At 46.7% G+C, this 72,089-nt stretch overlaps 1 protein-coding gene across 1 annotated transcript; it reads left to right on the top strand.

Moving 5' to 3' along the window:
- The first annotated feature begins 26,828 nt into the window (after positions 1-26,828).
- On the top strand, positions 26,829-60,758 carry LOC143983626 (retinol dehydrogenase 7-like). Its single transcript, XM_077483546.1, has 4 exons — positions 26,829-27,162; positions 50,753-51,011; positions 55,638-55,801; positions 59,085-60,758. Exons 1-4 carry the CDS (start codon positions 26,844-26,846, stop codon positions 59,303-59,305), a joined length of 963 nt encoding a protein of 320 aa, XP_077339672.1. The 5' UTR covers positions 26,829-26,843; the 3' UTR covers positions 59,306-60,758.
- Positions 60,759-72,089: the final 11,331 nt, after the last annotated feature.

Raw genomic sequence — 72,089 nt, 5'->3', positions numbered from 1 at the left:
GCCGATCTCTCAGAGGCTCTTTCTGTCTATCCTGTACCCACCTCCCAATCTTGGTGTCTCTGCCCTCTTATTGTGTATGACCGGCTCCGCAGGACTTCATTTTGCCAAACCTGCCACCCACTGTGCTCACAGCGCACCAGTCTAAGGAGGACATGCCGCGGCTGCCAACTGTCAGCAAACCCCTTCCCTCCCTCCTGCTCAGACTGAGAGCTTCTCCTCCTGTACATTGATACCACCCCACCAAAGGCGGCTCTTTAATTAGGGTAATTGGGTGACCCCTAAGCCTTAGGCGACCACCTAATTTACCCAATTAAAGAGCCACCTCTGTGCACGCAGCAAAGGTCAGGCATGTCTGAAATTCCTCTGCTTTGCCAGCATGATCTTTTTTTTTTTCAGGCGCCCAGCAGGGAACCTCTTCACCCACTGCTGTAGGTTGGTGCTCTGGTCTAGGTGGTGGAGGGTCTTCGGACAAACAGCTGTCTGCTGCAGATAGGGGTTCCTGTAGCTCCTCCGGGTTCCCGAGCAAAATTTGGCTCCACTCCTCCTTCAGACGGCACCTCCCAGGACCTGGGAACCTCCTGTCTCCCATTCCTCCTCTGAGCAGCTCTCAGGAGAGGACCATTCTGCTAGCCTCTCTAAGAACTCAAATTCCGCTATTAGTCTGGGGGATCCCCAATATATGGCTTTGTCCCCGCACTCCCCTTCCAGCTCACTTGAAGGCAGCCTCCCCTCCAACGATGTCTCCTTTCCGGTCAGGGATAGCAAGGGGCATGGATGCAGCAGGTATTTCAGGGACATCTGACTCTTGCAGGGCAGTACTCACACTTGTCAGGTCGCCAACCAGGCTTCAAGCCACAGCAGACTCTTCTCCTCCTCCTATGTCACTTTTCTTCACAGGGGAGTCGCCACCCTTCTGGGGTGACTCCAGGCCCACCTCGGCCTTCTAGGATATCAGCGGCTGCAGTGTGCAGAGTCCTGTATGCAGGTCCACTTGGTAGTATCGTGGATCCTGCTGGCTGGGTGCAAGCCAGGTGAGTGGTTCGCCACAATGACCACACCGGATCCAGGCACTAACCACCGCTGTTGGTATCTGCCACTCTGGGCACATCAGGCACAGCCATATCATCCCCAGAGTGAATCCCCCTCAATGCTCCACCTGGACACCAGTGTCAACCAGCATCTGTTCCTGCAGATCAGGCAACCAGGTCAGTGTGGGCAGCATACACCCGCTCTCCGCCATCTTGCTCCTCTGCCTTGTGGTGTCAGCTGCTAGCAGGGAATGCTGGGTCTCCTCTAGGGCATAGCGCCGCCCCCTCGCTTCCAGACATGCTGGTGTCTGAAGAACTGATAGGCAGGCCCCTAACCGAGGATGCTGTTGTAACCCCTTGATGGTAAAACTGTAGGTTGCAGGCAGGGCTGGTGCAAGAGGGAGGCTGAAGGGACAGATGCCCTGGGTGGTACTATTTACTGGAGGAAAGGGGGCGCATGTGAAGTGCTGGCTGTGTGCTTCTAAAACTGTCTGGACACACCAGCCACTAATACCTACACCGGCAATTATGTGCTGAGTGAGCTCCTGCACCCGGCACAAGCCTATAACAGACCAGCGCTTCACTTATTCACCCCCCTGTCAGTGGAAATACACCCCCTTACAGGTACTTGGTATTCCCTGCCCAGCGTCACACCGTGAGGCTGGCCGAAAGCGGGATGGGAGCAGTAGTGTTGCTATGGTGTGGGGGGGGGGGCGGACCGCACCCGCGTAACGCCATAAAGAAAGCTGTCAAGCCCCCCTCCCTCCACCCCCCATCAGTGAAGCCGTGATAGCGGTGGTGTGACAGGGGAGAGGCAAGCTACGGGATGTCAGAATGTTTCCCCCACTCGCCCCCCCCCCCACCTTTATCCTGTCAGCAGTGCGGGAGGAGAGATAGCGGCTCTCTCATTAGGTTCCCAGCTTCCTGCCCGCACTTTTTCCCTCCTCATTGGCCACAATGCAGGGCCAATCACAGAAGACTAGTGGAGCATCATGGGACATGTAGTCCAAGAAGATCGGTGACCCATTGCTCTCCACTGGGAAGAGACTACAGCTCCCAGCATGCACTCTGCTGGGGAAAAAAAAGAGAGAGAGAGCTCGAAACCCAGAAACAAGCTGGGGGAATGAGTGATATACTTTAACTGCTCCAAAAGACAGAAACAGAAAGAGAGGAGTGTACCAGGGGAAGCCAAAGAAAGAGCCATGCTGCTAACCAGAGAGAGCCATACTGCTAACCAGAGCCACCAGAGAGTGCCACGCTGCTAATCAGAGCCACCAGCGAGAGCCACGCTGCTAACCAGAGACACTAGAGAGAGCCACGCTGCTAACCAGAGGGTAATGCTGTTAACCAGCGCCACCAGAGAGAGACATACTGCTAACCAGCACAGAGAGAGCCACGCTGCTAACTACCACCAGAGAGAGCCATGCTTCTAACCAGCACCACCAGAGAGAGCCATGCTGCCAACCAGAACCACCAGAGAGCCATGGTGCTAACCAGAACCACCAGAGAGAGCCATGCTGCTAACCAGTGCCACCAGAGAGAGCCATGCTGCTAACCAGTGCCACCAGAGAGAGCCATGCTGAACCACTACCAGGGTACAGACGTGCTACACTACTGACCAGAGTTGCCCTGGGCAGCGAGTAGGGATGAGCTTCGTGTTCGAGTCGAACATACGTTCGACTCGAACATTGGCTGTTCGTCCGTTCGGCGAAGTCCGAACATTTTGGTCCGTTCGCGCCAAATTCGTGTGGCGCTCACGGCCCACAATGCACTGCGATGGCGCAGTGCATTGCTGGCTCATGATTGGCCAAGCATGCACTGTGACCCCGCATGCTTGGCCAATCGCAGCGCCAGCAGCGAGGAGAGCCATGATTGGCCACAGGCAGGATGCCTGTGGCCAATCATAGCTCAGGCTGTGTAGTGCACGCCCCACACTATATAAGGCCGCCAGCGCGACAGCCTTGTGTAGTGTGTTGGCGTCTGAAGCAGTGGGTGTTCTGTGTACCTTCAACACAGTACACACCGATCGTTTTCGGACGATTTTCGATCTTGCTGTTGTGTAGTGGTTATTGTCTGCGTGCTCTGACCGCAGTATACACCGCTATATTCACCTCATCTATATAGCTAGTGATCTATCTTTTATAATAGAGCTTGCAGTCAGTAGTGTTAGGAGATAGTGCGTGCTGTCTGCGTGCTCTGTACCCAGTACATACCGCTATATCCACCTACATAGCTGTTCTCTATTTGAGCCCACTTGCCATCTGCAGGAGTTATTGGAAGTTGTGTGTGCTTCCAGCACAGCACAGTATACATCTGTATATACCCCTTTATCTCTGGTGTTCTATAATAAAGGCATCTGCAGGAGTTAGTGGGTGTTGTGTGCCTCTAGCACAATATACACTACCCAACTGCTTTTTTACCCAACTCCCTTCAGGCCATTACCATGTCTGGAAGGCCAGCAAGGAGAGGCAGACAGGCGCGAGCCGATAAAAGAGGGCAAGCAGGCTCTGTGTCTAGAGACAACAGTGCTGGTCGTGGACGCGGTGCATTGTCATCAGCACGTGGCCATGGGACACGCTTGTCCTTCTTTTCGGCAGCTGGACATGTTGAACCGCAACATGCCAACGACTTGGTAGAGTGGATGACCAAGCCCTCTTCATCCTCCTCATCCTCTCTCACCCAGTCTCAGGGTACTGGCAAAGCAGCTGCCAACGCATCGTCTTCCCTCCTCTCAATGTCATCATCAGTGACTCCTTCCCTAGACCCACCATGTCCTCCTGAGGAGTCTCCTGAACTCTTTGAGCACAGTGTTGGGTACATGCTCCAGGAGGATGCCCAGTGTTTTGTAGGCTCTGATGATGAAACTCAGCTAGAGGAAGGCAGTAGCGTGAGCGCAGAGAGAGGGGATGCTCAAGAAGGACAGCAATCTGGCAGTCATGTTCCACAAGCTGCAGCATACTGCCAGGTTTGCTACAGTGATGAAGAGGGAGGGGATGATGAGGGCACTGACTCCACGTGGGTGCCTGGAAGGAGAGAGGAGGAGGAGGAGGAGGAGGCACATGTCCAACGAGGCAGGATGCCCTCCGGGGGCCAGCTTAGGGGCAGCACACCGACTGAATCACATCGTAGAGCTCCGCCTGTGCAGAGCGCTGCCTCTGCGCGTTATTCTAAAAGTTCTTTGGTGTGGGCCTTTTTTGAGACGAGTGCATCAGATTGCACCGCTGCTATTTGCAACATATGTCTCAAGCGTATCTCACGTGGCCAAAACATCAGCCGCTTGGGCACCACATGCTTGACCAGACATATGTTGACCTGCCATGCAGCTCGTTGGCAAGCGTACCTCAAAGACCCACACCAAAGAAAAAAGCGGACCTCTCCTTGCTCCTCATCAGCTGGCATCTCCAACCCCACTAGACCTTCAGTCCTCTCTGAAACTTGCTCTGAGAGGAATGAAGGTGTAGAATTAGGTGTGTCACAGCCAAGTGCTTCCGGGAACTCTGCTAGCGGTACACCCACGTCCGATTATAGCAGGCAAATGTCCCTGCCCCAGCTGCTGGACCGGCAAAAGAAGTTCACTCCCAGCCATCCACATGCCCAGCGGTTAAATGCTAGCTTGGCTAAATTGCTAGCACTTCAACTGCTGCCTTTTCAGTTGGTAGACTCGGCCCCCTTCCGTGAGTTTGTACAATGTGCGGTTCCTCAGTGGCAGGTCCCCAAACGCCACTTTTTCTCACGGAAGGCGATTCCGGCTCTCTACCGGCATGTGGAAGGCAATGTCCTTGCCTCGCTGGACAGGGCGGTCAGCGGTAAGGTGCATATTACCGCTGACTCATGGTCCAGCAGGCATAGACAGGGACGTTACCTGTCTTTCACGGCCCATTGGGTCACTCTTCTGGCAGCTGGGAAGGATGCAGGACAAGGTGCAGTAGTGTTGGAGGTTGTTCCGCCACCACGCCTCCAAAATGCTACTATTGGTTGTGACACACCTCTCTCCTCCACCCCCTCCTCTTCTTCTTCCTCCATGGCCTCTTCCAGTGCTCTGTCCTCAGAACCAGCGGTGCTCCATAGGCGTTGCAGGGGCTACGCAAGTACGCAGGCAAAACGATGCCATGCCGTGCTTGCACTGGTTTGTTTGGGGGACAGGAGCCACACTGGGGCGGATGTTTTGTCAGCTCTGCAGGGGCAGGCCAAGAGGTGGTTGACGCCACGCCAGCTTAAGCCAGGAATGGTGGTTTGCGACAATGGCACCAACCTCCTCTCCGCCCTCCGACAGGGACAACTGACCCATGTGCCCTGTGTAGCTCACGTCCTTAACCTGGTGGTGCAGCGGTTCTTGGGCAGGTACCCCGGCTTACAGGATGTCCTGAAGCAGGCCAGGAAAGTCTGTGTGCATTTCCGCCAATCATTTAATGCCTGCGCTCGGCTGGCTGAGCTCCAAAAGGAGTTGAACCTGCCCAAGAACCGCCTTATATGTGACATGCCCACCAGATGGAACTCAACATTGGCCATGCTGCAGCGGCTGCACATGCAGCAGAGGGCTATCAATGAGTACCTGTGCGACTACGGCACCAGGACAGGGTCAGGGGAGCTCAGTTTTTTCTCACCACGCCAGTGGGGCATGATCAGGGATGCATGGACTGTCCTGTCACCGTTTGAGGAGGCCACAAGGATGGTGAGCAGTGACAGTGCATGCATCAGTGACACTGTACCTCTTGTCCACCTCTTGGAGCATACGCTGCGTGGAATAATGGACAGGGCACTTGAGGCAGAACAGAGGCAGGAAGAGGAGGACTTCCTTGCCTCTCAAGGCCCCCTTTATCCAGACAGTGTTCCTGCTGTGCCACCCATCACACAGGAAGAGGATGAGGAGGAGGATGATTGTGTCAGCATGGAGGTGGAGGCTGGCACTCAGCATCAGCATCAGCATCAGCAGTCTTGTAGGGATGATTTACAGTCCCAAGAAACACGTGGACTTGTACGTGGCTGGGAGGAGGTAGCTGCGGATCATGTTGTCCTTAGTGACCCAGAGGACTCCGGACCGAATGCCTCAGCTAACCTACGCTGCATGGCCTCCCTGATCCTGCAAAGCCTGCGGAAGGATCCCCGTATTCTTCGGATCAAGGAGAAGGACCATTACTGGCTGGCCACTCTCCTTTATCCACGGTACAAGGGTAAGGTTGCCGACCTTATCTTGCCATCGCATAGGGAGCAGAGGATGAGACATCTCCGGGAGGCCTTGCAGAAAGGTCTGTGCAACGCGTTCCCAGAGACTGGGAAGTTACAAACTCCTGGTCCTGGACAACGTGTTGCTGAGGCATCGGTCAGAAGGAGCGGTGGAGAAGGTGGCCGTCTGACTGATGCTTTCAGACAATTTTTTAGTCCGCAGCCCCAAGGTATGATCGGTTCCAGCACACATCGCCAGCGTCTGATTTACATGGTGCAGGAATACCTAGGGGCAAGGTCAGACTTGGACACCTTTGCCACCGAAAATCCTCTGGCTTACTGGGTCTTGAGGATGGATCACTGGCCAGAGCTTGCACAGTATGCAATTGAGCTACTGGCCTGTCCTGCATCCAGCATTCTTTCGGAACGCACCTTCAGTGCTGCTGGTGGCTTTGTTACCGATCACAGGGTGCGCCTGTCCACCGAATCAGTTGATCGACTGACCTTCATCAAGATGAATCAGTCTTGGATCACCCACAGCTACCAAGCACCTGAAGCTGATGTAACAGAATAATTTTTTTTGAAATATCACATCCCTTCAAGACTGCCTATGCTGATGCTGAGTGACTGTCCTGTTATGTTGATTGTCTATCCTCTTCCTCCTCCGCTGATATGTTGGAAGAACATTTCTGGTTCTGGTTGATGCCATCAGCCCAATTTTTCTGCCCCTGTTTAACAGGGGCGTTTAATTACAATTTTTGATGCAATGCTTTGCAGCAGGGCTAATTCCTGCAATAAAACTAGAGTATATGGCAGAGGTTGCAGTGTGGTGGCACCAGCACCAGTGCCTAATGCCCAATTTTTCTGCCCCTGTTTAACAGGGGCGTTTAATTAAAATTTTTGATGCATTGCTTTGCAGCAGGGCTAATTCCTGCAATAAAACTAGAGTATATGGAAGAGGTTGCAGTGTGGTGGCACCAGCAGCAGTGCCTAAGGCCACATTTTTCTGCCCCTGTTTAACAGGGACATGTAATTGCAATTCTTGATATAATATTTCACAGGAGGGCCCCTTCCTGTGCCCACCCAGAGTAACGGTGAGGACTTATAGTGTTGTGGCACCAGCACCACAACCACCAAAGGTCAATTTTTCTACCACTGTTCAACAATGGCATGTAATTACAATTCTTGATATAATCGTTCACAGCAGGACGCACCAGCGCCCACCAAGAGTCACTTTGAGGGCTTACAATGTTGTGGCAAAACCAACACCTTGTTCCGCCATTTCTGCAGAGCATTTAGGGCAGGCCCCTACTTTCAAACATCCGATTTACAAACATCTCCTACTTGCAAACGGAAGGAGACAACAGCAAGTGAGATGAAAAAAGATGGACGACAAAACAAATTATACAGGGGTGATAACCCTTCCCTATGTTTTCCAAAAAGCTTAAAAATTGTTTTTTTGACTGGAGCTACACTTTAAAAATGTACCAGTTGAAAATTACAAACAGATTCAACTTAACACAACAAACCTACACAGTCCCTGTCTTGTTTGCACCGCCTGTATACTGCTGTTCTGAGTATATAGGGCCTGGGGGCCACACGCATTTCCTTTTTTTAATATGGGTACAGGGTTCCCCTTAATATGCGTACAAGACCCAAATAGGCTGGTAATGGGCAGGGAGGGCTACCCATGCCATTTTTCTCAATGATTTTCAACCATATTGCAGGAACCAGATATAACATTAAAACCACAAGCAGTTTTCAATGATGTTATTTCTGTTTAATGTCATTTTGTGCAGGGACTGTTCTAAACACGGGAAACACGTGGCACTTCACAGGCATACTACAGACACCCCCCAGGCACCATATTTAAAGGAATATTTCACTTTTTTTTTTCACTTTAATCGTCATTAAAATCAGTGCTCCCGCCAAAACTGCCATTTTTAAAAACATTTTAGGCATTGACCCATGTCCCCTGGGGCAGGAGCCAGGTCCCCAAACCCTTTTTAGGACAGTATCTTGCATATTAGCCATTAAAATTAGCACTTTTTATTTCGAACGTTCGAGTCCCATAGACTTCAATGGGGTTCTAAAGTTCGTTCGAATTTGGGGTCCGTTCGAAAGTTCTGGTGCGAACCGAACCGGGGGGTGTTCGGCTCATCCCTAGAAGCGAGTGAGAAAAAATCTAGCTGGAGGCATCACTGCGGCAGTTTCGCTGGGTCTGGTATGCAGGACATGTCAAAGCATGTCGCTTGGCATTGACTGTGCTCAAGCAACTAAAAGCAAATGTACACTGACCTCTCCGGTGGTTGCCAGTAGCAACAATAAGGTTTGTAACCCATGCCTCACTGAAGGGAACACATTTAGCACAGTCCTGCCCGCAGGCACACCCCGATCACCCAGGGCAACAGACAGTTTAAGGCACACTTTACTGTTTAAAGCAGGAATTTGGAGCAAAAGTTCAGACTGTCCAGCAACAGCAGATCGCTGGAAATATTTGTAATCCATGTTAAGACGCCCAGCCATATCGAAACGCTGGGCGTATTTGTAATCTGTGGTTGCCATGGGTAATGGCACATGGTAAACAGTTTCTGAATTGCAGGATTAACACAAGTGTCCACCCCTGCTGCGGTTGGGGCAACAGCAATAAACTAATTTGAAGGCAACTCCCACCCTTTGCTATGGGCCACAGCACTTGTTACTATAGCACTGAGTAGTAGGCAGAGCACATAAGTCCTTTTCCCAAGCTTATTCCTTAACTCTTGGTGGAACAAAGCATAGTTCCCTGGCTCTCTTATCAACAGCACCTCTGATCTCTTTGGTCTCCAAATCCACTGTTTATTCAGGCTCTCTCAGCCTTGGTTGCAGGACCTTCCTGTATGGGCCCACTCCTGGCCTTCTGATAGGGTTTTCTAGCTGTTTGAGCATGCTCTCTAGCTAGAGACTTTCACATTCCCTCCAGCCCCCTGAAATGGACTCCCAGACCCACGTAGCTTCCTCTGCCTCCCAGATCCACGTAGTTGTCCCAACACTCTCTCAGTCTTTGGGCAAGAAAACTTCTCGCAAAGTATGCAGTCTCCATCAGGAAGTCACAAGTCTACTGACAGTGCTTTGTCTCTAAACTGCAGCAATTGCAACTCCAAATGCTCTGAGTTAATCTCAGTCTTGGCTTATATTGGCCCTGCATACCTGTACACTCATACAGGCTCTAGGTGTCTCGCGATGTCCGGACACAGGATTGAAGGTTCCATCCAACCCAAAACACCTCAGAACTTCAGGCCCTGATCCAGGACTACCATACTCAGAGAAAGCTTAAAGCGGGGTTCCACCACCGTTTTTTTTTTTTGTTGTTTTTTTTGGGGATATGGCAAGAAGTACGTTTTATAATTGTTTTACTTACTTTTGCTTTTTTCTAATGCTCCTGCTGCCGTTTTTCCGTATTGTAAACACTTTATAAAAACGTCTCCTGACGTTTTCCATTTTGCCTGTGGGCGTGTGAAGCCCTCAGGCATTGTCTTCCGGGACACTGTGCTGCTGATGTTCCAGTATGCACCGCCCGTTTAATCGCCGATCTCGCGCATGCGCAGATGAAACAACTCGAGCGCTGACAATAACTCAGGGTGCCGCACAGACTCCTGGGAAATTGAAAAAACGATCCCAGGAGACAGTGCGGCCAACAGGAAGCACAGACCTGCCGCTGAAGCCCCCCCCATATCCGCAGCCGCACCGCCCCTATCCGGAGACTCCAGGACCAGGAAATTGAAAAAGAAAGAAACACAGAAGATGCCAGCAGCAAGGTAAGGGGGATATCCTGCAATTAGACCACAATACAATCCTAAGGGCATAGGAGTGGTAATTTGGGTGGAGCTCCGCTTTAAAAGTTTTCTTTGTTTACAAAACACATGCTGGAGCTTCTCAAACTGCAATCCTGTGTAATTTTTTTAATCATTTTCATAGTAGCAAGGCCTCCACTGTCATACCATCGTCATATTTTTTTTCCTCTTTCAATACAGTTTTACAAGTTGTAACATAAAGAAATATCTAGCCAGATCAGGACTGACAAAGTCAAAATAGAAATAGTCCGTCTAACAAAGATAGTGCTGAAGATCTGATCCTCTTTGATAATGGAGATCTGTTGCAACCTGGGTCGGACCATCCTCCTGAGTTTAACCTTTGGTCAGTAGATGTTGAGCAAAATGGTGAGAACGAGACTCAGGAGAGTGGTCCAAATCTCTTTAGAGAAGCTTAAGAGCTCCCTTTAATTGAATCAGACTCTGTATAACAGGGGTAGGCAACCTCAACCCTCCAGCTGTTTTGAAAACTACAAGTCCCATGAGACATTGCAAGACCCTAACAATCACAGGCATGGCTACTAGAGGCAGAGGCATGATTTGTAGTTTCACCACAGCTGGAGGGCCGAAGTTGCCTACCCCTGCTGTACAACAACCCTTGGAACCAGCCAATACAGATATTTTCTATATAAATTTTGGAGCTCCTGCTTGAAGACTTTTCACCTATCAGGTTGAGGCAAAACATAAACCCTCCCAAGAGACTAATCTATGATGTCTTAGGAGAAAACTCAGATGAACTGATACCCACTAGTCAATGGCCGAATCCAGTGCCAGACCCCACTACCATTCATTGGGTAAGGGGTGACCTTGACTTGCCCTCTGACACTACTGGGTGGGCCACGGCAGTTGCCTTGGCTTGTCAACAGGCCAATTATGAGCTAACTGAAGACCTATACAAACAGTTGCAAAAGAACCCTGATGTGTGTAAACACCTTGTGAATAGGGATGTGCTTCGTGTTCGAGTCGAACATACGTTCGACTCGAACATCGGCTGTTCGCCCGTTCGGCGAACTCCAAACGTTATGGACCGTTTGCACCAAATTCGTGTGGCGCTCATGGCCCACAATGCACTGCGCCATCGCAGTGCATTGCTGGCTCATAATTGGCCAAGCATGCACTGTGACCCCGCATGCTTGGCCAATTACAGCGCTGGCAGCGAGGAGAGCCATGATTGATCATAGCTCAGGCTGTGTAGAACACGCCCCACACTATATAAGGCCGCAAGTGCGGCGGCCTTGTGTAGTGTGTTGGTGTCTGTAGGAGTTAGTGGGTGTTCTGTGTACCTTCAACACAGTATACACCAATCGTTATCGGACGATTTTGCGTTCTTGCTCTTCTGTAGTGGTTGTTGTCTGCGTGCCCTGACCGCAGTATACACCGCTATATCCACCTATATAGCTAGCTATATTTCTCTTTTTTAATAGAGCTTGCAGTCAGTTGAAGGAGATTGTGCGTGCTGTCTGCGTGCCCTAAACCCAGTATACACCGCTATATCCACCTATATAGCTAGCTATATTTCTCTTTTTTAATAGAGCTTGCAGTCAGTTGTAGGAGATTGTGTGTGCTGTCTGCGTGCTCTGAACCCAGTATACATCGATATATCCACCTATAAAGCTAGCTACCTTGCTCATTTTAATTAGAGCTTGCAGTCAGTTGTAGGAGATTGTGCGTGCTGGCTGCGTGCTCTGACCTGTCCTGTGACTGTGAGAGCTTCCAGAGTAGTGGAGGAGGAGAGGGAGCTGATGGCGTCGGCCAGCCCAGGTCCGGGGCCCTCTTCCCAGCCTGGGCCCTCGGTTCATTCCCCGGGAGTGAAAGACCTCTCCAGGGAGGAGAGATTGTTCCTGCAAACGCAGTTTGAGCTGCCGGATTGGACCCGGGCCCAGCCGGGAGAGGACCCGGGGGAGAATGCAGAAGCGCCGGACAAGGGTGAAAGTCCTTATACAGAAAGCCACGTTGGCCTACGTGCTGAAGTCCTGAGAGACTGGCGGACCTGCGAAATCGCAGAGACCGCTCAGCCAGTAGCAGAAGAGGGGAATACCGGGAGGCCATTGAGGGCCTGAAACATGAATGCAGGGACCTATGGCGGTTGCTGGGCGGTCTCTGCGAACGCGGTGTTGGTGAGAGGGGCTTCCTCTCTGAAATAAAAAAAGAACTCCTGAGGGCGAGCCAGGAGAGGCTCTTACCAGAGAGTGTTGCTGGAATCGGAGGAGAAGCTGCGAACCCCGGTGGAGGAAGTAATCTCAATGGGTGAAGAAGACCAGCGCCCCGAGGTGGAGACCAGCCGGGTGAGCGTGGCCCCCGGAGCCGTAAGTGCGGAGGGTCCCCGGATCCCTGTTGTTTCACCTGCTCAGCCAGAGGCTGTGAAGCTGATAGATCCGGGTAGGGAACCCCATGATGCACAGGGAAGCTCCGGGGGAGAGGCAAGTCGGATGGAACAGCATGGAAGGAAGCTGGTGGTGGTCCTTGCTAGGGCCCATGCTGTGCGGGCCCCCCAGTGGCCCCAGTCGAGCCCGCAGCATCTGAGACAGTGCGAGGGGTGCCGGCCGTAATGGTGGCCCCCGCCGCGGCTGCATGTAGTGAGGGGGAGGACTGTTCAGAAAAAACACCTTGGACAAACATCCTCTGCAGACACCAGGGAGGGTGGGGGCGGGGAGGTGGATGTGTCACTTCCTGTTTCCGGAGGTGTGGCCGGAAGTGACCTCCGTGAACCAGAAGTGCCACTTGCGGTGACCCCGGAGGTTGTGAAAGAATGTACTGAGGAGGTGGGGACACCCCGGGCCTCGGTGACCAAGTCTCCTGCTCCTCTGGGTCAGGTAGGGGCTTTGGGGGTCTCGGGGGCTCCTCTGGTGGCTACTGCCTTGGGTACCCCGGAATCCTCCAGTGGAGCTTTACCGGGTGGACAGACAAGTTGGGGGGAGTCCCCTATGGGGGAACTAAGGGGAGAATGCCCGGCCTTGGACTTCATCAGGGAACTGGAGGGATCCCAGCGGCAGGAGCAGGATATGGCACGGGGAATGGAAGTGGCTTCCTCTCAGGCCCCCGCCGCTGTGGGGGGTGTGGCTATGTCTCCATCTGCGGAGGTCGTTGGGAGCAAGGCACCTGTTGGGGGAGGGATAGAGGGTGGGAGTGGGGGGATGTGTGCTGCTCCGTCAGAGCCCATGGGCTCATCTCAGTGGGGGTCTGACCCTTCCCCCACAGTCCCGAATCCCATCTTGGGCACGCAGGAAGAGGCAAACCTCTTTAGGTGCCCTGAAAGCTGGGCGCTCATTTGCCCAGGTGGCAGGTTCCTCTGTTCCTCTGGGCCCCCTGTATGGCCAGTTTGGTGCCCAGAACTTCAGGGCCCCCCCTGAGGAACAGCTCCAGGGGGCACAGGCTTGGTCAAGGGGTACGGGGGGTCCGGAGAGGCGCAGGCGGAATGTGGTGCAGCTCAGGTGGGAGGGGACGGCCGAGTGTCCCAGTAGGGGTCAAGTAATTGACTACCTGCTGGGATTACGCTTCAAGGTTTCTGACTTGTTCGTGGTCATACATCCTGCGAACAGCAAGGAGTTCGATGTGAGCTTCGTCTCCGTGGTCTCTATGGAACTTTTTCTGACCCTGTACGAGATCGTCAGGAAGTCAGATCCGTGGAAAAGTTTCCGTGTAGTACCTCTTTCAAGGCAGGAGGAGATAAAGAACGTGACCGTCTTGGTTAGAAACGAGTCCCTTCCTCCTGAGGACATCGCAACCTGGCTGGCGCGGTATGGGCAGCTCCAGACAGGGTTGAGGAAGAATTTGGACGAGCGCGGGGTCTGGACAGGTGCTTGGTTGGTCAGGATCCGGCTCAAGCACCACAACAACACCGTGGCGCATGTACCCGGGAGTGCGTTTATAGGGAGAGACCGGATCCTGGTCTTCTACCCTGGCCAGCCCCGTCGCTGTTTCAAATGTGGCAGTCCCACGCACCTTAGCGCGGACTGCACTATGCCTCGCTGCATGAGGTGTAATGGTTTCGGCCATTCACCTGAGGGTTGCAGACTCATAGTCTGCAACCTCTGTGGGGAAATGGGGCATCCCTTCAGCCGCTGCCCCAAAGCTTTTAGGGGGTGCCAGGCTGAGGAGAGTGCTCCAGGCCCGGAGGGTGGGCGGGTCCCTAGACAAAGTGGGGGCCCCAATCCTTCTGGGTCACAGAATGAGGGCACCCCCCTCCCTCAAAGGGTCAGACCCCCCAGGCGTGAGCAGGGGGCGGGTACTGCAGGGGTGGGTATGTCAGCAGGTTCCCCGGCCCCGTCCGGTTCTGTGCCCGATGGGGCGACGGTAGGAAATCCAGCAGAGGTTCAGGCTAAACCAAAAAAGCCCTCTGTTAAGAAGCATCCTCCCCCCTTCCCCAGTACCCACCCCTTCCCCTCCCCCCCCCCCTTGTTTCCCCTCTCCCTGCCTCCCCTTCCTGTCCCCCGCCACCTTCCCTTTCCCCCCCTTCTTCTCCTTCCCTGTCCGCCTCTCCCCCCCAGATGTACCATGTCCGCCTCCGGATCCGGCGGCCCTTCTCATGCCTCCTCCCGCCTCCACGGAGGTGGTGGGTGGTCGGCAGGTTTGACCTGGAGGGTGGTATCCCAATGGATACCTCTGAGGTGGGTAAGGGGGTGAATAAGCGCCCCAAGGAGGTGTCTAGTGGGAGGTCGGACGGCGAGAGTGGGAGAGAGCCCCCCAAGTCGGGCTGGGTTAAGAAAAAAAACAAAAAAACGGAAGAGGAGGGGCCTGGGGAAGGAGGGTGGCGAGGACCCTCAGCCCAGCACCAGTCTGGGGGCGGGTGGGGGACCCTCGCTCGCCCTCTGGAACCGTTTTGGGGTCCTATCCTCCGATTCCGAGGAGGATTAACTTAGGTTTGTAATATAGAGAGGAACGTAAACTTTAATCACTAAGGATGACGGTACCCGCTCCAATACGCCTTGCGACGATTAATGTTGCAAGTGTGCGTTCTGTAGCGGCTAGGTTTTCAGCCTTTGATTTTCTCGGCCGCGTTGAAGCCGACATTTTGTTTTTGCAAGAGACCTGGCTGGCATCTGTGGCAGAGATGCACCTAGCAAAGAGGGAGTGGAGACATGGGCCCTCCCTCTGGTCTCTTGCGGCTGAGCCCTGCAGTGGTGTTGCGGTCCTTTTTAAGACCGGTTCGGTGGCTTGTCGACGAGTGATTGAATTAGAAATCGGTAGGTGTTAGATTGTGGATGCAGTCGTGAGAGGGGAATTTCTTTGCCTCATAAATTTCTATGGTCCCCAGTCAAGGAGAGGGAGGAAGGACCTTCTTGCGCTGCTGAAACCATACCTGTTTACATCCCAGCAAGTGGTTTTTGGTGGTGACTTTAACCTAGTCACCAGGTCAAAGGACCGGGCAGGCACCTCAGGCCCTCTGGGATATGATAGTATCTTTTTGAATCGCATAGTGAGGGAGGCCGGGTTGGTGGATGTGCACGTTCACCACTTCCCCAATCTCACTGGTTTCACATACTCCAGAGGTAGTAGTAAGAGTAGACTAGATAGTTTTTTTTTGAAGGTGGACTCGTCCTTTGCGGCTCCTGTGCTGCATGCGGTCGAGTTTTCCGATCACTGTATGGTGTCGGTCACTCTGAATATGGCGGACACCCCTCAGAAGGGTAGGGGCCTGTGGCGACTAAATGGGTCGCTACTTGAGGACCCTGAAGTCAGGTCGGCCTATGAAGACTTCTTTATGGAACAAGCTTTGCTCCTTGAGAGCGGCTGCTCTCGCCAGGAATGGTGGGAAGTAGTGAAGAAGAGGTCGGAGGGCTTCTTCCGTGAAGTCTCTGGTCGTCAGGCAGCTTCCCGGTACCAGGCCTACCAGAAGTTGCGCAGGCAGCTTGACCGCTTGGTTTCTGATGGTGGCCCTCAGGACCAGATTTCAGGTCTGAAGCTTCAGATGAAGGAGTGTCAGTATGACCGTCTCGCCTCCCTGGTTCTTGAGAGGGATTACGGGAAGTTCACCAACCCGGACCCCTACAAGAGCTGTGGTGACGCGGTGAGTGGGAAGGTCATACACGGACTGAGGGATCCCTCGGGTTCTTTGGTGAGGTCCAGGCCGGGAATCCTGGGGATCGTCAGAGCCCATTTTTCGGACCTCCTGAAGAAGAAGCCTTTGGACCTGGGAAAAGCCAAGAAATTTCTTGAGGAGACTCCACTTGAGGTGGGGTCTGACCCCCTTGGCTCTTTGACAGAGGAGATCTCTGTGGCCGAAGTTGAACAGGCCATAGACTCTTTGTCTCTAAAGAAGTCGCCGGGACCCGATGGGTTCACGGCGGAGTTCTACAGGACCTTTAAGGGCCTCTTGGCTCCTTGTCTGAGGGAGGTGTTCAGTGAGTGTTTGGCGTCTGGCCTGCTTCCTCCCTCGATGAGAAGGTCGGCCTTGATCCTTCTGTGAAAGGGGAAAGATCCGTCCCTGGTGGAGAATTGGCGCCCTATCGCCCTTCTCTCCACGGATAGAAAGATCCTGGCGAAGATACTGTTTGTGCGTATGTCTGCAGTCACGGGCAAGCTACTGTCTGTTTCCCAGCACTGCACGGTTCCTGGCCGCAGCACCTTTAGTGCTGTCCTCAACGTCCGGGAGGTTGTGGAAAGGTGCAGGGCAACGGGTGACGGGCGGTATCTGTTGGCATTAGACCAGGCGAAAGCTTTTGACTGGGTGAACCATGAGTATCTCTGGCTTCTCTTGGGGAGATACGGTCTGCCTAATCAATTCATCGATTGGCTCAGAGTTTTGTACAGGGTGGCTGAAAGCTTCCCTCTTGTCAATGATTGGGTGGGTCCTACCTTTCCGGTGGACTCTGGTGTTAGGCAGGGCTGCCCGCTGAGTCCCCTGCTCTACGTCTTTGCGGTTGACCCCTTCGTAAGGAGGCTAGACTGCGGACGCCTGAGGGGGGTCCAGGCAGAGCCCTGCAGTGGCACGGATAAGGCGGTAAGGGTGGTGGCCTATGCGGACGACGTCTCGGTAGTAGTGGCTAGCCGAAAGGAGGCCCAGTTTGTGGAAACACAGATTGGAGATTATTCCGAGGCGTCTGGTTCGCTGGTCAACTGGACTAAGAGTGAAGTTCTCTGGTTGGGGAGGGAGGGTGAGCAGTTTGCCCTCCCGGACGTGTTCCCCACGCCCCGGCCAGAAATTAGAATTCTGGGCATCCTTTTTGGCCAGGGTGACTATCCCAAACTAAATTGGGAGCGCAGGCTGGTGAGTGCCACCCAAAAGGTTAATCCCTGGAAAGGCTGGAAGCTGTCACTGAGGGAAAGGGTGAGTCTGGTCAAAACCTATTTGCTTCCCGAATTCCTCTTTGTCAGCTACGGTTGTCTTCTGCCAAGATCGCTCTATGCGCGGATCTGCGGTCTGTTCTTTCTGCTTTTGTGGGGAAACAGGCTGAATCTGATAAAGAGGGAGGTCACGTACCGACAGAGGAGGCAGGGTGGGTTGGACAGGATTAATCCCACGGTTTTCTTTACCGTGGTGTTTCTTAAGTTCAACCCACAATCCATTTTTCAGGACGAACCCTCCCTGTGGGAACGCTTATGTAAGAACTGGTTTCTGGTTTTCCTGAGTGGGTGGGAGGGGGCGGTCGCCCCGGTGATCTACGGAGATCCCATGGGTACCTCCCCACCTATGTTCCAACTGCCCTAAGGGTACTGAGGCAGTGGAGGATAACGGCCCTGGAGGTGGGCTCGTTGGGTCGGCGCAAGCTGTACCAGCGGGTCATGACCTCGGACTTTTTGAGACCATTAGCCTTAAGGGATTGTCCGGACAGGGTTCTCAGGGAGGGATTAGCCCTTCTGAATTCTAAGAGAATTCCGGCCAAGTTCTGGGATCTTGCATGGAGGGCGTTCCATGGACGGCTCTATGTGAGGTCGAACTTAAAGTACCGGAGTCTTGAGGACAGGGGCTGTCCTCGTCCCGAGTGTGGAGGGGCACTGGAGACCATGGACCACTTTTTGGTTGAGTGCCCTTTCAACTTGAAGTTTCTGGGGAAGGTTGGGAATGCCATTGGCTATCCCCGTCTCCGGGCCCTTACCTATTCTGAGAGGGTGTACGGCGACTTCAGGGTCCGGAGGGGTCATGAGTTATCGTCACTGTTTTTAGTTAGTACAGTTTGCCTTTATTACATCTGGCACGCGCGGTGCTTAGTGTCCACTAGGGGCAAGTTCCTGCCCGTGCATGAGGTGGCGGGTGATATCTTTCGGGAATTGGTGAAGGTGAGGTATCTTGAGGGAGAAAGAACGGGCAGGGAAAGATGTGCCAGATTGTGGAGAGGCTTTTCTTTCCGGCCACCTTGATGATCCTCCCCCTTCTTTTTCCCTAGGTGGTGGGTCTGTCTGTCCTGTCCCTCACGTTTAGTTTTTTGGGCAATCTAATTTTAAAAGCATGGTAGGCACTGATGGTTTTGTTACGTTCCTGTCTATAAAGGGTGTGTAGTGTATATAGATAGGTTGTTATTGTAGATAAACTGTTTTAATCCGAGTGACTTTTCTTTTAAGCTGGTGAAGAAAGCATGTTTTCTTTTCTATTTTATTAAGTCTGTTTAAGTTGGTTTTCCTTTTTTCTTTTCAAGAATGAGTATTTATGTCTTTGTTTTGTGAATACAACTGGCAGCAGTTTTTTTTAATAAAAACCTCCACCTATATAGCTAACTATCTTGCTCTTTTTAAATAGAGCTTGCAGTCAGTTGTAGGAGATTGTGCGTGCTGTCTCCGTGCTCTGAACCCAGTATACACTGCTATATCCACCTATATAGCTAACTATCTTGCTCTTTTTAAATAGAGCTTGCAGTCAGTTGTAGGAGATTGTGCGTGCTGTCTGCGTGCTCTGAACCCAGTATACACCGCTATATCCACCTATATAGCTAACTATCTTGCTTTTATTAAATAGAGCTTGCAGTCAGTTGTAGGAGATTGTGCGTGCTGTCTGCGTGCCCTGAACCCAGTATACACCGCTATATCCACCTACATAGCTAACTATCTTGCTCTTTTTAAATAGAGCTTGCAGTCAGTTGTAGGAGATTCTGCATGCCCTGAACCCAGTATACACCGTTATATCCACCTACATAGCTCTTCTCTGATTGAGCCATCTGCCATCTGCAGGATTTAGTGGATGTTGTGTGTGCTTCCAGCACAATATACACTACCCAATTGCTGGTTTTCCCATCTCCCTTCAGGCCATTACCATGTCTGGAAGGCCAGCAAGGAGAGGCAGACAGGCGTGAGCCGATAAAAGAGGGCAAGCAGGCTCTGTGTCTAAAGACAACAGTGCTGGTCGTGGACGTGGTGCATCGTCATCATCAGCACGTGGCCATGGGACACGCTTGTCCTTCTTTTCGGCAGCTGGACATGTTGAGCCACAACATGCCAACGACTTGGTAGAGTGGATGACCAAGCCCTCTTCATCCTCCTCATCCTCTCTCACCAAGGCTCAGGGTACTAGCAAAGCAGCTGCCAATGCATCGTCTTCCCTCCTCTCAATGTCATCATCAGTGACTCCTTCCTTAGACCCACCACGTCCTCCTGAGGAGTCTCCTGAACTCTTTGAGCACAGTTTGGGTACATGCTCCAGGAGGATGCCCAGTTCTGATGATGATACTCAGCTAGAGGAAGGGAGTAGCGTGAGCGCAGAGAGAGGGGATGCTCAAGAAGGACAGCAATCTGGCAGTCATGTTCCACAAGCTGCAGCATACTGCCAGGTTTGCTCCAGCAATGAAGAGGGAGGGGATGATGAGGGCACTGACTCCACGTGGGTGCCTGGTAGGAGAGAGGAGGAGGAGGCACATGTCCAACGAGGCAGGATGCCCTCCGGGGGCCAGCTTAGGGGCAGCACACCGACTGAATCACACCGCAGAGCTCCGCCTGTGCAGGGCGCTGCCTCTACGCGTTATTCTAAAAGTTCTTTGGTGTGGGCCTTTTTTGAGACGAGTGCATCAGATCGCACCGCTGCTATTTGCAACATATGTCTCAAGTGTATCTCGCGTGGCCAAAACATCAGCCGCTTGGGCACCACATGCTTGATCAGACATATGTTGACCTGCCATGCAGCTCGTTGGCAAGCGTACCTCAAAGACCCACACCAAAGAACAAAGCGGACCTCTCCTTGCTCCTCATCAGCTGGGATCTCCAACCCCACTAGACCTTCAGTCCTCTCTGAAACCTGCTCTGAGAGGAATGAAGGTGTAGAATTAGGTGTGTCACAGCCAAGTGCTTCCGGGCACTCTGCTAGCAGTACACCCACGTCCAATTATAGCAGGCAAATGTCCCTGCCCCAGCTGCTGGACCAGCAAAAGAAGTTCACTTCCAGCCATCCACATGCCCAGCGGTTGAATGCTAGCTTGGCTAAATTGCTAGCACTTCAACTGCTGCCTTTTCAGTTGGTAGACTCGGCCCCCTTCCGTGAGTTTGTACAATGTGCGGTTTCTCAGTGGCAGGTCCCCAAACGCCACTTTTTCTCACGGAAGGCGATTCCGGCTCTCTACCGGCATGTGGAAGGCAATGTCCTTGCCTCGATGGACAGGGCGGTCAGCGGTAAGGTGCATATTACCGCTGACTCATGGTCCAGCAGGCATGGACAGGGACGTTACCTGTCTTTCACGGCCCATTGGGTCACTCTTCTGGCAGCTGGGAAGGATGCAGGACAAGGTGCAGTAGTGTTGGAGGTTGTTCCGCCACCACGCCTCCAAAATGCTACTATTGGTTGTGACACACCTCTCTCCTCCACCCCCTCCTCTTCTTCTTCCTCCATGGCCTCTTCCAGTGCTCTGTCCTCAGAACCAGCGGTTCTCCGTAGGCGTTCCAGGGGCTACGTAAGTACGCAGGCAAAACTATGCCATGCCATGCTTGCACTGGTTTGTTTGGGGGACAGGAGCCACACTGGGGGGGATGTTTTGTCAGCTCTGCAGGGGCAGGCCGAGAGGTGGTTGATGCCATGCCAGCTTAAGCCAGGAATGGTGGTTTGTGACAATGGCACCAACCTCCTCTCCGCCCTCCGACAGGGACAACTGACCCATGTGCCCTGTGTGGCTCACGTCCTTAACCTGGTGGTGCAGTGGTTCTTGGGCAGGTACCCCGGCTTACAGGATGTCCTGAAGCAGGCCAGGAAAGTCTGTGTGCATTTCCGCCGATCATTTAATGCCTTCGCTCGGCTGGCTGAGCTCCAAAAGGAGTTGAACCTGCCCAAGAACCGCCTTATATGTGACATGCCCACCAGGTGGAACTCAATGTTGGCCATGCTGCAGCGGCTGCACACACAGCAGAGGGCCATCAATGAGTACCTGTGCGACTACGGCACCAGGACAGGGTCAGGGGAGCTCGGTTTTTTCTCACCACACCAGTGGTGGAGGTGGAGGCTGGCACTCAGCATCAGCAGCAGCAGCAGTCTTGTAGGGATGGTTTACAGTCCCAAGAAACCCGTGGACTTGTACGTGGCTGGGAGGAGGTAGCTGCAGATCATGTTGTCCTTAGTGACCCAGAGGACTTCGGACCAAATGCCTCAGCTAACCTACGCTGCATGGCCTTCTTGATCCTGCAAAGCCTGCGGAAGGATCCTCGTATTCTTCGGATCAAGGAGAGGGACCATTACTGGCTGGCCACTCTCCTTGATCGACGGTACAAGGGTAAGGTTGCCGACCTTATCTTGCCGTCGCAGAGGGAGCAGAGGATGAGACATCTCCGGGAGGCCTTGCAGAAAGGTCTGTGCAACGCGTTCCCAGAGACTGGGAGGTTACAAACTCCTGGTCCTGGACAAGGTGTTGCTGAGGCATCGGTCAGAAGGAGCGGTGAAGAAGGTGGCCGTCTGACCGATGCTTTCAGACAATTTTTTAGTCCGCAGCCCCAAGGTATGATCGGTTCCAGCAACCATCGCCAGCATCTGATTTACATGGTGCAGGAATACCTAGGGGCAGGGTCAGACTTGGACACCTTTCCCACTGAAAATCCTCTGACTTACTGGGTCTTGAGGATGGATCACTGGCCAGAGCTTGCACAGTATGCAATTGAGCTACTGGCCTGTCCTGCATCCAGCGTTCTTTCAGAATGCACCTTCAGTGCTGCTGGTGGCTTTGTTACCGATCACAGGGTGCGCCTGTCCACCGAATCAGTTGATCGACTGACCTTCATCAAGATGAATCAGTCTTGGATCACCCACAGCTACCAAGCACCTGAAGCTGATGTAACCGAATCATTTTTTTTGAAATATCACATCCCTTCAAGACTGCCTATGCTGATGCTGAGGGACTGTCCTGTTATGTTGATTGTCTATCCTCTTCCTCCTCCGCTGATATGTTGGAAGAACATTTTTGGTTCTGGGTGATGCCACCAGCCCAATTTTTCTGCCCCTGTTTAACAGGGGCGTTTAATTACAATTTTTGATGCAATGTTTCCAGCAGGGCTAATTCCTGCACTACAACTAGAGTATATGGGAGAGGTTGCAGTGTTGTGGCACCAGCACCAGTGCCTAAGGCCCAATTTTTCTGCCCCTGTTTAACAGGGGCGTTTAATTAAAATTTTTGATGCAATGCTTTGCAGCAGGGCTCATTCCTGCACTACAACTAGAGCAGGGGTGTCCAAACTTTTTTGAAAGTGGGCCGGATTTGATGAAGTGAACATGCCTGAGGGCCGACCATTTTGCCTGACATTCTTTGAACCATTGAAAATTCGGTCTAAGTGTGTCCATCCGAGCACTAATACACGGCCCAACAAGAATTCTCTTGCCTTTGTCGCGCTCGTTCCCAACACACAAACGAATGCTCTGCACTTTAGGGGGCACCGTTAATTCTTAATGGTACCCCACACATTGGAAAATGTAGGGTGCTTTTGGTACAGTGCAATAAAAATAAATTAAAAAAAAAAACACACACAGACACATGTGCGCACACACACATACAGACACATGTGCACACACACACACATACAGACACATGTGCGCACACACACACACACATACAGACACATGTGCACACACACACATACAGACACATGTGCTCACACACACACATACAGACACATGTGCACACACACACACACACATACAGACACATGTGCACACACACAGACACATGTGCACATACACATACAGACACATGTGCACACACACATACAGACACATGTGCACACACACATACAGACACATGTGCACACGCACACACACACACATACAGACACATGTGCACACGCACACACATACAGACACATGTGCACACACACACATACAGACACATGTGCTCACACACACACATACAGACACATGTGCACACACACACACATACAGACACATGTGCACACACACACACACACATACAGACACATGTGCACACACACAGACACATGTGCACATACACATACAGACACATGTGCACACACACATACAGACACATGTGCACACACACATACAGACACATGTGCACACACACATACAGACACATGTGCACACGCACACACACACACACATACAGACACATGTGCACACGCACACACATACAGACACATGTGCACACACACACACACATACAGACACATGTGCACACACACACACATACAGACACATGTGCGCACACACACACACACACATACAGACACATGTGCACACACACACATACAGACACATGTGCACACACACACACACATACAGACACATGTGCACACACACACACATACAGATACATGTGCTCACACACACATACAGACACATGTGCACACGCACACACATACAGACACATGTGCACACACACACACACATACAGACACATGTGCATACACACACACATACAGACACATGTGCACACGCACACACATACAGACACATGTGCACACACACACACACACACACATACAGACACATGTGCACACACACACACATACAGACACATGTGCGCACACACACACACACACATACAGACACATGTGCACACACACACATACAGACACATGTGCTCACACACACACATACAGACACATGTGCTCACACACACACATACAGGCACATGTGCTCACACACACACATACAGACACATGTGCTCACACACACACATACAGACACATGTGCTCACACACACACATACAGACACATGTGCACACACACACACACACATACAGACACATGTGCACACACACACATACAGATGTGCACACACACAGACATGAATAAAGGCCTTTTTAACACGAATCTAGCTTGTAGTACAGTACCTTTTGCAGCTTCCTCATTCAGCCGGGTACTGCACTGTAGGGGGAAGCAGAGAGCACAGCACAATCCTCTGCACTTTACTTTCACTTTTGAAGCTCACGGAGCTTCTCACAGTGCCGGGGATCGGCTGATCTGACAGCCCTGATCCCGCAGCACAATAAATTGAGAAAGAGCAGGCGGGCCGTTCAAAACCGGACCGCGGGCCGCAACTGGCCCGCGGGCCGGACTTTGGACATGCCTGAACTAGAGTATATGGGATAGGTTGCAGTGTTGTGGCACCAGTGCCAGCAGCCCAATTTTTCAGCCCCTGTTTACAATGTTGTGGCAAAACCAACACCTTGTTCCGCCATTTCTGTAGAGCATATAGGGCAGGCCCCTACTTTCAAACATTCAACTTACAAACATCTCCTACTTGCAAACGGAAGGAGACAACAGCAAGTGAGAAGAAAAAAGACGGACGGCAAAACAAATTATACAGGGGTGATAACCCTTCCCTATGTTTTTCAAAAAGCTTAAAAATAGATTTTTGACTGGAGCTACACTTTGTGTATGTACCAGTTGAAAATTACAAACAGATTCTACTTAACACAACAAACCTACACAGTCCCTGTCTTGTTTGCACCGCCTGTATACTGCTGTTCTGAGTATATAGGGCCTGGGGGCCACACGTATTTCCTTTTTTTTAATATGGGTACGGGATTCCCCTTAATATCTGTACAAGACCCAAAGGAGCTGGTAATGGGCAGGGAGGGCTACCCATGCCATTTTTCTCAATGATTTTCAACCATATTGCAGGAACCAGATATAACATTAAAACCGCAAGCAGTTTTAAATGACGTTATTTCCGTTAAATGTCATTTTGTGCAGGGACTGTTCTAAACACGGGAAACACATGGCACTTCATAGGCATACTATAGACACCCCTCAGGCACGATATTTAAAGGAATATTTCACTTTTTTTTCACTTTAATCGTCATTAAAATCAGTGCTCCCGCCAAAACGGACATTTTTAAAAACATTTTAGGGATTGACCCATGTCTCCTGGGGCAGGAGCCAGGTCCCCAAACCCTTTTTAGGACAGTATCTTGCATATTAGCCATTAAAATTAGCACTTTTAATTTCGAACGTTTAAGTCCATTGGCTTCAATGGGGTTCTAAAGTTTGTACGAATTTGGGGTCCGTTCGAAAGTTCTGGTGCGAACCGAACCGGGAGGGTGTTCAGCTCATCCCTACTTGTGAATATAAGTTATGGTTAATACCTGTTATAGTATAATAATTTGTTGTACTGTTGACTGTTCTGTATACCATGTTTTTCTGTTTTCCACCTCATTTGAGGACCAAAGATTTTAAGTGGGGGGGAGGATGTAGCCAGGTGCTGTCCTGGGTAGGCTCACTCTCTTGGGACAAGGGCTTTAGAGCTGCAGGCTGTCGCTTTGAGTGCTGTTGGTGGGCATTGCGGCCTAGGCAGGGCTGGGACCTCTTGCCCTGAAGGCTGCATCCCCGAGTGTAGGGTGGTCCACAGGTGGCCAGCCAGGCTACAGGGCCACCACTAAAATCTCATGTAAAACACATAAATGTAATTTCAAAAGTAATTTTCAATATTTGTAAATCTGGAGATTCAATAAAATTGCACCTGGCTTGCCTCTAAATAACTCTGCTGCATTGTCACACAGGCATCCAATGGAGACTACTGGGTTAATTAACTAAAGGTAAATAGCCTGTGCATTTTCCAAATGCAATTGCACTCATTTTTCCCATAGCACAGTGAATGTGGTGAAAGTTCTGCTGTTTTCCATAAGGCCCCTTCACACTAGCGGACCAATAGGGTCTCCCTGTCAGTTTTTCAGGTGAATGTGATCAGACTCTCCAGCTTCCTGTATGAAGCGGTGGGTGTTAATGGACATGTGTCCATTGACCCTGGCCAACGTCGGATGGCAATCGGGTGTAAATGAACAGGTGGGCCATTTACATATGACTGCCCTTAGAGGAGAGATGGCTCTGTGTCAGCTCTGCATAAGAGGAGCAGACACGGACCAACCATCCACCTGCATAGTGGGGATCAGTGTATGGATTCCCCGCTGAGCAGATGGACTCCAACAGAGCCCGTCCCATGTGTAAGGCCTCTATTCCAATCATGTGCAAGTAAAATGCTATTTTTTAAAAAAAATTTCCTTGCACCTGATTGGGTATTCTTTACAAAGTAAAGCTTAACTTCATTTACTTAACTTGCCTTTAGTAAATCAACCCCTATGAATAGCCATTTCAATACACATTTCAAAAACCAGGGTCCACTTTTCTCACTGTTATAAAATCCACTCTAGGAAATGGCATACAGTTAGTGCTGGAGTGGATGGATGTGGACAAGAAGTTGCTGCAAAGAGGTTGCAGGTTATCTGCACGGAGATGCAACATTGATGAATAAAGGTGAAAACGAGTATTTCATTTTTTTTTAAATGACAATTGTTGAATATATATGGTGCCTTAGTAAACTAAATGTCACCCAGTTAGGATTTACATCTAATCTACCTACCTGTGATGATAGAATAAAAGCCAAAAATGAATATTACTCTAATTACTCTTTCTGTATTTCTTCATTACAGTGAGCTTTAGCACACTGTCATGTGCCTGTGGCTCCCTCTGCTGATAGTGTTGGGTTTGATCCTTCTGTACAGATGGTACCGACAAAGTCTGATACTAGAAAACCTTACAGATAAATATGTCTTTATCACTGGATGTGACACCGGATTTGGGAACCTACTGGCGAAGCTGCTAGACAAACGAGGCATGAAAGTTTTGGCAGCATGCATGACTCCGCAAGGGGTTGAGAAGCTAAAAGAGGAAACTTCTAGCAGACTACATACAGTCATAATGGACGTTTCTGAAAGTGAAAGTGTGAAATCTACTGCCAAGTGGGCTGCTGAAATTGTTGGAGATGCAGGTTAGTGGTTATACTACATCTATTTAAGCTGTGTCTAGCATTGCTCTGAAAGTTTGTCTCTTTCAAAAGTGGTTAATTAGAGGGACTGGAGAGAGGACGATATAAGGGATTTTTCTCCTGCCCCTGACATTCCTCAAAGCGTTAGTAAACTCTGTGGGGAAAAAAAAAAATCTGGTCCTCTACAAACTAATGTCATAATGTGCTAGTATGCACTGTATACTAGCATATTATGAAAGACTTTACATAAAACGAAGCCCTTCAGAGGCATGCTGTCACCGCTGACAGGGCTTCCATTTTCCTTCCAGGTTCTTGGGTTCTGGCCGTTTGATCGGCCAAGCCACGCTGACCATCAATATAAGGAATATTTTGCACTTTTTGCACACATTTAAAAACGAATTTTAGGCTTGAAGATTATATACAATCCCTACAAATTACATATTTTCTAAAAACAGACACCCTAGAATAAGAGTGGTAGTTTCAATTTTTTATGTTGCACATACCGGACTTTCCGGCAGACTAGGTCCGACGGTCTTCCCAAAGGACTTTCGGCGGACTTCCGACGGACCTTTCCGAATGGACTTGGCCATACACAATCACACCAAAGTCCGACGGATTCGACCGTAATGACGTACAACTGGACTAGAATAAGGAAGTTCATAGCCAATAGCTGCCCTAGCGTCGGTTTTCGTCCGTCGGACTAGCATACAGACGAACTGATTTTTCGACCCGACTCAAGTCCGTCGGAGAGATTTAAAAATGTTCTAAATCTAAAGTCTGTCTGATTTTTCAACAGCAAAGGTCCGGTGAAGCCCGCACACGATTGAATTGTCCGACGGATTCGTTCCATCAGACCTTTGTTGTCAAAAAGTCTGGTCGTGTGTACGTGGCATAAGAGACTGCAGACATGGCCCAAGAGACTGTAAGAGACTGCGGACATGGCAAAAGGGACTGCAGACATGGCACAAGAGACTGTAAGAGACTGCGGACATGGCTCAAGAGACTATCACTGCTAACATCCTGTCTGTAGCAATTGCAAAAATACTTCTGCTCAGCTGTGGGCTGGGCTCAAGCCCTTACCTCTTGTAATTATGTTCACTATTCAGGGCACTGCAGAGTACTGATCCCCTCTTCTATACCACTCCGCCAGGGCTTTGAAATTGCTGGGAGCCGTAGCCCAAGGATTACTGTTCCTCTGCCCGAAAATGATCAAATAGTCCTGGTGGAGTAATCCTTGTGCTGCGGTTCCACCAATTAATCTAAAGTTTTGGTCCCCTCTTCTATACCACTACACTGGGGCTTTGAAATTGCTGGGAGCCGAAGCGAAGCACAAAGATTACTCTGCCGGGACTATTTGATGATTTTCAGGCCGAGGAGTAATACTTGTGTTGCGACAATTTCAAAGCCCCGGTGGAGTGGAATAAAAGAGAGGACCAGAACTTTCGTTTAATTAGCAGAACAAGGATTACACGGCCGGGACTATTTGATAATTTTCGGGTAGAGTGGCAGAAACCATGAATCAGACTGAGACAGAAGTGCAGTAAAATCACACTGTTTAATAATAATAATGGTAAAAGGTAAAAAGAGCAAAGGTACCCAAAACATAGCCAGATTTTGGTAACCGGAAGGGATAGTCAGACAAGCCAGGGCGTCAAGGAGCCAGGGATCAGCGTACTTAAGAAAAGGCCAGGAAACCGGAGAATCAGCATAGTGGAACAGCAGCAGCATCTGGAACCAGAAGGGACATCAGCCAAGCAAGTCATTAACAGGCACACAAGAGAGAGTCTCTTGATATGTTGACCAAGGCGAAGACAGAGAGGATCTTGACTGAACAGCTTAAGTAACCAGCAGGACCTGCGAGCAGGATATAATCACCAGGTGAGTCACTGTGGAAAGATTGCCGAAAACCGAGCGGCCTGTTCTGAGAAGGAAGGGCTGGGCCCAGCCCTGACAGTACCCCCTCCTCAACAACCCCTCCCCCCTCTTGTCCCCCTCTTCGGTTCTTCTTGCCGGGCCACCGCGCCTTCTTCTAGCTCTTTTACAGGCGGTGGCCCGGTCTTCTGTCGCCGCTGTCGCCGCCTTCTCTTCTTCTCTTCAGATGTTGCCTCGTCGCTGCCTCCGCACGGCGACTTATATAGGGACTTCACCGGATGATGTCCCCGCCCATTATGATGTCTCAGTCCCAGAGGATGCTGGGACTGTGACATCATAATGGGCGGGGACATCATCCAGTGATGTCCCTATATAAGTCGCCGCACGCCGCTTCCCTGCCATTGTGAGCGGAGGCAGCGACGAGGCAACATCTGAAGAGAAGAACAGAAGAAGAGAAGAACAGAAGAACAGAATACGGCGACCGCGGCGACAGAAGACCGGAGAGCTAGGAGAAGGCGCGGTGGCCCGGCAAGAAGAACCAAAGAGGGGGACAAGACCCCCGAAGTCGGAAGAAGAGGGCGGCGGCGAAGAAGAAAGCCGGGCTCCTCCGCTAGCAAAAGAGCTAGCAGAAGATAGCGGAGGAGTCCGGCGAGAAGACCCCCGAAGACGGACAGAAGACCCCCGGAGCTGTGCAATAAACTATTTTAACCCTTGTGTGTTTTTTTTTACTTTCACAGGTGAATTGGTAGGGGTACATTGTACCCCATACTCATTCACATAGGGTGGGGGGCCGGTATCCGGGGGCCACCTTATTAAAGGGGGCTCCCGGATTCCGATAAGCCCCCCGCCCACAGACCCCGACAACTAACGGCCAGGGTTGTTGGGAAGAGGCCCTTGTCCTCATCAACATGGGGACAAGGTGCTTTGGGGTGGGGGGGCCGCGCGGCCCCCCCTTCCCCAAGGCACCCCCCCATGTTGAGGGCACGCGGCCTGGTACGGCTCAGAAGGGGGGGGCGCTCGCTCGTCCCCACCCCCTTTCCTGGCCGGCCGGGTAGCGTGCTCGGACAGGGGTCTGATATGGACCTAGGGGGGACCCTCACACCGATTTTTCGACGTAGGGGTTCCCCTTTAAGTCCATACCAGGTGACGGGGCCAGCGACACCTCCTTCGCTGGCCCCGGCTACCTGGAGACGCGCTCAAAATGAGCGGACTTTTCTCCGCGGGAAAAGTCCACTCATTTCAAAAGTACGGTGGACTAGCACACACACGGCCATACTGTCCACCGAAAAGCGAGTCCGGCGGACAGATTGGAGTGCAAAAATACTTTCTTAGTCCGCCAGACTTTTGGGTAAAAAACGTCCGCCGGAGCCTACACACGGGGGGATTGTCCGACGGACTTGAGTCCGCCGGACTTTTCCACCGGATTGTTTGATCATGTGTACGAGGCATAAGAGTACCTGAACTTTCTTCCTAACCCTCTGATCTTATTTTAAGAGACTGTTTGTTGTCTACGTTTTTTGCAAATAAAAATCCCTTTATGCGGATCTGTCGTCAGTCTCTCAAGTTACTGGGCCATCTACCACGGAAAACCCCTAGACATAAATCGAGAAGAAGGTAACGGTAAGCCCAATCAAACCAGCAGCTCCTTAGGGGGTTAGTGCTACATATGCAATTCCAACATGCCAAAAAATCATGCATTCTCAGATTCAACTACGAGACAAAAACTATTGGCTACTGGCTATTGAACTTCCTTTTTCTAGTCCCATCGTACGTCACCGCGTTCTAAACTATCGGAATTTGGTGTGACCGTGTGTAGGCAAAACAGCTTGAGTGGAATTCCGTCGGGAAAACCATCAGAGCTTTTTCCGATGAGAATTCCGATCGTGTGTACGCGGCATAAAGCTTAAGCCACTGGGTTAATCCTGCGGAGAATACGGAAAGGCCCGATAAATGGAGGTGCCAACTTCAGTGAGGGAGTCAGAGGTTGCGAAATGACAGCCAGACCCTGTCCCAAACCTGGTAGGAAGGTCAGCATGGAGTCTGTACCTATCATTGGCATATCGCAAGGCCTCCTGGTCTTGTACCCAAGTGGAACGAAGACCATGGAGATGCTTCCCTAATGCAGGAATGCTCTGAAGAACAAATGAGTTAGGCAACTTGGATATGTTGGCTATGCTATGATTATGGTGTTTCTGGACAGTTTTGTATACAGTCCATGTTTTTGTCCATTATGCAAGTTTTTTTTAAATATATTTTGTTAAACATCCTTTTCTATATACATATACAGTGCCTTGCGAAAGTATTCGGCCCCCTTGGACTTTTCAACCTTTTGCCACATTTCAGGCTTCAAACATAAAGATATAAAATTTTTATTTTTTGTGAAGAATCACCAACAAGTGGGACACAATTGTGAAGTGGAATGAAATCTATTGGATTTTTGAAACTTTTTTAACTAATAAAAAAATGAAAAGGGGGGGGCGTGCAAAATTATTCGGCCCCCTTGCGTTAATACTTTGTAGAGCCATCTTTTGCTGCGATTACAGCTGCAAGTCGCTTGGGGTATGTCTCTATCAGTTTTGCACATCGAGAGACTGAAATTCTTGCCCATTCTTCCTTGCAAAACAGCTCGAGCTCAGTGAGGTTGGATGGAGAGTGTGTGTGAACAGCAGTTTTCAGCTCTTTCCACAGATTCTCGATTGGATTCAGGTCTGGACTTTGACTTGGCCATTCTAACACCTGGATACGTTTATTTGTGAACCGTTCCTTTGTAGATTTTGCTGTATGTTTGGGATCATTGTCTTGTTGGAAGATAAATCTCCATCCCAGTTTCAGGTCTTTTGCAGACTCCAACAGGTTTTCATCCAGAATGGTCCTGTATTTGGCTGCATCCATCTTCCCCTCAATTTTAACCATCTTCCCTGTCCCTGCTGAAGAAAAGCAGGCCCAAACCATGATGCTGCCACCACCATGTTTGACAGTGGGGATGGTGTGTTGAGGGTGATGAGCTGTGTTGCTTTTACGCCGAACATATCGTTTTGCATTGTGGGCAAAAAGTTCGATTTTGGTTTCATCTGACCAATGCACCCCTACCCATTCACCTGTGAAAAAAAGTAAAAAAAAAAAAAAACACACAAGGGTTAAAATAGTATATTGCACAGCTCCGGGGATCTTCTGTCCGTCTTTCGGGGGTCTTCTCGCCGGACTCCTCCGCTATCTTCTGTTCTTTTGCTAGCTCTTTCACTAGCGGAGGAGCCCGGCTTTCTTCTTCGCCGCCACCCTCTTCTTCTGACTTCGGGGGTCTTGTCCCCCTCTTTGGGGGTCTTGTCCCCCTCTTCAGTTCTTCTTGCCGGGCCACCGAGCCTTCTTCTAGCTCTTTTACAAGCGGTGGCCCGGTCTTCTGTCGCCGCTGTTGCCGTCTTCTGTTCTTCTCTTCTTCTGTTCTTCTCTTCTGGAGATCTTGCCTCGTCGCTGCCTCCGGTCACAATGGCAGGGACGCGGCGTGCGGCGACTTAGCTAGGGACATCACCGGATGATGTCCACGCCCATTATGATGTCACAGTCCCAGCATCCTCTGGGCAAAACACTTTATTGGGGGTGGGGGGGGGCGCAGTGAAGTGTCCTTCTAAAACAGCCATCAATAGTTTGCTGGGACTGCGGGTTTCCCCAGCAACCAGTGACACTGCGTGCGTGTGTGCAACAACTCCTGCTCTCCCCGCCACAGGTCTCGGAGTTGGCAGAAGACCAGCTCGCACTCACGGTCTGCGAGTAGGGGCGTGACGTCACGCGCGCGCCCTGCGCCTCACCCCCCTGCTACTCATGGTTCCCCGGTCCTGGCTCTCCATATCTCGCAGCTTCTGCCCCTTTGGTATTTCAGTTGTGCCCTCCTGCATTCATGGTATGTGGACCACATGTTAACCAGTGATCACTAATGGGCATATTTTTAATGTGCACACTGCTGGGCATATTTTGTTAAAGGTTACGCTGATGGGCACCTTTTTTATGTTAAGGGGCACTCTGATGGACACATTTTATTTTAAAGGGCACGCTGATGGGTATATTTTTTATGTACACACTGATGGGCATATGTTCTTAAGGAGCACACTAATGGACACATTTTGGTGTGCCCATCAGAGCGCCCCTTAACATAAAATGTTCACATTAAAAATATACCCATCGGCGTGCCACTTAAAATAAAATTTGCCCATCAGAGTGCCCCTTAACATAAAAGGTGCCCATCAGCGTGACCCTTATTTTATGTTAAGGGGCACACTGATGGGCACATTTTATGCTAAGGGGTAATCTGATGGGCAGATTTTACGTTAAGGGGCACGTTTTGTTGTGCCCATCAGAGTGCACTTAATATAAAATGTGCCCATCAGGGTGCCCCCTTAAAGAGGAAGTAAAGGCAATAAAAAAAAATGCAACCTGCAAGGCAAACGCATAATGAGCTAGTATGCATAGCATACTAGCTCATTATGAATAACTTACCTGAGAACGAAGCCTCCGAAGCGGTCCTCCGTCTTCATCTTCGCCACTGCCATGTATCCCGGAGTGACTTTCTTGTCTCGCTGCTCCGGCGCTGTGATTCGCCGGAGCTGTGATGACGTCACTCCCGCGCATGCGCACGGGAGCTTACACAAGCGGCATATCGCAGTGATCTGCGGCCTGCTCAGTGCACCTGCACGCCGCTGTCTACGGCGCATGCGCCGTAGACAGTGGTGCCTGTCTTTTTGTGAATATCTCCTAAACCATATAGGTTTAGGAGATATTTCTTGGACCTACAGGTAAGCCTTATGCCCCGTACACACGAGAGGGATTAAGTCTGACAGACCTCCAAAGGAGTTCCGCCGGAGTTCCGCCGGAGTTCCGACGGAGTTCTGGCGGACTTTTCGACCGAACGGACTTGACCACACACCATCACACCAAACTCCGACGGAGTCGAACGTGATGACGTACGACTGGATTCGACGTAGGAAGTTCATAGACAGTAGCCAATAGCTGCCCTAGCGTCGGTTTTAGTCCGTCGGAGTAGCACACACACGAGCAAATTTTTCGAAGGGGACCGGGTCCGGCGGAGTTCCGTCGGGAAAATTTAAAGCATGCTTCATTTCTAAAGTCCGTCAGACTTTAGCGAAGCTAAAGTCCGTTGCAGCCCACACACGAGCGGATAGTCCGCCGGACTCAGTCCGTCGGAGTTTGGATGTCGAAAAGTCCGCTCGTGTGTACGGGGCTTTAATCTAGGCTTACCTGTAGGTCAAAGTGGTTTGTAAGGGTTTACAACCACTTTAACATACAATTTGTCCATCAGAGTGTCCCTTAATACAATAATAATACATATATTCTTGTTCTGAAACTACATTGATTCTTTCTTAAAAGGTGGGGTGGGGCACAGTTTGTCATCTTCGCCCCGGGCACCAAATGGCCTTGTCCCAGCACTGAGTACTAGTATCCACATTCAGGGGAACTCCCATTTACCTATCTTCTGTTTTAATTAAACCCAAAAGCATCCAGTATTTAAGTGTGCCTATGCTCTGATCTGTAATTTGTGGCCCTCCAGCTTAGCTGCATTGGCTGGGCACAGAGCAGGTATCAGGTGTTTCTGAATGTAAAAAAGTTAAAGTGACACAAAATGATTTCCTTATTTTTCAAAAATAATCCATACACATCCACTACTTAATGGTCATAATCTACTTTTCATTAAATAGTTTCCTATAGCGTTTTTCTGCCACCTTGTATTGTCTTCCAGGAACTCCCAAGCCACTCTATTTCCACCCTCATTTCTATTGGTTTGGAATGAGCAGTGTACAATAGTTGCGCCATGTGCACTGCTCTATGCACACTATAAATTCCATAGTCTATAGTCCCTAGTTCATCTCAGGAGCCAGCATGGGGGAGTGGCTAATTTCCTACATACAGTGGGACCATGGAGAATTTTCTAGCCACCCTCCAGAAAGTCACATCACAGCAGCAAAAAAAAAAAGAATTTAGAGGTTTTGAGGAGGCTGAGAGCAATAGAAGGCCACATAAAACATATACATACATACGTGAATGCATACAACAGACATTGGGTATCCCTACAAATGCCAGTGGTAATAAATTCATTTTAGGGCTTTCACTTTAGTTTAACGTTATAATGAAAATGATATTGAAAACTCATCTCTTCGGGGAAGTCTATCCTGCCTTTAGGTAACAACTGAATCTTTAATTTCTCTCATCAGTTCATCCTTACACAGTTATTGCCTTATGTTCTACTATTCCCTCCATATTAGATTGCAAGCTTCCAGGAGCAGGGCCCTCCTAACCCACATATATTGAATTGTATTGTTGCTGTATTGTCTCCATTTTTATTGTAAATCACTGTGCAAACTGTTGGCGCCATATACAGTACATCCTGTAGAATAATAATAATAATGAAGGTTGGTAAATGTTTTTAACCACTTGCTGACCAGTGACATACCTGTACTTTTCTAGACTTCAAGTGGTTATACCGGGACACTTTAAGGCCCGTGGAAAGCACCAAACTACGGTACCTAAAAATCTCCATAGGTGATGCTTTAAAAGCCTTTACAGGTTACCAGTTTATGGTTATATGGGGAGTCTAATACTAGAATTATTGCCCTCGATCTGCCGTTTGTGGCAATACTTCACGTTTGGTGCAATTACCAATTACATATGCGTGCTGGACCTACATATGCTTTCGCCTTTTTTTGTTTTATCATTTATTTTTATTTTTTTTTTACCCTGTACTTTTATTTATTTTTACTGTTTATACTGTTTACTGTTTTGCTATCCCAAGGGATGAACAATATTGCTTGTGATAGCATGAGCAGTGACAGGTACCAGGCGTCCAGAAAAAGCTTTTTTGAGCTTCAGTGTGCATGGAGCCTAACAGAGAGATCTGGGGTCTGCCCTCCAAAGAATCTTATCAAACCGAGATCAGTTTGATCAGAAGCTTTCACAAGCCGGTAACGGCTTGTTTACAAAAAAAACAAAACTGTATGTGATGAAATCCTTGCCACTTCCAGTCTCTGACATCACGGAGGGGGAAGTAAAAACATCTGTTCGTGAGGGGCGTGGCCTGGACGCAGCCGAAGATGGCAGCTTGAGTTCCCAGCTCCCGCTGACGAGGACACAATCAGCGTTCCACAGAGGTGTTTCGCCCCGGAATTTTACTCAGGCAACATGGGAACTTCTTCCCGAAGTTCATCGGCATCTCGGTCCCGATCCCCGAGGGACGAGACGGGCAGGATCTCCCAGAACATACCGGAGATGTTTCGCGCCCATCATGCAAACATGGCGGCGGCGCGCAGTCAATCCTCTCAGGCCGCACGGACCGCGAGCCCCGCGCACAGAAGTGCTCCGAGAGCAGAGGACATTGTCCTCTCCCCGCACCACCAGCCGAGCCTTCAGGATTTAAGATCCATAGCGGAGGACATTAAAGAATCACTTACTGCAGCCCTCACTGGAGCTATTGCGGACCTGAGGCTCGACTTGCAAGCTATGGCTTCTCGAGTGCATGAGGTGGAAAAAACCGCTGCCACTCACTCATCTATTCTGAGGAGATCCTGTCAGATTATAGATACCCACACCCTTCAACTGCGTGATCTCAACCGTCACACCGAGGATCTTGATAACCGTGGCAGACGCCACAACATCCGCCTGAGAGGTCTACCTGAATCGCCTGACCCAGATAGTCTGCCCAAGGAAGTTACCGACCTCTTCAATGCTATCCTTGAGAGGCCACAGGATTCCCCGATCGGCATAGAGCGTGTGCATCGCGCCCTTCGGCCTAGGGGGAAAGAGTCTGACCCACCCCGCGACGTTGTATGCTGTTTGATAGACTATAACGTCAAAGAGGAGATCCTTCATAGAGCTAGACGGGCTCCGGGTACGCTTACACATAATGGAGCTCCCGTCTCCTTGTTTCAAGATCTCTCTGCCATAACACTGCAAAGGCGTAGAGAGCTTCGCCCCCTGCTGGAAACTCTTCGAGCAAGGAATATCCCGTACAGATGGCGATTCCCGTTCGCTCTCTCAGCGACCTCAGGTGGGAGAACTGCATTACTTAGAGTTCCGGAAGATCTCCGCCATTTCTGCGACACGCTCGCAATACCCTTCACTGAGGTCCCGGAATGGTATGCTGAATATCGACCCCCGTCTGCCAAACGCGTGCATTCCTCGCAAGAGCCCATGGAATATCAAGATTCCCGCTTTCGGAGACGCCGTTCGCCTTCAGAGCCCGGAGCACGCCTCGCTCGACTTAACGTGGATCCAGATGACAGCCCGCAAAGAACACCGCTGCCCCGGAGAGCTCGCAGAGACCGCTGAGTGAGACGTGCTTCTGACCCGTCTAACTGTCTGTTCTCTTTCTGCATTCTTTCTTGTTTTATTTTACCCCCCCTTTTTTATTTTTTTTTTTTTTTTTTTTTTTGTTTGTTTTCCTACCCCATTATTTCTGCTCCCCTCCTTTTCTCATCCTGTGCCCCCTTATCTTTTTCTTTTCGTTGGCTTCAAATACCCTATCTCCCCTGAGGTCTCCCATACTTTTGTCCCTGCTTTCCGGGCGGGGGAGTCATGGACTCTGACTCTTCGGAACTGGTGGTATCTCTTCACACAATCCTCTACTTGTGCTTTGACTCAGGAACGCAATTTCTTTTTTTGTTTTTTGTTTTGTCCTTTTTTCTTCCACCTAGCTGACCTCCCGTGCTAATGCAGGTATACTGTTTGTTTTTGGACTGCCTTCACATGATCTCAATATTGTTAATGTGGATTTTATTACGATATTCCGGGGGGGGGGGGGGGAGATGGAGGAGTGAAGCCTAGCAGCGGCCATTCGGTATCTGACTTACTAATTTGCCCATCCTAACTGATACGTGATTATGGCTATCGCTCCGTTTGCCCAGCTATCACTATCGCTTTGCATGGTTACCCGATGTCTTTGGTTACCCATTAAACATGCCGCTTAAGTCTCAGCTTAGGGGTAATGATCTTGGGCTCGTCTCCTCTGTCTCGCCCTTCACAGAGTAAATATGCTTATGGTCTTAGGTCCTTAGAGCCATTAAATAGCTGTATCCTTCACGAGGGATTACTGCCTGTGCGGTACTGTATTAGAAGGGTTTTTTGCGGGTGCTCACCCCCCTCCCTCCTCCCTATCCCTCCTTATCCCTCCCTTTCCCTCCACTCCTCTCCCTTCATCCTCCTCCCTACCTCTCCCCCTCTCCCTCCCTCGCCCCCTCTCCCTCTCTCCCTCTCCCCCTCTCCCCCTCTTCTTCCCCCCCTCTCTCCATCTCCTCCTCCCCCTCTCCCCATCTCCTCCTCCCCCCCTCTTCTTCCCCCCCTCTCCCCATCTCCTCCCTCCCCCCTCCCCCATCTCCTCCCTCCCCCCTCCCCCCATCTCCTCCTCCCCCCTCCCCCCATCTCCTCCTCCCCCCTCCCCCCATCTCCTCCTCCCCCCTCCCCCCATCTCCTCCTCCCCCCCCCCCCTTTTTTTTTTTTTTTTTTTTTTTTTTTTTTTTTCTTCCCTTACAACAGTTCAGTATACGCCTCATTATGGTGTGGCGATATTATTCTCTTTGGTTGGGTAATCTAACAAGCTTTTATATACAGTTTTAATTGTTGACGATAACTTTTTCCTTGCTGTCTTGCTCATACCTTGCTATTACCTCTCAGATTGCTGGACCCCTGATTATATGGGGCCCATGTTTATATTCCTCGGTCAGTGGGACACACTATGTTACCCCGTTTTTCTATTTGTTTTTTAGTGCTTTGGTTGCTCCAGATCTCCACGCCTCACGGTGATACCCTATTGCCCAGGCATACCTAAACAAATATTTAGCTGGTACACCGATTTTTTTCCGGTCTCAGATCGATCTCGGCCCCCTTTTTGAGATTGAGTGTGGAAGTGTAAGCAGGTCTTACTCTTCACCGGATTATCATTGGGGAATCCCGTCCGTCCTACCCCTTTCACGCATTTGCCCCTCCCTTATCTCCTTAGGTCCCTCGTGTACTCCTCCTGGTGGGACTCCGGTTAACTAACCCTAATTGCCCGTGGTAGTTCCTTGCCCCCTTCCTACACTCTAGTTGATATTTAGCGGTATTGACTCACTTTGCTTCCGTACCTTCATTAATTTTGCATCTTTCCCCTAAGAACGCCTATTTACGTAGGGCAATCTATACCTCTTTACCGAATTTTTTTTAGTATGGCTCCTACACATCAAATAAACGCCCGAGAGAATCTCAAAATAGTTTCCCTTAACGCTAGAGGACTTAATCTACCCGAAAAAAGATCACAAGTGTTACTTTTCGCTCACACGTGCAGGGCTGATATAGTCTTCTTACAAGAAACCCATTTTAGGACTCATCATACCCCCAAGTTATCAAACAGCCGCTTCCCATCCGGCGTTCATGCCACCAACCCTACATCTAAATCTAAAGGGGTTTCCATACTCATTTCACGACACTGTCCATTCCAGATCTTGGATACCATCCTGGATCCGGAGGCGAGATTCATCTTTATTAAGGGAAAACTGAGGGGCAAATTGATCACTTTAGCGAATATATATGCCCCCAACACAGGACAACCTACATTTTTCAGAACGATTACTTCTGAACTCGCTTCCTTCCAGGAGGGTATTCTTATATTAGGAGGGGACTTCAACGTTACTCTCAACCCGCTCCAAGATTCTTCCAACGGTTCCTCGACACTCCCGTACACAGCCTTACGCTCCATTAATCGTCATTTACATGACCTGTGCCTTCATGATTCTTGGCGTACCTTGAATCCCCAAGGGAGGGATTATTCCTTTTTTTCCGCCCCTCACAATCGATATTCCAGATTGGACTACATTTTTCTGTCACAAAGGGATCTGTCTTCTCTTCGAACCGCTTCGATTGAGACAATGCTTATTTCTGATCATCACCCGGTATCTATGACTCTGCAAATCTCTGATAACACTCATACGACACCAATTTGGCGATTAGACCCATCCTTGCTTTCTGACCCTGTAATTGCAGCATCTATTCAGGAAAACCTAACCAACTATTTTATTGAGAATCAAACACCACATGTAGATCCAATGCTCTTATGGGAAGCACACAAATGTACGATTCGCGGAGAGTTCATTGCAGCCGCGGCCAAACAGAAAAAGGAAAGGAATAGTCATATAGCTCAGCTTACCAGCCGAATAAAGATATTGGAAAGGGCCCACAAGCTTACCAGACTCAGAGACACCCTAGCAGACCTAACTCAAGCTAGACAAGATCTGCTCCAAATGTTAAATGCCCGAATCAAGAGGAACTATATGCTCTCACGTAAATTTTTTTACGAATACAGCAACAAGTCAGGTAAATTTCTCGCCAGGGCACTTAGAAAGCAAAGGGCCTCTAGAACTATTCACTCCCTCACGGATTCCAAGGGTAACAAAATAGTTTCCAACCAAGCGATTGCAGATCAGTTTGTCCAATATTACTCTAAATTATATAATCTTAAGGAAAATTTACCACAGGAGGACCTAACACACAGAAGGGGTTTAATTGCTGAATTTTTAAACACGTACGCTCCTACTCCCATTTCCCGGGATGTTGCAACTTCGTTAGATGGCCCACTCACGGCTTCAGAACTTGATGTAGCCCTCAAACAACTGAAACCGGGAAAGAGTCCCGGACCCGACGGCCTTACCTCCTGCTACTACAAAACTTTCTTACCTACTTTAAAACAACACTTCCTGGCGGCATTTAATTCGCTGACGCCGGATAAGCCACCCCCCAGAGATACACTTAGGGCCCATATCACAGTAATACCCAAACCACATAAAGATGAGTCACAGGTATCTAACTATAGACCCATTTCATTACTAAATGTGGATTTGAAGGTCTACGCAAAGATGCTGGCTAATCGCCTTCTCCCCCTTCTTCCTCGGCTGGTGTCCCTAGACCAGGTGGGATTCGTGCCGGGGAGAGAGGGTAGAGATAACACGATAAAAGCTCTTTCTATACACCACTGGCTAACCTCCTTTTCGACACAACAGGGGTTTTTTCTCTCATTGGACGCGGAGAAGGCGTTTGACAGAGTGGCCTGGGACTATATGGAAGAAGTACTAAGAAAAATAGGTTTACCCGACAGATTGATCTCTCTTGTTATGGCTCTATATGCGTCCCCAACTGCCCAGGTCAGGGTTAACGGTCATCTGTCGGACGCTTTCTCCGTGTCCAATGGGACTCGTCAAGGTTGTCCACTTTCTCCCCTATTATTCATACTTACCTTAGAACCCCTCATTCGCAAGTTGAACTCCAACCAGGATGTAAAGGGGATTCAGATTGGCCCTAAGACTCATAAAATTGCTGCTTTTGCGGATGATATTCTCCTTTTCCTCTCCGAACCCCTCACTTCCATCCCCAACCTTCTTTCGGATCTAGACGCCTTCAATGTTCTGTCCAACTTGAAAATCAATTTTTCAAAATCAGAAGCCCTGAATGTATCATTACGCGCTGAAACAGTTGATTTATGTCGTCAGAACTTTCCTTTTCGCTGGAATTATAAAGCTATTACTTATTTGGGCATTCAGTTACCGGCTAATCTGGAAAACTTGTACTCGGCCAACTTTGTCCCTCTCCTCCAAACCATCAAGGCAGACCTTGAGACCTGGTCTACCGGGCTGTTCTCCTGGTTTGGCAGAGCCTCTATTATAAAAATGAATATTCTACCGCGTTTATTATATCTTTTTCAAACGATACCAATAAAAATACCTCCGGCCTTTTTCAAATCTTTCCAATCGCTCTGTAGCAATTTTATTTGGAAGGGACAAAGAGCCAGGTTAAGCTTTGCCAGATTGACTCTACCGAAGGCTAAAGGTGGTATCAGCCTGCCTGACATTAAAAAATACTATTTGGCTAGTCATGTGGCCAGAATTGTTGACTGGAATGTCCATTCTGATACTAAAGCTTGGATACACATAGAAGGCGCCTTTTCACAGACCCCGCTTAAATTTTTACCATGGTTACACCCTGAGCATGTTCCTCAAACTTGCACATTGCACCCACTAATTGCGAGTACCCTACAAGCTTACCGTTCGGCGTGCCGGGCTCACCATATTTCATCCCCCAAGGTCCGTTAACCCCTATAAAACACAACCCTGCCTTCCCAGCTGGACAATCGGATACCTTTCTCTCCGGCATATGGCAGACACTAGATGTAAGAGCACAAAATTTTTTCTCTAATTCTAATCTGCTATCTATCTCTGACCTCCCTACGCTTCCTTCGGGACGGCCCTTTCCACTTTGGGCATACCTACAAATTAGGCATTTCTTAACGAACCGTCAATACAAACCTGATTTTGCTAGACAGCTAACACCTTTTGAATCACTATGTACCCAATCGGAACCGCAACGTCACCTCATTTCTGCCCTATATGCACTATTCTTCACTGCACATGGCACGAAAGATAATTTAGCAGTTCGCAATTGGGAGGCTGATCTGTCGCTGTCCTTATCAGAATCCAATTGGTCTAATATTTATCATCACATTCATAAAGGTTCAGCCAATGTCTCGGTTCAAGAAAACAGCTTTAAAATTTTTACCAGGTGGTATCTTATTCCTATCAAATTGCACAAACGAAACCCCAATGTGTCCCCTGTCTGCTGGAGGTGTGAAAATGGTGAAGGATCATTCCTACACATTTGGTGGTCCTGTGCACGGTTACAACCTTTCTGGAAGGAGGTACACCGCCTTATATGCCAAATTACGACTCACTCAATTGACTTCTCACCGGTCCAAATGCTCCTTCACCACTCAACACTTTCACTGAAAAATTATCATCGCTCTCTCTTGTTACATTTGCTAAACGCGGCCAAAATGTGTATTCCTCCACTATGGAAATCTACTATATCGCCCTCTATCACTAATTGGATTAACAGAGTCTCTAATGTCGCTGATATGGAAAATGTAATCTGGCAAGCTAAGGATGCTCCTTCAAAATATTGGGCAGTCTGGGCATGTTGGCACCATTTTCGCACTTCAGCAGAATGTCGCCAACTGTTGACCGGAGTCTCACCTTAGAGAGAATTAGATACCCATTTATCTCCTTATTGTCTCTCCCTTCGGGGGCTTCCCCTGAGCCCTTCCTATCCCTAATACATGCTAACTGAAATACGGTCAGGCATTGTATTCTTGCACCTAATGACACAGTGGTCTTCCTTTCCCGTATTGCCTTGACCCTTCTGTAGGCCTCTTCCCAAGCCGTTATTCTCTCCCAATCCTCCTGAGGATTGGGCCGAGTTTTCAATCAAGGCTGTAGAAATGGTTTAACATTTACTGTATACTTTGAGGTTTTTCTGTTATAATATTACTTGGCAAGTCTGCTTGGCTCATTTACGGCCAGTTTTCTATTTCATGTTGTTGTACATGTTGTGTTAATTTGCCAATTTTATTGGTTACTACGGTCCTTAACCCATTGTATTTTATGCAACTGTATATTGTTACTTGCATTCCTTGTACCTTGTGTATTCTTCAATAAAAGACTTTTGGAACAAAAAACATCTGTTCGTTTCACTCTGTCTTGGGCATTGGATGTGGCTGGTTGCACGGTTACTGGGCTCCCCACTGGGATGGGACCACCACTATGGGAGAGGCATAGGGACTTTGTAAAACTTGTATGACGCCCTTTTCGCTTCAACTTCAAGGGTTGTTCCAAAGGTCTTCCAGGTCACCCAACAGAATCCATCGTGCTCTCTTTGTCTTCATTAAGATGAATTCTGTGTTGAGCACTCTTCGCATAACTGACATCAAAGTCATTTTTGGAAAACATCTCTCAACATATCAAGACTTGGATTTTAGCTCTCTCTCTCCATTCAAGTGAAAGTTGGGTATTCTGTGGGTAAAACCTCTCTACAGGGATTTTATCTGCTGCTCCCCTCACCAGATGGTGAGATTTGAGTAGCCGATTTCATTTGACCAATCACATTTGTCACTGGAGAGTTGTTAGTATTGCAAACACTGACAGGAATCCTCCCATTGCTAGATTGCAGTGCTCTGGGTGATACGAATTCAGGGTTCAGCTCCAACCCAGTGTTCTCTCCCCAGGAATTGGCTTCAAGGACAACAAAGGGCCAAAAGTAGTCCCAGGTTAACTTGACTGTAGCATGTAAACACACTATTTCCCCTGATTTACAGTATTTTCTCACCTGTGTCCAGTCTCCATAATTTCTATACACCTTCCATTGGGACCTTCTGTTCATGTACTATGCACTGGCATGCTTGTCATAGCTTTGGGTAGACATTTTCAGTTGTCAAGTCACTTCTTGCTGCAGGAGTAAGCAGTCTCCTTACAAGATCAGTGTTCATCCCCACTAGCAGGAAGTTCTTTTTAGCCACAGGAGGGCGAGGGAATACCACCACTAAGGTATCAAAGGTCTCTGATTGTCCAGCTACAGAAGAGTCAAATGTCAACTCGATTGGTAAGTACCCACCAATGGGGAACTTCTGAGTCTCAATGCCTCAGATATCCATGTCTTCCAATTTCTGCAGGGGTAAATCCTTCAGGTATTTGTCATAGAAGTCTTGATACAACAGGGTTAAATGTGCTCCTCCTGTATCCATTAGAGCCCAAGTATTAATACCTTCTACTTGGATTAGTATTATGGGTCAAGGCCTCACTAACTTGACAGGAAACTTCCTTGGCATTGGTTCAGCAGTCTGTATTTGTACTATCTTTCTGACCAGGTTCAGGGGTGTCAGTTGCTTTGTCAAGGTTTTGGGAAAATGGAGTGTCATCACAAGTGCTGGAGCTATTGCAAAGATTCATGTAGCGCGTAGCGATTGTGATGTTGAGGAGACCGGATGCAGGGGGGGGGGGGGGGCAGGGGAGAAGATTAGATGAGACAGTGATCAGCCTCTTACCTGCCATGGAGCTCGTCCCGCTAGTGGGTGATCTTTGAAGTCCTTGGAGGAGATCAGGAACGGAGTGTCGGGGAGGGATCGGTGGTGATTCACATGAAGAGCGCTCATCTGTACCCGGCACACCCCTCCACTGATAGGCATCCAATGGCAGGGCTCCCTTCTACCCATCATCTTATGTCCTGGCTCCTCCTTTCCCCTCTCACCATTGTTTGTAGTGCCTTCTGTCAGCGGTGAAACCTTCACACAACACACACTTTTTATTTACTTTCCTCCTCTTCTTGTTTTTTTGGGGGGATAATGTCATAATGTGCTGGTATGCACCGCATATTATGACAGACTTAACTTAAAAGTTTGCCCTCCAGCAGCACACTGTCACCTGTGCTGGGGCTTCCATCTTCACCCGGTTTTCCTTCCGGGCTCACAGACTTCAGCCGTTTGAATGGCCAAGTCACGGTGGCACAGTGGACGGCACGGTGGACAGCAATGCCCATTGTAGACTTTACTACTGCTTTAAGATTTCAGCACCCTGAAAATTGTCTCTTTAAAAGCTGCCATGCTTCATTCTTTATTAACCCCTCCCTGCTCAGCCCCAGTGTCCCTTTAACCACTTCAGCTCCGGACCAATAAACACCTTAAGGACCAGAGGTCTTTTTGCAATTTCGCACTGCGCTGCTTTAACTGGTAATTGCGCGGTCATGCAATATTGCACCCAAACGAAATTTGCGTCCTTTTCTTCCCACAAATAGAGCTTTCTTTTGATGGTATTTGATTGCCTCTGCGATTTTTTTTTTTTGCGATATAAATGGAAAAAGAGCGAAAATTTTGAAAAAAAAAGATATTTTCTTCTTTTTGTTATAAGAAAAATCGAATAAACTAAATTTTAGTCATACATTGAGGGCAACATTTATTCAGCCACATGTCTTTAGTAAAAAAAATGTCAATAGGCGTATATTTTTTGGTTTGCGCAAAAGTTATAGCGTCTACAAACTAGAGTACATTTTCTGGAATTTACACAGCTTTTAATTTATGACTGCCGATCTCATTTCTTGAGGTGCTAAAATGGCAGGGCAGTACAAATCCCCCCCAAATGACCCCATTTTGGAAAGTAGACACCCCAAGGAAATTGCTGATGGGTATGTTGAGCCCATTGAATATTTATTTTTTTTGTCCTAAGGGATTGAATAATGACAAAAAAAAAAAAAAAAATTTTTTTTACAAAAAAGTTGTCACTAAATGATATATTGCTCACACATGCCATGGTTATATGTGGAATTGCACCCCAAAATATATTCCGCTACTTCTCCCGAGTATGGCGATACCACGTGTGTGGGACTTTTTGGGAGTCTAGTCGCGCACGGCACCCCGAAAACCAATCACCACCTTCAGGATTTCTAAGGGTGCAAATTTTTGATTTAACTCCTCACTACCTATCACAGTTTCGAAGGCCATAAAATGCCAAAATAGCACAAAACCCCCCAAAATGACCCCATTTTGGAAAGTAGACACCCCAAGCTATTTACTGAGAGGCATGTTGAGTCCATGGAATATTTTATATTTTGCCACAAGTTGCGGGAATATTACAAACTTTTTTTTTTTTTGCACCAAGTTGTCACTAAATGATATATTGCTCACACATGCTATGGGCATATGTGAAATGACACCCCAAAATACATTCTGCTGCTTCTCCCGAGTACGGGGATACCACATGTGTGGGACTTTTTGGGAGTCTAGTCGCGCACGGCACCCCGAAAACCAATCACCACCTTCAGGATTTCTAAGGGTGCAAATTTTTGATTTAACTCCTCACTACCTATCACAGTTTCGAAGGCCATAAAATGCCAAAATAGCACAAAACCCCCCCAAATGACCCCATTTTGGAAAGTAGACACCCCAAGCTATTTACTGAGAGGCATGTTGAGTCCATGGAATATTTCATATTTTGCCAAAAGTTGCGGGAATATTACAAACTTTTTTTTTTTTTGCACAAAGTTGTCACTAAATGATATATTGCTCACACATGCTGTGGGCAGAAGTCAAATTACACCCCAAAATAAATTCTGCTGCTTCTCCCGAGTACGGGGATACCACATGTGGGGGACTTTTTGGGAGCCTAGCCACGTACGGGACCCCGAAAACCAAGCACTGCCTTCCGGATTTGAATATAAAATGCTATAAAAAACAAACTAACCAGAGTCACCCGTAACACTTATACGGTGATCAGTGGTGAAAGGGTTAACTAGGGGCAATCAGGGGGTTCAAATTTTTATTAGGTAGTATATGGGGGTCCCTGGCGCTATATAAAAACCTGACGGGGAACCTAAATAACTAACTGGCTAACCAGCGTCACCAGTGACACTTATACTGTGATCGCTGGTGAAAGGGGGTGAAAGGGTTAACTAGCAGCAATCAGGGGGTTAAAACCATTATTGGGTAGTATATCGGGGTACCTAGCGCTATAAAAACCTGGCGGTGAACCTAAAAAAATAACTAGCTACCTAGCGACACTAGCGACACTGATGCAGCGTTCAGAAAAATTATCGCTTAGTGACACTGGCAAAAGGGGGTGAAAGGGTTGACTAGCGGAAATCAGGGGGTTAAAACCATTATTGGGTAGTATATCGGGGTACCTAGCGCTATAAAAACCTGGCGGTGAACCTAAAAAAATAACTAGCTATCTAGCGACTGTAGCGACACTAATGCAGCGATCAGAAAAACGATCGCTTAGTGACACTGGCAAAAGGGGGTGAAAGGGTTAACTAGCGGCAATCAGGGGGTTAAAACCATTATTGGGTAGTATATCGGGGTACCTAGCGATATAAAAACCTGGCGGTGAACCTAAAAAAATAACTAGCTACCTAGCGACACATGCAGCGATCAGAAAAATGATCGCTTAGTGACACTGGCAAAAGGGGGTGAAAGGGTTAACTAGCGGCAATCAGGGGGTTAAAAACATTATTGGGTAGTATATCAGGGTACCTAGCGATATAAAAACCTGGCGGTGAACCTAAAAAAATAACTAGCTACCTAGCGACACTAGCGACACATGCAGCGATCAGAAAAATGATCGCTTAGTGACACTGGCAAAAGGGGGTGAAAGGGTTAACTCTAGGGGCAATCAGGGGGTTAAATCTTTATTGGGGGGTGATAGGGGGCTACCCTGGACCTAACACTAACTGTCCTGACAGTTTTTACTGTCACAACTGACACTGAATGCATTGATCAGTAAAGAAATGATCAATGCAATCAGTGACACTGTGACTGGGGGGGGGAGGGGGGGGCGGGGGGGGGGATCGGGGGGCGATCGGGGGGGGTTTGTGTACCTATGTGTACCTACATGTCAGTGTAGTGTTGGTGCACACTTACTTTTATTCTTCTCCTCGTAGTCCGGTCAAAAAGACCGCCCCGAGGAGAATGACATCACTTCCTCCTTCCTGTGTAAACAATACACAGGGGAGGAAGCTTCTCATTGGCCAGGAGCGATCCAGAGGGGGTGGCCGAAAACCAACGGCCATCCCCTCATCACGGAGCGCTCCTGGACCGAATCGGACCGCCGTAAACAGCGGGAGGGGGTCCGATCGGACCCCCCACCCGCTGGAAGGCAATCACGTAGATGTACGTGATTGTGCCTGCTTGTGCCATTGTGCTGACGTACAATGGCAATACGGCGGTCCTCAAGTGGTTAATACACCCATCGTTCACCTGAACACATTACGCGTGCCACATTACTACTCTCTTTGGGGCATCTGAAGATGTCCCAGGTCTTTTACAATCCTTTAGTGTATACTAGCGTTGCACCAATACCATTTTTTTTTATTGGGGAGTACGAGTTCCAATACTTTTGGTCAAGTACTTGCTGATACCGAGTATTGACCCTTTTGTGCGTTTTGCGTCAATACAGAAAATATTGGCGAAAAAAAAAAAAATCGCACAGCAAAGAATCACATGCGATTTGAACAGGAATGCGGTGTGATTTTTTTTTCCCCCACTGCTCGTGTGTTGTGTGTGTGTGTGTTTGTGTGTGTATAGAAAGGGAAAAGTGCGATCTAGTGGACAGTTTAAAAAATGTTAGGCCGCGTACACACGCGCGGACTGTTCGCCCAACTTTGTCCGTCCAACAGTTTCGGCAAACAGTCCGCTCAAACTTAGCATGGACGGACATGGCCACACACGACGGACGAACAGTTTGCTGAAACCGTGCGCGATGACGTTTCGGCACGCACGACGGATCGAAAATTTCGACGTCCAATACACTGCAATGCAACCTTCCGACGTGGAAATCCTTTCTGAGCATGCGCGAGACTTAGTTGGCCGAACAAGCCTACACACGAGCGAACAGTCCGCTGAAACCTTGTTTCAGCGGACAGTTTTTCGGAATTTCCGTAAGACCTTGTTCGTCCAACTGTCCGCTGAAACTGTCCGCTGAAGCCCCACACACGAGCGGACTGTCCGCCCAAACACTGTTCAGCGGACAAGGTTGGGCGAACAGTCCGCCCGTGTGTACGCGGCCTTAGTACATTTCTGGCGACATGCAAAATAATCTACACAGGTGCCCCTCTCTGCTGATGATAGCAATTCAGATCTGCTGGAGGCGTTTTCATTTGGTGATTCAGCCAGTAACATACCTCCTGTATTAGAGATATTGTGTAGTGACATCTTAGAGACATCTTGGAATGAGTTAGGCCTGGCCTACGCTGTATACCCTGTCTTATCAGCAGCATCTTCATTTTAATCTTCTACATCTGTCAATTCTTATTAAGCCTAGTACACACGGGCCAAATGTTGGATGGCATCAGCCCCTTTAATAGAAACTGGCCGTCATCTGGCCCATGTGTACTGCAGTCAGTCTGACAATTCGGCCAGCTTCTGTCCAAGGGGCATGACCGAAAAAGGTCTGCCGCTCGGCTCCTGATCAGCTCTCTCGGGCTGAAAGCGCTGACCCTGTCGGAACACAATAGGACAGCAGGAAAGATCGCTGCACTAATATCAGATTGTTAGTACAGTGGCTCCTCCTGAGCGGTCAGATTTTTTTTTTCCGTTCAGCTCTGCTGGGTTGAACGAAAAAAAAAAAACTACTAGTGTGTGCCAGGCTTTAGTCAGAGTTAGTTACAGAAAGTCTTGTTATCAGTGCTGATAATTTTTCATTTTGGCATTTTCTTGCTGACCATTTTGGCCTGTAACTATTTAAGTCTAAGCTGTAACCAATTCTGCAGAAGTATCTAGTGATTTGGCAATTCTAGAGTCCACTTTTATAAGCAAGATGCAGAAAAGGCTCTTACTATTCAGGTAACTGATAGGACATGGTGGATCAGACCCTTATTTGCTCAAGTCGTTCCTTCTTCCCCCATAATTATTCTACAACACTAAGGTCTGTTGATTGGCCCCTCAGCCACTTAGCATTGCATATTGAGAAAGAAAAAAGCAACAGGCTCCTCCACATCCTAATGTAATGATTTTTACTAATCACGCAACTGTATTTTATAATTCCAATGAATAGATGGTACTGCAGGCAAGGATGGCGGTGTTCATCCACAGGCTGAAAGCTTATTTGGTCAATGAAGCCTAGATCTGATTTATTAATTACATGATTGGGAACCACTCTGATTGTTCCCCAATTTCAGTGGGAACCCCTACTTTTAGTGACATCCAGAATTCAGAGCCATTAGTTGTGTGAAATGTCAGCAGGTAGCTCTCAAAGGATGGATGTTTATTAACTTATCTCAAGCATGGGGCATTGAAATCTGATATTAAATGTTTGCTTTGCTTGCCACACAGAGGATACTGACAAACACGTCAATCTATGTTTATTTCAATGAATCCTTTATTTTGCAGGGCTCTGGGGTCTAGTGAACAATGCTGGTATTGCAACTGGATTTGCTCCTAATTTATGGCAAACAAAGGAAGGTTTTATTAAGATGCTGAATGTAAATTTCCTGGGAATGGTTGATGTGACGCTGAACTTGGCACCTCTTATCATAAAGGCAAAGGGACGAATCGTCAATGTGTCTAGCGCTGCAGGAAGAATAGCCATGGTTGGAGGAGGATACTGCCCATCAAAATATGCTACACAAGCATTCTCTGACAGTCTAAGGTAATCCAACTGTACTGCAGTACAAATAACTCACTAGCCCCAGAAGACAGTGAAAACATACTTAAAACTGTCCAAAAATTAGATTTGAATAGAGTGGTGAGGAGCTAGAGCATCTGTCATGTTTTACTGCCACCATGCAGGACCGTAAACAAAAGAACTGCTAGCCTACCAGGTTCCATTTAAAAGTTTCACTTGAAAAGGGTACCCCAGATGTATCCTGACTCTTTTTATCCTGACTCTTTTTATCCCTGACTCTTTTTATCCTGACTCTTTTTATCCTGAAATACTATACCCCCATCTAAGCTTGCCAAAAATACACTGACACCGAGGTTGGAGTAAAATGGCCGTTTTAGGGCCCCTTTATTAAAATTTAACAATTAAGTAAACCAATAATACCAAAAAAAAACATTTCTTGTATCTGCTTGTAACTACTTCCCATGGTCCCTGCCGCACTGCACCGGCTCTGAGACGAACCACGTTTTGCAGATACACCATTGTAACTACCAGTTATCCCATAACTGGCATTCCACCAGGGACCCATACTTTAGATGGGTCCCAATCATCTAATACACAGCAGGTTATTTAAAAATGCCTCCAAAGACCCAACCGCCACAGCACAAAGTGTGAAGCCTCACTCCTTTGTGCCCCACCAAAAACGCAATGCCCTCTGTACCCCGTCTTGCAAATCCAGGGACCACAGATTCGTCCCCACCGTATTCATATGGACCCCATTACCGCAGAGAATCCGCCATGTATCCACCTCCACCTCCAGCTCCTGATGCTGTACTAAAATGCCACCATTTCGAGCTATAACCCTCCCAACCTCCTCATTAACCTTCACTCTGGCCCTGTTCGAATTCGCCACTGACCTGGCAAAATGGCAGGTCATGAGACCTACCATATCAGACCATACCACCACAGTAGGAGGCCAACTGCAGTCAGAGCATGTCAAATTTGACATCTCGTATGAGGTGTCGGCTGCACCGAACCCCTAGGTCGTTGCCTTCCACGTGCAAGACCATCTTGCAACCCTATTTACCTCCAGGTCCACCCTGCTCCATAACAACCCCAGGAAACATCCACCTTTTTGCTAGCCTCAGACCTGAGGAAGACTCAGGGCCGGATTAACATAGGGGCTATTGGAGCTGCAGCTCCAGGCCCCTTTCTCAAGATAGGCCCATTTGCCCAAAAACAAAATAAATTAAAAAAAGATCGACTTCGAGGATTGTAGCTCGGCTACTATCATCTACGGTTCCGGAGATACAGGGCTGCTTGCACAGCCTGTCAGAAGCTACATACAGAGCGGCAGTATAAATACAAGCTGGAACACTCTGCAGCAGACTGAGAGGATGAACTCACAGTGCTTATAATAATTATTTGTATATTACTTATGATAATTAACCCCTTGCCACCCAGGCCCATTCTGAGACTTCTCTCCTACATGTAAAAATCATCATTTTTTTATGCTAGAAAATTACTCAGAACCCTCAAGCATTATATATTGTTTTAGCAGATAAAATGGTGGTCTTTGCAACTTTTTATGTTACACGATATTTGCGCAGCAATTTTTCAAAGTTTTTTTTGGAAAGAAACTGTTTCATTCATAAAAAAACACTAGTTAGCATGATTTTTTGTTGTGTACTAAGCGATGCTTTACATTTTTTACAGGTTACATGTTTAGAGTTACAGAGGACATCTAGTGCTAGAATTATTGCTCTCGCTCTAACGATCGTGGAGTATGTAACCTGTGTGTATCTGGCTCTGATACTAACCAGTGTCTACCCAGGGACTGACTAGTATCTCTCCTCAGCCTGTCCCCACACACCCTCTCACCTGCTGACCTGTGAATGGGGCAATCACTGCCGCAGTGCTATTGTGTCCTGCCATTGAATACAATGATTAGTGTTGCTAACTATAGCTGGCAGCACTGATTGTTTTGGGGAAAACCTGACAGGCTGGTTGTACTCAAGTCAGTTAATAGGTTGACTTGTGTAAAACCAGCTAGCCCATACATAGATCGACTATGGCTGGTCTCTGCTTAATTGGTGTAATTTCAATCCATGTATGGCCGCTTAACCACTACGCAGTCCCTAAACATCCTTCCAAAAACCTTTACATTTTTCCTTCCCAGATTACTTCATCCTCCTCTCCTATACATAGGGCCCACTGTCATACTTTCCACACTTCTCTCCTATACATAGTGCCCACTGTCATACTCTCCATACTTCTCTCCTGTACATACTGCTCACTGTCATACCCTCCACACTTCTCTCCTATACATAACGCCCGCTGTCATATCCTATACACTCCTCTCCTGTACATAGTGCCCACTGTCATACACTTCTCTCCTGTACATAGTGCCCACTTTCGTACCCTACACAATCCTCTCCTATACATAGTGCCCACTGTCATACCCTGCACACTCCTCTTCTATACATAGTGCCCACTGTCATACCCCCAACACTTCTCTCCTATACATAGTGCCCACTGTCATACCCTCCACACTCCTCTCCTGTACATACTACTCATTGTCATACCCTCCATACTCCTCTCCTATACATAGTGCCCACTGTCATACCCTCCACACTCCTCTCCTGTACATACTACTCACTGTCAAACCTCCCTCGTCCTCTCCTAAACATAGTGCCCACTGTCATACCCTCCCTCCACACTCCTCTCCTGTAATTACTGCTTACTGTCCTACTCTCCACACTTCTCTCCTGTACACATTGCTCACTGTCATACCCTCCACACTCTTCTCTTATACATAGTGCCCAATGTCATACCCTCTACACTCCTCTGCTGTGCATACTACCCACTGTCATACCCTTCACACTCCTCTCCTGTACATAGTGCCTTCTGCCATACCCTCTGCACTCCTCTCATGTACATAGTGCCCACTGTTAGACCCTCCACATTTCTCTCCCTCACCTTCACATACTTCCCACTTTTATACCATCCATACTCCTCTGTCTTAGATCATCGGATAAGCAGTATGACAAAAGAGCCATCGCAGTGGATGTCTGCCGCCCAAAAGTCCCCATGGGCAGCCTTGGATGGGCTAACTAACTCATCCACCCAGAGAGCTCTGTAAAAGGCCAAAGCAAACGCCGCCTGGAATAACAAAGTTTTGAAACTGGACGAACACACTATCGTCTGCAAAAACAAAGATTGCATGATGTCAAACGCAATAGGCTGGCGGCCGTCAGGCCTCCGAGCATCCTTACGACAACCCCTCAGGGCCTATTTTACCGTAAAATCGGGAATGCCCTGCATTTTGAACAGGAAGGCCAGGCCAGATATTACAAAAGACGTATAATCTGAGACGTATAATCGGCTCCTCCATCCAGATGGATCGACCATTAAAATTGCTCAGAAATTCATGCCACATGATAAGGTCAGCACTATGTTCCCTATTCAGCTGAATAAAATGCCTAGGTGAGTTATCCTCAGCAGTGGCGGCAGATAGCTAGCGACAAAAAACGCTGCCCATCGGCATGATCCGGCATGCAAAATTAAGCTTGTCGAGGAGCGACTGTTGCTCTCGCAGCTGAATCTTGTGTTTGCCAGATGCCAAACTAACTTCCTCCTTCATAGCATGTAACTTGTCAGGAAGACGACACTCCATTCCTGGGAGTCAATCTCTATACCCAGGAACTTTATAGATGACGCGGGGCCTTCCATTTTGTCTGCCGCAAGAGGAATACCAAAACGCTCCGCAAGGTGTTGCACCGTAGCCAGTAAGACACCACTTAAATTCAAGGAGGGCCAACACACAGAAAAAGTCATCCAAGTAATGAATCACTGAATTGACCATGTATACCTTTTTCATGGCACCGCTTGGCACTTTGAAAAAATAAGTTGGTTTTGTGTTGCAGTTTGGGCACCTTGTCTCAAAAAGGTTCACCATCACTGACCTAGGTGGATGCAACATCAGTCAGATGCATCTGTATTTCGCTAGCTCCAAAACCAAGAACTGAGCAATCAAACACTGCTGACTGCTCAGAGCTGGTGACTGTCAGTTTAAATAAAAATTGAACAATAAAAAAAATCTGGCACATATGCTTTAATGTTCCATTCACATTTAGGCGTTTTGAATTGTGGGCGGAATTGCCACATTTCTGCCCACGATTCCAGAATTCCTGAAAAACGTGGGATGCGCTTGCAATGCTATTATTTGTTAATGGAAACCCAATGAAGGTGTGCGGTGCGATAAATTGCGCTGCAATTGTGACAAAATTGCAACATGCAAAGCTTGTCGCTCAAAAAGGAGCAGGAGCATCTTTTGACGCGTGGCAATTTTGCCACGATTTCAGTGTGATAACTGTGGCAAAAATCGCACCGCAATCTGGGGGGGGCATTAACAAGTTTTTCAGCAATTCTGGAATTGTGGAAATTCCACTCGCAATTCACATCGCCCAGGTGTCAAAAGAACTTCTTTTAACACCGATTCCAACATTTAAGTGTGAATATTTTTGGGGTCACAAGAACGACTCTCCACCTAAGAATAATTTATGTACATACGTAGGTATATGAGTTTTGCACTGTGATACCATTTATAAATAAGTATTGGTGATTTAGTGATATACACTCTGATTATTTGTTTCTGGTTGCTTAAATCTGCAGAAGGGAGCTTCGTGCTTTTGGGGTCAAAGTCTGCATATTAGAACCTGGAGCTTATAGAACATCAATAGTTGAGAAAGATCGTCATATGAAAAACATGCAGCAGCTATGGAATGATCTCCCTGAAAACATTAAAGAATTGTTTGGAGAACAGTATTACCAACAATGTGAGTGACACCTCTACTAAAAATGAAAGTTAAAGTATTAAGCAAGTCATACAGTACATCATACAATTTTCTTTCCTTCAGCGAAGGTTTGAAGGAAAGAACATTTCTAAGTTCCCCAATCAACACAGTCAGGGTTGATGGAGTTATCCCCCAAAGCTGCAGAATACAATGAATACAATGTTCACCGCCGGCAGCTATAGCACAAAAATAACCCAACAGGGTGGTTGTATTCAAGTTGATCAATGGATCAGGAACCAGCCGAAACCTCCTGAATTTTGTCTATGGCTAGCCTTAAAAGCATGAAAAGTATTATATTAGATTACATTTGTTTTCTTTTCTTCATGATTTCTTTCTTTATTTTTGCCTGGTGATTCTGCCAATAACACACGTCTAGTCCTAGGGGGTGACAACATCACGCATTGTAGTGCGTCTATGGAAGAACAGCTGTGTCAGCCTAGGCTGCTCTCCTCATTTGGACTACAAACTGACACTGGTCACCTGGACACATAAAAATGGTGAATGCCCCCTAGTAAGGCCCATACTATGCAGTTCGGGGACCCCAGTAGTTTAAAGCACTGTGAAGCTTACAAAAAAGGCATTTAGTTTAAATTTCATACCTGTAGGCGGATGGAAGCTTCCCCACAGCCTGGTCAAAGACTTCTCATTGCAAGAGATCAGCCCTGTCCTGCCTAGGATCTAGGGCAGCCTGTATTTTGGATGCAGCCCCATCATCACGAGAATGAGCGCTCTCCCTATGGTGATTCCAGAATAGGGAGGAAACTATTCAGGCTCAGGGAGTATAAGAAGACACGTGTTCACTCGATGAAATTGGAAAAGTGGTTTAATCTTAAACTGCGTAGGGGGTTTTTCACTATGAGGGCGATAAGAATGTGGAACGCTCTTCCACAATTGGTGGTGTCAGTAGGAAGTAATAGTTTAAAAAAAAAAACTCTTACATGGGCATCTTAGCGAGCACATTATACATGGATTTATTTACAGTACATGCCACCGATATCGTGTAAATCTCGACACTTTTAGCGGCGAGATCGACACACACGAGCCCCGTCACGAGAGCCAGTGCCAAGTTATGTTGCTCCTCCTGCTCGCCGTCCCCAATACATTCCTATGGATACGCTGCATCTCGTGGGGGCGGCGAGCTAGAGAAGCACAGCCTCGCAGCGGTGATTGTGGAAACACAATATCGGCGGCAGGTACTGTATTATGAACCAAATAAGTTTACCTTGGTCTCATCAGACCACAGAACATGGTTTCAGCAATCCATTTCCTTCGTCTGCTTGTCTTCAGCAAACTGTTTGCAGGCTTTCTTGTGCATCATCTTTAGAAGAGGCATCCTTTTAGGACGACAGTCATGCAGACCAATTTGATGCAGTGTGCGGCTTATGGTCTGAGCACTGACAGACTGGCCTACCGGGAAATTTCCCGGTAGGCCGCCTGCCCTGGGGCCGCTTTGAGCGGTATGTCATGAAGCTGGGTCTGTGTGCAAGGTCCTGCCCCCCTAGACTGGCTCATGTGATAGTAGATGGAATCGGTGTTCCGGTACTTATATAGTGCCGTCAATTTACCCAGCGCTTCACATGTATTTTGAACATTCACATCATTCGATGCCCTCATTGAGCTTACAATCTAAGGTCCCTAACTCACATTCAAACATAGTCCCATTCATTTCTTCTTTGTTTCCACATTCAAACATACACTAGGGCCAATTTAGACAGGAGCCAATAAACCTACCAGCATGTCTTTGGAGTGTGGGAGGAAACCCACACAGGCACAGGGGGAACATGCAAACTCCAGGTAGGTAGTGTCATGGTTGGGATTCAAACCAATGACCCTAGTGCTGCTAGGATGAAATGCTAACCATGTAGCCACTGGGCTGGCAGGTTATGGGTTATTGGATATGGGATATGATTTTTGACATGTGCACACACACCCCAACACAGGTTTAATTGGATGGACTGGTGTCTTTAGTCAACCTCACCAACTATGTAACTAAGGAATGCACAGTGCACATTCTCACCCCATGTTCCTGCAGCCACTGAGATCAATAATTTTTTAAAAGCTGCACAGTGCTTTTAAAACTATCAGGCCCGTTAACTGCATGGTACATTATATTTGTAAAAGTGAACTTACCCTTTACATTAGGCTACGGAGGGACAGTTACCCAGAGCCAGAAAGCATTTTCCATTACAAATAATTTTTGACTGTTTTTCTTGGGCTAGTAACCACTTGGCGACCAGCGGCCTTCATTATACTGTGGCAGGTCGGCACGGTCCCACGAACTATCGTAACTGTACTTCGGTCCCTTCAAGCGGGATAGCAAGCGCTCGCACATGTTGCACATCGGGGGTGCTGATGGTCGTGACTGGCGGTCACGAGGACCGCTGGCCACGAGTGATCGCCGGCACAAGAGGCAGAACAGGGAGATGTGTGTGTAAATTTCTCTACACTCCCATTTCGGTGAGTTCCTACGAGCTGGGAAACACGATCTCTCATCTCTTATAGTCAGTCCCATCTCCCACAGTTGGAACACACACCTAGGGAACACAGTTAACCCCTTGATCGCTTCCCTGCCAGTGACATTTATACAGTAATCAGTGCATTTTTATAGCAGTGATCGCTGTACAATTGTCAATGGACCAAAAAATGTATCAAAATTGTCCGATGTGTCTGCTATATGTCGCAGTCTCGATAAAAATCGCAGATCACTGCCATTACTAATAAAAAAATAAAAAATTATAAAAAATGCCATAAATCTATCCCCTATTTTGTAGACGCTATAACTTTTGTGCAAACCAATCAATATATGTTTTTTGCAATTTTTATTACCAAAAGTATGTAGAGGAATACATATCGGCCTAAACTGAGGAAAAAAAATAAATTTGGGGCTATTTATTAGAAAAAAGTACAAACTATTGTGTTTTTTTTTTTCAAAATTGTCACTCTTTTTTGTTTATAGTGCAAAAAATAAAAACCGCACACATGATCAAATACCACCAAAAGAGATCTCTATTTGTGGGAAAAAAAGGACGTCAATTTTGTTTGGATACAGCGCCGCACGACCGCGCAATTCTCAGTTAAAACTATGCAGTGCCGTATCGCAAAAAATGGCCTGTCATTGAGCAGGCAAATTCTTCTGGGGCTGAAGTGGTTATACACCACCTTCTCTGTATTATATAACAAAATAAGACAAATTTGAGCTTGGTTTTTGTACTACAATAGAGTCAATAACGGCAGTTTTATGTATGTGTGTTTTTTTTTCATACAGATGTCAAGGGTTTAATGTTACTGCTTGACATGTCCAGCCCCAAGATCCACCAAGTGCCAGACTGTATGGAGCATGCGTTGACCGCAGTTCACCCCTGGACAAGATACGAACCTGGCTGGGACTTCAAGTTCTACTACCTCCCTTTATCCTATCTCCCTACTGCCATCTCTGATTACATAATTTGTCGCTCTTCACCCACACCAGCTCAAAAACTGGAGTGATTGCATCAATTTATTTTTTTGTTGAAAAAATGAACTTTAATATAAAATATCTAAAAAATAAAATGCTTAATTGGGGTACATTTAACCCTGTACTGCGACGCAGCGCATGTATACACTACATTACAATACAGTACCCATCACACAATAAATATGGTATCATACCCAACATGTTGTGCGGAGCAGAGTTCCCTGAACCATTACATCATGCATGACGCTCCTTGGCCCCAAAAAGCATTGACAAGACGCAACACAACTAGAAGCACAATGCCTGACGTGAAGTGCCCGAGTCAAACTCCTGCCCCCCGAGCCATATATGGCACCGCAAATAAAACAAGGTATGCAATAGTCTCAACATTTCAAATACAATTCAAGAAGCAACGGGTGTTTCTTGAAGAAGAAAAAAGGTAGGGAAAATAGTTCACAGGCCTGAAGGATTATTGAAAGGACAAAGGCACACAAGGGAGAGTGTTGAAGGGGAAATCTTCAGACAACCTCTTCCTTATTGATGTCCATCAGGTTATAGTCTCTGAGAAGATTGTGATCCAGTCTGTGACAGTCCTCAACGGACATCCTCACCTGCTGGGGGATGAGGTGCTTTCTGGTGCACCATAAAGCATCCTTAAAGCAATCACCTGCCAGGCACCATCAATGTCTTCCTGAGAAAAAGTCCCACAAAACAGACTGTTCAGCACACCAAAGTGTGTGATTGCTGTCTATGGTACAAAGACCTTGAGCTCTGCTTCCAAAGCCCTCAACAGGTTCCAAGCAAAGGGGCACTCCCAGAAAACATGTAGAGCAATTTCCACCTGGATGATGCAAAAAAGAGCAGTGCCTATATCTGCTCAGATTTCTGGCATGCATAAATGTCCTGAGTGGCAACCCCCCCGGAGTAATTGCATTGGTATTCTCAATAATCAAAACATTTACATATTGCTACCGGTGACAAGACAGTAGCACAGACCTTTATTATAGGGAAAAAATGTGTATGTGATAAGAAGGCGCCAACCCAGATAAAATTTAATCGAGTGCAGCTGCCCCTTTAAGTGTAAACAACACTAAAGGTAGGCGCTACTCCTTTAAGATCAGTGACGTAAACAGTAAACAAATATGAATACAATTAACAACAAATGTCTACATCAGGGGTGGCCAACCAGACGAAGACCAAGAGCCACATTTTTTACCGAGTTACCGCAAAGAGCCACATCATACGCATGGGCACACATGAACATCACCCCATCCCTTCCTCATACACACATACTTTTACACACACACTGCACACACTGTTTTAACACTACAAAGACCACAGGCCAGTCATTTTCATCAAGTCAGTAATCTTCCTTTGAAAGTACATCCATGTGACAGAAGACAGCAGCTCATCTAATTTCCAAAATACAAATTGTCTTACAAACAGTGAACTGGTCAGGATAACAATAAACAGTTAATGGGTCTTCTAGCCTGAACTAGCAGTAAATTCTTCCAAAAAACATCACAGAAAGCATGCAGCACACACAGAGTTCTGGATAAATAAGTGAAAAGAAGCTGAAATGGTTAACAGCCAGCCATGTGTCACACTATCAACAGACAGAGAATGTGCTGAGCAGATCTTATCAGTGTTCAGGTGAAACAGTTATTAAAAAAAAAAAAAAGTGCAGAGCAAGACAGAGGGAGAAGGGAGGACAGATCAGTAACCTGCACACTTGTGGTCATACCTTTTTGTATCTCATCGGCTTCAGATACAGCGTGTTTCTCCTTCCTCTGCCCCCCTTCAGCCTCACTCCAGCGCCTATGTATTCAAATGTGGCGGGCTGGGGACACTACATGCTGATTGGCTGTTGATGTGTGGGAGGAGCGGAGGAGTGCAGAGACTCGGGCTGTCTGTCACTAAACCAGCCCACTGAACCATCGGCCCAGTCCGAACGCAAGGGCCGCAATGAAACAGCCCGAACGCAAAAGCCGAATGAACCAGCCCGAACGCAAGAGCCGCAGGAAACCAATCAAAGAGCCGCATGCGGCTCGAGAGCCGCGGGTTGGCCACCCCTGGTTTACATGAATCATTAGTTAAATAGCAAAATAAAATAATCAAATAATGTCCATAAAGTGTATAGATGTCTTCCCGACCACCGTGCCTTTAAGTGACAATGGCAAATTACTTCTTCCTTTATCCAAGCAAAGTGCTCCACCACCAGTGGTAAAATTACTCACTCACCAGATATTTGCGACTATTAAAGGCCTGCCCAGCCTTAAAAATAAAACCAGGGGTGGAGATGGAGTGGATCCAGTATCACTATGAGGTTCAATGTACGTTCCCCCTTCATAAATGACAAAAGCCACAATCCCAACAACATAATACTTTCATAGTGTAGTAGATTTATTAAAATAGGGAATCGCATAAGTACAAGTTAAATGCACTCACATTTAGTGGTGCCTAAAAAGCACCAACACAAACAGCTCTTAGCCAGTGAATAATACCAGAGCACCACTGTTTGTAGCCATAGAGCCAGCGTGCGTTCCTCAAAACAGGAAGTGACATCAGGGACAACTTGATGACAGCAGCCCAGCCTCAATGCATTTCGCAAAAAGAACAGAAGAGGCACCTCAAGGTTAGAACCAGTTGCATTTAATAAGTTACAGATGCATAAATCCACTTACATAGAAGAAAAGAGACTTCCAGCACATGTCCTCTCTAGTGTGGCATCCATCCAGCACTTTTTAGCCTTATTGCGGCTTGTCCGTGTAAAGGGAGTCTTGTCCAGTAGGGTTTACAGATGTGTAGGAGAGCTGGGACTGAGGCTTGGTGGAGGCTCTGGTCAGCGGTGGAACGCAATGACGTTTTGGAGCACACGCTCTGACTAAATAGACAGGCGTGCTCCTTTTTTAAGTTTAGGGGACATAGGCTGTGAGCAGCATTATATGTGCCTTGGTTTGCTACCATCTAGTGGATGTAGTGACAAATATCCACTTACATCCTACAGAATAGCAGCAGGAAATAGTATAACAAAATAAGAGGGAAGGATGGAAATGGGGAAATAGGAGGGGAAAGGCCATGAAAAATCAATTTACAAAATATTAGACAAGGATTAAAAAGTGATCACATTATACTTAATAAGATCATGTATAGACAATACATATTTATAAACCATTAATTCATTTTGGTGCCACCATTGCATGAAATAAATAAAATCATAAAATTCTATTTGCAACTAATTAAAAAATGAATTACTTAACCAAAAAACTGTTTCAGATTAAAGATGGATGAATAATAGATAATATGAATTAAAAATGAAATAAATTGTAAACAATTAAAAATGTAGTGTGAAAAAATGATTATATGCACATATATATATATATATTAAAAATGAAAAAATATTATATATACATATAAAAATGTACACACATGTAGGGTAGGGATGAGCCGAACACCCCCCGGTTCAGTTCGCACCAGAACATTCGAACGGACTGAAAATTTGTAGGAACTTTAGAACCCTATTAAAGTCTATGGGACTCGAACGTTCAAAATCAAATTGCTAATTGCTCATTTTGAAGGCTAATATTCAAGTTATGTAACAGACAACACCAGCAATAAGGGGTATCTTCAGGTGTATACTGTGCTGGAGGCACACAACACCCACTTTAACTCCTGCAGATGCCTGTATTAGAGAACACCAGCAATAAAGGGTACATACAGGTGTATACTGTGCTGTGCTGGAGGCACACAACACTCACTAACTCTTGCAGATGCCTGTATTAGAGAACACCAGCAATAAAGGGTAGATACAGGTGTATACTGCGTTGGAGGCACACAACACCCACTAACTCCTGCAGATGGCTGAGAAAAGAACACACTGTCCCTGCCTATCTAGCTCTTTCCCTGCCCGCTCACACACTACACAAGGCTGCCATGCTGGTGGCCTTATATAGCGTGGGGCGTGTACTAAACCCCCTGAGCTATAATTGGCCACAGGCAACCTTCCTGTGGCCAATTATGGCTCTCCTCGCTGCCGGCGCTGTGATTGGCCAAGCATGCGGGTTCACAGTGCATGCTTGGCCAATCATGAGCCAGCAATATACTGCAATGGCGTAGTGCATTGTGGGCTGTTCGTGCCACATGAATTTGGTGTGAACGGTCCATAAAGTTCTGAATTCGGCGAACAGACGAACGGCCGACGTTCGAGTTGAACCTAACACCGAGCTCATCCCTATGTGCTTTTTTGGATACCAAAAGGCATGTGTGACTATACCTATATGTAAATAAACGTAAACATATCTATAGACTTAACAATATCATTCTAAATATATATATATATATATATATATATATATATATATATATATATATATATATATACCGTATATATAATGAATGTGATAGACCCTTGTTTAGGTGTTCAACACACCAGGACAAGAGCTAACAAAAAGGAAAGGAAGGCATGAGGGGGGTAGGGGATGTAGAGGTACAAAATTAAATAAATATATCAAATATCCACAGAGTAAACTTATAACTAATAGTAGTATGAAAATAAGAAAATTATGGCCTAATTGTAGTACACAGTATGTGGGTTTACTTACTAAAGGGTCGATAGGCCCACCACCCCAAGGAATTTATTATTATGATAATGACTATTGTAAGAGTAATACCTAGGATAAAAGAAAAAAGGACAGAATTCAGAATATTGTTATAAAATCGTGGCCATCTCTAATGCCTCGGAAATACCCCCAGGTGACAAGGCATCAAGAAAATAGATCAAGAGAATGTTTCACGTTCACAGATCCTGAAAAACTTCTTAGACAGGTTTTTTGGGATTTGTTCCAATACCCATACCTTCAGGCCATTAGTGGAATCTTTGTGACCTTTGGAAAAATGATGAGGGATGCTGTGTTTGTCTTTGTCTTCCTCGATCTTTCTCTGATGCTCGTCAAACCTCTGCTAAAGTGGGCAGATGGTACAGCCTACACAGAGTTGGTGACAGGGGCAACAGAGGCAATAAACTATGTAATCAGATGAATAATTGTAGAATTCACTGATATTGTAAGTTTTTCCTTTTGTGATTAATTGTCTCTGGCCATGTTGCATGAAACTACAGGTTTTGCATTAGGATTTTTTGCACTGAAACATATCAGACAATGGAAGTAGGCATATATGTAGTATAGACTGAGTGGGGCGAGATTTTAGCTTGCTTGGGGTAATTTTATTTTTTATATTGGGTGCTCTTCTGTATGTGACTTTGGAGATGTTGAGCAATAAAGTTTTTAGATGTAAATCTTCTAACAGTATGGGCCAATGTTTCTTTAAGATTGATTACATTTTTTTGTGGTCATAATGGAATCTAGTAGTAAAACAAATTGATTGATCAAAAACGCCTTTACCTCTCTTTAATGGTGTATCATGTGTATAGTGTGTGCAGGCCTCTTGTATCAACGATTCTGGATAGCCCTTTTCTCTGAGTTTTTTGCTAAGTACATTACTTTGTTCTGTAAAGTCAGTGATATTGCTACAATTACGCCTAAGTCGGCAAAATTGTCCTCTAGGGATATTATTTTTCCACTTGTGATAATGGCAGGTTTGATAGCGCAATAATGAGTTGCCAGCTATTGGTTTGGTATAATTTTGGCATGGATTACATCCTCACCATGATACAACTCTAAATCAAGAAACACCAATTTTTCTGCATCTGAAACATGGGTAAAACTCAAGCCAAGTCGATTATCATTACAGTAGTTAACAAAATTTTGAATATCTTTAGTCGATCCATGCCAGATAATGATATCATCTATATATCTGCCATAGTAAATAAGATGTTTGGAATAGAGATTGTTGTGCCATATGTACTTAGGCTTCCATAAGCCCATTGATAGATTGGCATATGAGGGAACAAAGTTGGCTCCCATGGTGGTGCCTTGGACTTGCACATAGTATTGTTCCTCAAAAACAAAATGTGCATAAGACAAAACTCTGTACATTCCAAAATGAATGAGGCTTGTCTGTTATTCATGTATTGGTCCTGAAACAGAAAATGGTCCAAAGCCGCTAGTCCAAATGCATGTGGGATTGATGTATATAGTGAAATTACAACTAGAGACATTCAAATGTAGTCACTATTCCAGGAATAGGGTTTAAGTTGTTCGAGCAAGTGAGTGCCATCTCTAATATAGGATTGCAAACCCTGGGCCAAAGGCTGAAGATAATAATCTATATATTTTGACAGACCTGAGGTAATACTGTCCATAGAAGCTATAATGGGCCTACCTGGGGGATTGGTGAGACTTTAGGAATATGGTAAAAGTAGGGTGTACGATAAAAATCTTTAATTAAAAAGGAAACCTCAGAATGTTCTAATATTTTGGATTGTATGGCTTGTTCAATTAAAATATTGATATCACGTTTATATTCAGGAAGTGGATCTTTAGTTCATTTTTGGTATGTTGATGTATCTGCAAGTAGATGATAAGCCTCTTTAGGAATAGTCATCACGATCCAAGATGACAATACTACCTCCTTTGTCCACAGTTTTGATAATTAAATTATCATTGTTAGCAAAGGATTTGAGCGCTTTGTTTCTAAAGGTGTTAGATCAGTGGTCATCAACCCTGTCCTCAGGGCCCACAACCAGGCCAGGTTTGCAAGATAACTGAAATACATCACAGGTGATATCATTTGGTGCTCAGTGATTGCAGTATTCTAGTCTGCATCTCCCCAAGGTAATACATAAAACCTGGCCTGTTAGTGGGCCCTGAGGACAGGGTTGATGACCACTGTGTTAGATGACCTAAATCTGAGGGGTAGGATGCTGGATGAGAACATACTTTCTTCATATCTGCAAAAACCCTATTGTAGAAGGTGGAGAGATGTGGACCTTTTTGACTGGATATAAAACAGATTTTGGTTTCAAAGTAGAATGTACAACTGGTGGTGAGGTTTGTAAATGTTGTGTATAAAGATCTAAATTAGTATGTGTGTTGTCTAAATATAAATCTTCAAGTGTATCTATGATGTCTACCTCAAAATCAAACTCAATGGGTTCTAATTCAGGGGCAGGCATCACATCAATGAGAGAGGCGTTATCGGTCTCAATTCATTTTGTCTTTCTGAAAAAAACCTTTTCAGAGTTAGACTTCTAATATTTTTAGGTCATGTGAGGTCTTTAAACAATAAATATGGATAAGGGAAGGAAGGCAGGAGGGGGGTAGGGGAGGGAGAGGTACAAAATTAACTATATCAAATATCCAGAGAGTAAACTTATAACTAAAGTAGTATGAAGGCAATAAAATGATGGCGTAATTGTAGGACACAGTATGTGGGTTTACTTACTAAAGGGTCAATAGGCCCACCACCCCAAGGAATTTATTATTATGATAACCACCATAATAAGAGTAATACCTAGGATAAAAGGAAAAAAAGACAAAATTCTGAATATTGTTATAAAATCATGGACATCTCTAATGCCTCGTTAATACCCCCAGGTGACGAGGCATCAAGAGAATAGATCAAGAGAATGTTTCACATTCACAGAGCCTGAAAAACCTCTCTTAGACAGTTTTTTTGGGATTTGTTCCAAAGCCATACCTTCAGGCCATTAGTGGAATCTTTGTGACCTTTTGAGAAATGATGAGGAACGCTGTGTTTGTCTTTGCCTTCCTCGATCTTTCTCCGATGCTTGTCAAACCTTTCTCCTTTTGTGATGAATTGTTTCTGGCCATGTTGCATAAAACTACAGGTTTTGAATAAGGATTTTTTGCATTGAAAGATACCAGACAATGTAAGAAGGCATATATGTGCTATAGACTGAGTGGGGCGAGGTTTTAGCTTACTGGCTTACTAAGTTTTTAGATGTAAATCTTCTAACAGTATGGGCCAATGTTTCTTTAACCGTTTGCCGACCAGCTCACGCTGATATATGTTGGTAGAAGGGCACGTACGGGCAGATTAATGTACCTGTACGTTGCCCTTTAACCACTTGACCTCTGGGCACTTAAACCCCCTTCCTAACCAGACCAATTTTCAGCTTTCGGTGCTCTCACATTTTGAATGACAATTACTCAGTCATGCAACACTGTACCTATATGAAATTTTTGTCCTTTTTTTCACACAAATAGAGCTTTATTTTGGTGGTATTTAATCACCACTGTGTTTTTTATTTTTTGCGCTATAAAAGAAAAAAGACCGAAAATTCTGTAAAAAAAAAAGAATTTTTCTTAATTTCTGTTATAAAATTTAGCAAATTTAGTAATTTTTCTTCATAAATATTGGCCAAAATTTATACTACTACATATCTTTGGTAAAAATAAGTACAAATTGGTGAATATTATTTGGTCTTTGTGAAAGTTATAGAGTCCACAAGCTATGGTGCCAATATCTGAAAATTGTTCACACCTGAAGTACTGACGGCCTATCTCATTTCTTGAGACCCTAACATGCCAGAAGAGTATGAATACCCCCCAAATTACCCCTTTTTGGAAAGAAGACATTCTAAGGTATTTAGAAAGAGGCATGGTGAGTTTTTTGAAGTTGTAATTTTTTCCCACAATTCTTTGCAAAAATCAAGTTTGTTTGTTTTTTTCACAAAATTGTCATATTAGCAGGTTGTTTCTAACACACAGCATATGCATACCACAAATTATACCCTAAAACACATTCTGCTATTACTCCCGAGTATGGCAATACCACATGTGTGAGACTTTTACACAGCGTGGCCACATACAGAGGCCCAACAGGCAGGGGGCACCTTTAGGCGTTCTGGAGCACCCAGGCCAATTCTGACATTTCTCTCCTACATGTAAAAATCATCATTTATTTGCTAGAAAATTACATAGAACCCCAAAACATTATATATGTTTTTTTAGCTAGCCCAAGATTTTTGCATAATGTGAAAGATGAAGTTATACCGAGTAAATAGATACCTAACATGTCACCCTTCAAAATTGTACACACTCGCGGAATGGCACCAAACTTCGCTAATTAAAAATCCCCATAGGTGACGATTGAAATTTTTTTTACTGGTTACATGTTTTGAGTTACAGAGGAGATCTAGGAGCCAAAATTATTGCTCTCGCTCTAACGTTCACAGAGATACCTCACATGTGTGGTTTGAACACCATTTTCCTATGTGGGCGGGACTTACATATGCGCTTGCTTCTGCATGCGAGCACATGGGGACAGGGGCGCTTTAAAATTATTATTTTTTTTATTGTTCATTTTACTTTATTTTCGTTTGACGCTTTTTCCCAAAAATACATTTTTTGATCACATTTATTCCTATTACAAGGAATGTAAACAATGAGACCCCACATCTTACCTCTAGGCTGGGTGCCTGAAATAAAAAAAAAAAGATCCTGGCTTCGATCGTAGTGGTGAGTCGGTAGAAGCACCAGAGGGTGATGAGAGGGGGGGACATCCCCTCTCGCCTCCCGTAAGAACAATCCACCAGTGGAACATCTGCTATGATCATTCTTATGGTGTAGAGAATCGCCGGCTGAAAAAGCTGATATCTGAATGATGCCTGTAGCTGCAGGCTATCCCAGCACAAAGTCAAGGACGCAATATGATGGCCGGCAGGCGGGAAGTGGTTAAAATGCATTTTTTTAAACACAAAGTTGTCAGTTTTTAAACAATATTTCTAACACACAGTATGTACATGCCAAAAATGACACCCCAAAATAGATTCTCCTACTGCTCTTGAGTACGGCGATACCACATGTGTGAGACTTCCACAGCCTGGCCACATACAGAGGCCGAGTACAGCTAGAGTATGGATGAGTATTGCTGAGTATAGCTGGGTATTGCAGGGTATGGCAGAGTATCGCAGGGTATGGCAGAGTATGGCAGGGTATTGCAGGGTATGGCAGGGTATTGGCAGGGTATGGCAGAGTATTGCACAGCATGGCGGGGTATTGGCAGGGTATTGCACAGTATGGAGGGATGGCTGAGCATGGATGGATGGATTCATGGATGTCACTGAGCAGCGCTGTGGGCAATACAGATCCAGCCCACAGCGCTGTGGGCAATACAGATCCAGCCGACAGCGCTGCCGCCACCGATCTCTCCCCCTCCACTGTACCGATCAGAACACAAAGGGGAGAGAGGAACGTAGTAACGGAGCGATCGAGGACAGAACGGTCACGTAGTAAAGGGCCACGATCAGTGGCCATTTACCGTGATCCGTGATGCCATGGATGTTCTCCGGTGCGTGCCCCAGGGGGCGGGCAAGAACGGGATTCTGGGAGGACATCACTGTACGCACTCCCAGAGTTATTCAACCACCCTGTAGCCGTCATTCAGCTATGGTCTGGTTGTTAAGTGATTAAGAAGCGGTTTACGGATAACCCACGACCTTCTCACGGAGAGGAAGAATGGAGAAATGCTAAAGTAAACAAGCATCTCCCCGTTCTGCCTAGTTACAGGACCCTGAACACCGCTCCCTGTAATCGGAGCGGTGATCAGTGTTGTGTCACACATAGCCTGCCCCCACAGTTAGAATCACTCTCTAGGACACACTTAACTGCTTCACTGGCAGTCACATTTACACAGTAATTAATGCATTTTTAATCGCACTGATCGCTGTATAAATGTGAATGGTCCCAAAATAGCGCCAAAAGTGTCCGACCTGTCCGCCATAATGTCGCAGTCATGATAAAAATAGCTGATCACCGCCATTACTAATAAAAATATAAATTATTAATAAAAATGCTATAAAACGATCCCCTATTTTGTAGACACTATAACTTTTGCGCAAACCAATCAATAAACGCTTATTGCATTTTTTTTTTTTTACCAAAAATATGTAGAAGAATACGTATCAGCCTAAACTGAGGTAAAAAAAATGTTTTTTATATATTTTTTGGGGATATTTATTATAGCAACAAGTAAAAAATAATGCATTTTTTTTTCAAAATTGTCGTTATTTTTTTGTTTATAGTGCAAAAAAATAAAAAACGCAGGTGATCAAATACCACCAAAATAAAGCTCTATTTGTGGGAAAAAAAGGATGTCAATTTTGCTTGGGATAAATAATTGAAACACGTGGTGCTAAACCAAGTGAATGTTGCATCAAATATAACTCAAAAAAAATTGTATACATAAATAAATAAATAAATAAATAAATAAATAAATAAAAAATTATTCATAATAAATAAACATTAAATAAAAATAAATAACCCAGTGAATAAGTGATAGTTCACACTATACATTTAAACACTCCTCAGGGAGTATTGCAAAGCATATGCAGTGTTCATACAATGTTGCAAAAGTCCGTCAGTCTCAAAAACATATTTCACTTTAACAAGCAATATTGATCAGTGTTTTTTTCTCTCAAACCGCTTTTCCTTCACCACACCGCTGTGAAATGTGATTCCTCTCCCCCTTATGTGAATTAACTCACAGACTAAATCAGCCTCACACTCAATGTGTTTGGCAGAAAAGCGCTTTCCAAACACTTTTTGCAGGGATGTGGATGACAGGCATACAATCTTTCACTTCAGTGGGAGAAAAGCTGACACAATTGGAACTTTCATAGACAGTGCTCTCATGAAATAGAAGAAAGAAATGCTCCCATAGCGTGATACTGTAAAAAAACTTTTAATCACACATAAGATCCTCTTAAGTTACACTCACATTTAAAAACTTGTAACCACGCCAAATAAGTCAACCCACAGCACACTTTAACACAGTTGATTGCCAAAGCATTGGTGATTTTAGCGGACCCAGGGTATGCGAGACACACTCTTTAACCACTTGCTTACTGGGCACTTAAACCCCCCTCAGTCCCAGACCAATTTTCAGCTTTCAGTGCTCTCACATTTTGAATGACAATTACTCAGTCATGCAACACTGTAACCAAATGATTTTTTTGTCCTTTTCTTCATACCAATAGAGCTTTCTTTTGGTGGTATTTGATCACCTCTCGGTTTTTTATTTTCTGCGCTATAAATGAAAAAAGACCGAAAATTTTGAAAAAAAATGAATTTTTCTTCGTTTCTGTGACAAAATTTAGCAAATTAGCAATTTTTCTTCATAAATTTTGGCCACAATTTATACTACTACACATCTTTGGTAAAAATACCCCAAATTTTTGCATATTATATGATCTGTGTGAAATTTATAGAGTCTACAAGCTATGGTGCAAATCATAAAGATTTGCAAAAAAAGATCACATCTGATGTACTAAGGCCTATCTCCATTCTTGAGACCCTAACAAGCCAGGAAAGTACAAATGCCCCCCAAATGACCCCTTTTTGGAAAGTAGACATTCCAATGTATTTAGTAAGAGGCATGGTTAGTTATTTTAAGTTGTCATTTTTTCCCATAATTCTTTGCAAAATTACGATTTTTTATTTATTTTTTTCACAAAATTTTCATTGTAATAGCTTATTTCTCCCACACGGAATGTGCATACCACAAATAACACCCCAAAATACATTCTGCTACTCCTCCTGAGTATAACGATACCACATGTGTGAGACTTTTACACAGCCTGACCACATACAGAGGCCTAATTTTGAAGTAGCACCTTCAGGCATTCTAGGAGCATAAATTACACATTTCATTTCTCAACCACCTATTACAGTTTTGAAGGCCCTGGAACACCAGGGCAATGGAAACGTCCAGAAAATGACCCCATTTTGGAAAGCTAACACCCCAACGTATAATCTATGAGGCATAATGAGTCTTTTCAATGGTTCATTTTTTTCCAGAAGTTTTCGGAAAATGTGGAAAAAAATGAAAACGCATTTTTTTTTACACAAAGTTGTCCGTTTATAAGATATTTCCAACGCATAGCATTTACATAGCAAA

The sequence above is a fragment of the Lithobates pipiens genome, unplaced genomic scaffold, assembly GCF_037356315.1.
Source record: "Lithobates pipiens isolate NorthernLeopardFrog02 unplaced genomic scaffold, aLitPip1_a1.2 Scaffold_16, whole genome shotgun sequence".
Classification (NCBI taxonomy): Eukaryota; Metazoa; Chordata; class Amphibia; order Anura; family Ranidae; genus Lithobates; species Lithobates pipiens.
The sequence above is the reverse complement of the archived record's forward strand: the minus strand, read 5'-3'. Positions and strand labels throughout refer to the sequence as shown.

Coding starts and splice junctions, on each gene's coding strand:
- LOC143983626 (XM_077483546.1), top strand. CDS start 26,844: ATGTGCCTGTGGCTCCCTCTGCTGATAGTGTTGGGTTTGATCCTTCTG. Junction 51,012..55,637: donor GCATTCTCTGACAGTCTAAG/GTAATCCAACTG, acceptor TTAAATCTGCAG/AAGGGAGCTTCGTGCTTTTG. Junction 55,802..59,084: donor AGAACAGTATTACCAACAAT/GTGAGTGACACC, acceptor TTTTTCATACAG/ATGTCAAGGGTTTAATGTTA.